The sequence below is a fragment of the Scleropages formosus genome, chromosome 20, assembly GCF_900964775.1.
Source record: "Scleropages formosus chromosome 20, fSclFor1.1, whole genome shotgun sequence".
NCBI classification, from domain to species: domain Eukaryota; kingdom Metazoa; phylum Chordata; class Actinopteri; order Osteoglossiformes; family Osteoglossidae; genus Scleropages; species Scleropages formosus.
Window position 1 is genome coordinate 8,568,009 of NC_041825.1, and position 72,089 is coordinate 8,640,097.

The window sequence follows — 72,089 nt, forward strand, 5'->3', positions numbered from 1 at the left end:
TTTGAGCAGCTGTTGCTTGAAGTGCCATCAGGCAGCATGGATGAGTGTGTCGGGCAGCCAGCTGCAGCAGGCAGGACTCGCATACTGTACGTGTTTGAAGCAGAGCTCGGTCCAGCTGCTCTTCCATGTGAACTGATCAAAGCTGGCCCGACACACCGGGTTGCGGTGACAGCGGTGACAACAGCTTGCTCACGACGCCGTCTGATCCGATTAACCGCCGCGGTGTTTTTGTGGGCCTTTCTGTGGTTTAATTGACGCACCCGTGTTACTTTTTGAAATGCCATTCAAACACCGAGCATCTGTGGGATCTTGCTCCGCATCCATCATCGGCGGTACCTCAGCCTAGCTGAGTGCTGTGTGTGTGTGTGTGTGTGTGTGTGTGTGTGTGGGGGGGGGGGTGCCTTTTTCAGGCCTGTGTCGAAATGTGAGTATGTGTAAATCTTTTTTTTTCCCCCACTGTGATGAAGTACCATTCTCCGCCAGTGTGCTCAGGTCTACTTCATAAATACATAAGCTTATATTGTACTGTATCTCCTGGGATTTGGTGATGTGATTCTTTCCTGATGTCATAAAAAGCAACAACGCTGGTTGTGAAACTGATTTTAAAGGTCAGGGGTCTGACACTTTAGCTGAGCAGGAAGATCCTCGATAAAGCAATTTCTTCTTGGAAAATTAAAAGGTCTTGCTGAAACTGACTTTAGTTCGGTAAATGGTACCTGTGAGTGTTATTACTTTTAATGAAAGCTATTATAAAAGTCTTTTGTGTGTTGTAAAATAAAGCTTTAATTTTAGATGTGAGACTTTTTCAACGTTATAAAAGCGTAAATATATGCTGATCGTAGCTGATCCACTATTTAATCAAATAAAAGCCAATTAAAATGTAATTGATATGTTATTTGGCACTGGCTAAAATTTAATTAAGTATGGAAATTTTAATAACAATGGGAGATATATAGTGTTTTATTGCTATTATTCATCACTGATGTATACATATTTGTTAGATGTGTATTTTATGACTCGTGAACCGGGGCACAAGAAAAACCTGCTCCAATGCACAAATAAGCCCCTAATTTAATTTTAAGTGTGTTGGTTAATTAGTGTGATGTGTTTTTCCTGTAAACTGTCCTTGTTTGTTTTTTTGCCTCATTAAAAAGATAAAAATCTGTTGTGTTTACTGCCTCTGCTGGCTAGGATTGAAGTAGTATTTACACGGAGCACTCATTCTCCTGACTTGTTATCATGGCTGCTTTTCTGCTATCGCTTTCTGATTTAGCCAGTGTGGCTTTCACCCAAGTGGCTCCCTGTCATTAAGATACTAAATCTCTTTGGGCAATGGAGTCAAATTAGTTTGCCTTTCTAATTATCCTAATACTGCTTCCTGTGTGATTGTTTTCCACCACGGAGTTCCTCTGATCCACATGCAGAAATAAACCTCAGATTGCTTCCAATAAGCTGTTATCTCTTGGCTCCCAAATCATTTTACACTGGAAGTAAAACAAGTGGGGCTTCACGGTATTGTTACAAATAATTTTGTGCTCTATATAGGGTAACTCTGTTTTTTGGAGGATATACAGCGCACACGTTTACAAACAAACAAAAATGCACATTGTGGCCTATGGTCTATTGTTTACGTGGGGTTTTTCCGATACCGTCTTTGTCTGCCAAATTCACTTGATAGTGATATTTATTTTACAGCAGCGCTGTCTGACAAATTAAAAACGGCACAAATGCGCACGAAAGGATCTTTTTTAATTCATCTTACCTGTTACTTCCATAATTGCTTGTCTGTGTTTTCTTTTATCACTTTTATCTGTATGCGTCACCTTGTCAAAAGAACATACTAATTATTAAAAGACTTTATTTCTGAGCTCGGTTCATTTTTCAATTCTTTTCTGGACTCTTGCCGATTTCAAGCACAGTATCTCAGTCTAGACTCTCTTCAGCTGATCGTTACGCTGGAAAATTGTATGCATCTAAGTGTGAAATATCTTAAAAACATATGTATTTCATAGTATCAAAGACATTTCGAAGACTTTTGTGCTTTGCTTTATATGTATGCTCAATAATATTCATTAAAAAGTATCTGATCAAACCTGCTCGAAAGATATGCATATTTTGCTTGTATAGAAGCACTTTTACCTCATTTGGTAGACAACTGCTCTCATACATGAGTGTCGGTGAATCTCACCCATTCTGCACATACCTTTCCTATTTTTAGAGGGATACACGTATTACCGAAGCCAAAGTGTTAATCGGGTCAGAGAGAATGATGAATTGTTGGGGAGTATTTACTCCGAAATTCTATCTCACCGCCCTGATTGTAGTTTTACTTCTGGCTTGATTGAGAGCATTCTTTCGAAGCTTTTTTCCCGCCCCGTTGTACTTCTTCTGCAGACACGTCTGGGTCACGTGACCACACGGGGCGGAGAGGAGCTACCTGGCCGGGGGAGGAAGCAGGTAAGGATCGCTGCGCTTCACACCTGGCTTTGCGTCTCGCTCTATCCCCAGGCGGAGGACCGTCGTCTCCCGAAGGACATCACATCCATCGCTTCCCGACTGCTTTTTTTTTTTCCTTTTGTGGATTAATGCTCAGGTTTTGACTGCCATACTTTGTGTTCTGCGCGTTTTTGTATGGGAAACAGACCCAACCGGCACCACATCTATTTCTGAGTATTTTTCTAATTGGCGTGTGCAATAAGACCCCTTCTTTTCAAGTGATACCAGCTTCATGGGGTTTTTTTTCTCCTCCCTGCGCACGCCGCTTGATTTGATCCTGTAGCGGTATTACATTACACTGCTCTATATCAGTGTCTAATCTGCATTTACAATTTGTGAGCAACAGCCACCTCTCTTTTGTTATTTTTTTTTCCCGAGCGGGCCGCTCGCTCAGCCGCCTGCTTGGGCCTTCTCCTTCTCCTTGGTGCGTGGGAACTGCCCCCTCGCACAGAAGCTCGTGGACCCCCGCTCCACCCCACCCCACCCCACCCCGGGAGCGTGGCGATGTTCGGCCCGGGGCAGCTGGTGTCGGCCCTCGCCCCCGCGGTCTTTCACCCGGCCACGGCGCACTTCTACCCAGCCTTTCCCTCCAGGCTGGGCTCGACGCACATCTCCGGTCTGCTGGTACCGAGTCCGTTGGTCAGCTACGACGTTCTGCAGAGTTACCTGCAACCCGAACCCTGCAAACAGGCATTGATCCTGGCCACGCAGGCAGCTGGCCTTGTGGGCATCACTGACTACAAAGGTGAGCTCTGGGCACTTCTGGGCTTTGTGTGATTCTTGCACCTTCACTTATCTAATAATAATAAGAAGAAAAAGAATAATAATCCTTTGAACAGCAATGTCAAAGAGCAATACAATAGTGCACACTAATTGGCTTCCCCCGCTTATATGATAGTGCTTGAGATTTGTTAAAATCTCAAAAACGTTAATATTTAACATATTTACTGGAAACTTTACACAACAAACACAGATCTGGCAGGGCTCATTTTCTTTATTTATCATACCTTAGTCGCTTTAGTAATATCAGTGTCTGACACGCATTCGGGAGTAATAAATTAGGCATGTTGTGTCAGTAAATAAGGTCGGTAAATTATTTACAGACTTGTTTGTGCGACAAAAGGATTAGTGCTGAAATAATCGTCCCCCTTTTCACCGCAACAATGAAGGGGCATGCGAGAGAGGAAGTGCGCCGACAGCGGATTGACTCATGAGTATCAGCTGATTGCCGCTTCAGTTTTGCACTGTTTGTTAATTGGGCCTAATGAACGTGCTGCTAATTATCCAATGTGGAGCAATTAGAGCCTTGTCGCTCGCTGGCGTGGGCATAATCGCTGGGGGTGCTCTGGTCACGCTCCGATTTCCAGATGAACTGCGTCCAGTGAAGCAGCGGCGCGCGCGGGCCAACTACAGCAGCTGGCAGCTGGAGGAGCTGGAGAAGGCCTTTGAGACAACCCACTACCCTGACATCTTCATGAGGGAGGCCCTGGCCCTCAGGCTGGACCTCATTGAGGCCAGGGTGCAGGTACCGGACACTTCTCCTTTTTTTCTGGTTCTACCTTACGCTCTGATGACCCTAGAGTCTTGACGATGGTGGTGCACGCCTACGGTATCAGTGCATTCGTATCTAATGCTGCATGAGATCCAGTGAAAGGTCTGTGTGTGTATGCTCACTTGACAGGTATGTGACCACAAAGGTCATTACAAACAAAAGTGGTCATACATTTATCTGGGACAGTTGGTAGCATCGTGGTCAGAGCTACTGCCTCTTGGTCCAAGAGTTGGAGGTTCAATCTGCAGCTGTAGTATCCATGAGCAAAGTACTTACTGTAAAATTACCCAGCTGTATAAATGGGTACATAATTGTAACCTCAACATTGTAAGTTGCTTTGGCGAAAAGCATCAGCTAAATCAATAAATGTAAATATTCATCTGTAATGCTTTTTTTTTTTTGCACAGTCTAAAAGGGATAGTAGGAGGCACAGTGGTAGAGCTGCTGCCCAAGGACATAGGTTTGATTCCCAACCCCTGCAATAATACCCTTGGTCAAGGTACTTGCCCTGAAATTCTTGAATAAAAATGACCTGATAGTATAGTAAAAAAAAAAAAAAAAATTACTATATTAATGGATAAATCATAGTAAATTGCTTTGGTGAAGAGTATGAGCTGAATCAGTAGTCTTGGATGTGTATGTGATGCTCGAAGAACTGCTGCTGACTGCATCCAGTCTTGAACTTGAATCAGACTTGGGATAAGGATGTTTGTCCAGGAACTCATCACCTGAGAAGACTGGAAATGATGGAATGCCAAAATGCTGCGTCCATGGAAACCAGTGGGTGTCTGGGGTGTTTATACTGTCAGCAGAAAGGAGTTTGCTTAGGTTTCATTAATTCAGAAAAAATGGTCTGGTCAAAGCTTTGCTACAAACCTCACTAAGACCACTATTGTTTTGAAGGCAGTCATTTATTACTTGCCAGATCACTTTCTGATATTTAAATGGACTGCCTTCAAATCCCACCTCGTGCTGTGGTACACTTAAGGTACTTAACCTGACCTGATACAGTATAAATTACCCAGTTGTAGTAATGGTTTAACAATTGTACACTTTGTACATTGTTTGGAGAAAAGCATCCATTAAATAAACAAATGCAAAGGAAAGTAATTTCTAACTTAACGGGAGAGTTTATTATAAAAAATGGATTGCATACCCAGAAAAGACAAAAGATCAAGGTGAATAAACACACACATCGTCTGAAACCGCTTGTCCCATGTGGGGTCGCGGGGAGCCGGAGCATAACCCAGCAGCACAGGGCGAAGGGCTGGAGGGGAGGGGACACACCCAGGACGGGACGCCAGTCCGTTGCAAGGCACCCCCAAGTGGGACTCAAACCCCAGACCCACCGGAGAGCAGGACCTGGTCCAACCGACTGCGTCACCGTGCGCCCCAACATGAATAAAGTAAATGGAAAATCAAAACTAAAGCATTACACTAGTATTATCTCAGGGCTGTGATGGCCCAGTGGGTTTGGCTGGGTCCAGCTCTCTGGTGGGTGTGGGTTTGAGTCCAGCTTGGGGTGTCTTGTAGTGGACTTGTGTCCCCTCCAGCCTTATGCCCTGTGTTGCTTGGTTAGGCTCTGGTTCGCTGCAACCCTGCCTGGGACAAGTGGTGTCAGCCAATGTGTGTGTGGTATTATCTCTGTTTATTTCCTTTTAGGGGGGTGCGGTGGCGCAGTGGGTTGGACCACAGTCCTGCTCTCCGGTGGGTCTGGGGTTCGAGTCTTGCTGGGGGTGCCTTGCGACGGACTGGCGTCCCGTCCTGGGTGTGTCCCCGCCCCCTCTGGCCTTACGCCCTGTGTTTCCGGGTAGGCTCCGGTTCCCCGCAACCCCGTGTGGGACAAGCGGTTCTGAAAGTGTGTGTGTGTGTGTGTGTGTGTGTGTGTGTGTGTGTGTGTGTGTTTGTTTCCTTTCATGACCTTTCATGTTGGCTCAGTAAAGTCTCGCAGTGCCACGTTCTCCAGGTTTGGTTCCAGAACCGTCGAGCCAAAATGCGGCGCCAGATGAAAGCGCAGGGACGAGAGGTGGACAAGCTGGAAGACAAGGACTGCGAGGAAGCGCCGATCCAGTCCAACCACAACGCCCGGGACCCAGAAAGCTCTGACAACGAGCCCTGGGAGAACAGAAGGCATGAGAAGAGGAGCCCCACTCGGGTCCAAGGTCAGGCCCCAACACCGCCAGTCCATGCACAGAGGTCAGGGTCCAGAAAGCAGGAGGGGACGACCCAGGGGTCCAGCCCCGAAGAGCTTCGCTCCTGCAGCATCGCCAAACTGCGCGCCAAGGCCAGGAAGCACGAGGCAGAGATCCATAGCACGGCCGCCAAGTCGGGACTGGAGTTACAGGTGTACACGGAGGCAACCCTTGCAGATGTGGGGAGTGACTGACACTTTGCTCCGGTCACCACTGCTAACTGCTGCTCTTCCAAAGTATCCCCTCCAGGGCATCCTGCCCATGAATGGCGCAGTCACGCTATGCACAGCATCTGAGGCTACTACAGTGGAAAAAAAAAAAGTGCAAATTCCGAAAGTTCGTTGTGCTGTGTCTATTAATGTGTATTTCTTTTGTATTCATTTTATTGGGTCAATAAACGTGTGTATGAAAATATACGTGTATTGGCATATGTACTGTCCAGTGTAATATACCTCCAATCTCATTAATAAATCGATTTTTTGATTCGCTAGGTTTCTATTAATTTTTCATTAAAAATATAAACAAATAATACTGCTTCTGATCAGCTACAAATTCTTCAGTTAAAGTGATCGTGAAGTCCCAATACGTGGAAATGTGCATTGCATTGCCATTACGAGGCATTTTAAGAGCTGTTTTATGAAATGGAACATGGTTTATGACGTAATTTCCAAATATCTTTTCTTAAAAACATACACAAGTCTGGACTGGTGTATGAAATTAATTGTACTTATTTTTTTACCTGAACTGTCTTGTACTTTAAAATATAATTGTTATGAGTGTGTAGAACAAATCGAGACCATGAATGTATAAAAATAATATTTTCAGTGCAAGTACTATCACTGCCAATAGATGGTGCAAATATTCATTTCCAAAACACAGCCAACTGCACAGCAAGTCCACTCAAAATTCAGAAAAGAAAAAAAATTCTGTAATGGAGCTTCATGTATTTTTACTATTTGCATGAGTACTTATTACCCCTGGTTGCACAGTCGTAACTAGGGGGAACGACAAGGATACACAAGCAAGCCTAATGTGCCCCATAACCCAATTTTTTTGTGTAATACTCTGCTGAGAATTGGTAATACGTTCATCCCACCCACCCACTGAAGAGTGGTAAAATAGTGGTATTGTGACCATTGCAATTATCTGATTTGACCGGCTTAATCTGAATGCATGTTCATGGCTGTCAACCATGTCCGTTAATTCATGTAAATATGTAGTGTCAAATACGTAGAAGCTGAAGCGCTGGCAGAGGACCGGAAGCGGTGGAGAGACCTCGTTGCCCGATGTACCCAGCAGCACAGGAGGATCTAAGACTAAGAGACTAAGATGTAGTGTCACTAAATTCTTCAATTCAAGTGATGTATATGGAATAATGAAGTGGGATGATACTTTTCAATATGCAAAGAATTGCAGGCATAACAAGGTGGGGTGGGGTGGGGGGGGGTGTGTGGATTTGCCCCCTTTTATGTTCAGGCAAGTTTGATGTGTGCCGCCCGATATCTATAATACTTCACTGAGAATAAATTTGGCTCTTCTCAATACCTGGCAAATTGTTGCCCCCCCTAACACTAACTAATATTTGTGCTCTAATTATTTTGTAGAGACATTTTAACCGATCCACTTAGCATGTTTTCCGTTATCTGAACACAAAGAAAACGCATCTTAAACAAAAATTAAACCCACCAAAGTTTTCGGCCACCGTGTGTTTTTCCGCAGCCCGTCTTCGCAAAAGACAAGACTTTCTTATGAATTAATTATTGCGAAACCTCTTTTGTTAGCAGGTAATTAATTAGCTTTAGACAATCTCCCTCTTCTTGGCTGATTAGCAAGTAGATAACAGTACTTGAGTTCCAGGGGACTCTTTCCTACCACCTACCGTTTGTTCAGCATCACTAATGACCTGTGAGGATTACACCTACAGCACAACGCTTTCAGTGCACATACAGAGCGAGCATGCTGGGTCTTATCGTAGTATTTGGACCGGCGTAATCGTTATACTGCATCATTCACTAAAACCCGCAACTTGGGCCAGCAGGAGCTGTCACTTCGTAACCGAGCGACTGGTGTTTGAATACCCCCTCCTGCTGCCGCACCCTTAAACAAGGTACCTACCCTCAGCTAATAGAATAAAAATGACTCAGCTGTACATGCAAACAGCATGTGGTGAACTGCTTTGGAAAAAAGTGCCAGATAAAGTAAAAAAAAAAAAAAAAACTTTTATTCATCTACAAATCAGTTACCTGTGGATGAAGTATGATGGGTTCAACATCTTGGGGATGTGGTGGCGCAACGGGTTTGACCGGGTCCTGTTCTCTGGTGGGTCTGAGCTTCAAGTCCCACTTGGGGTGAATTGCGGTGGACTGGCGTCCCGTCCTGGGTGTGTCCCCTCCCCCTCCAGCCCTACGCCCTCCGTTGCCAGGTTAGGCTCTGGTTCGCCCCGACCCCACTCAGGACAAGCGGTTTCAGACGCTACGTGTGTCTGTGTGTCTGTGGGTTTGACATCAGAGCTTAAAATCCTGACATCAGTGCTCCAAATGACTGTTTGCTAGTAAAAATGATGAATCTGACACCTGAGCTGCAATGTCAGCCGGGGCGAAAGAGAAACAGCCTCGGAGGGAATAGGAAAGTTTCATTTGAAACTTGTAGAAAGTGCGGTGAGTTACTGAAACTATTTCTAGTATACAAATTGGCACGTTGGCTTTTTCAGGGCTTTCTCTTGGTTGCAGTGTGTGTTGGAGTCAGGTTAAGGTGGCGAAGCCGCGAGCAAATTGGGCGTACAAACGGCTTTTGTTAGCAGCACAAGACGTTTTCCAGATGTGGCATCCAGGAGGGTTTATATATCATCTGAGCCGGAGTGCTGGGTCCCCCTCCCTGACCCTCCGCTCCCTCCCCCCATTCACACATGGTGGGAACAGCAGCTCCGTGTCAGACACATTCTATTCCGCTGAATCAGGGCATTTCCTGTGGGCTCCGTTGGAGGCGAGGCGAGAGCTTTTTGAAACACAGGCCCTGTTTGTACTGCGGCGCCCCGAGTCAAAGCTCCGAGCGCTTTGCGCACGGCAGCCCGGAGGAGCGCGGAGGACAGAGCCTCAGGAACGTGGAGCGGGGCCGGCGCTACGCATCCATCAGTCTGCAGAATAACCAAAAGTCGTTCAAGCACAACGAAGAAAGGTTACTCGAGTTGGCAACTGACACCTTTAGGGAAAAAAAAATGAGAAGCTGAAAAGGTCGGCAAGGTCGAAAAGTCAAACGAATGAATACCTGTTTGTTTTTGCTTTATGATTTCTTTGCAGAGTATTGAGTTCTGTACCGGAGCTGGTTTGGACATCCTAGATGCACGAGCGCCCCCCTCTGACGGAGATAAGAACGCACATCACAAAGTGTGCATAACTGCTTCTCAATGTTCAAGCCTCGGGGGCTTTTAATAGAGCAGTGGTTGGAGCTGTTACCTTTTAATGGGAGGGTTATCGGTTCCAATCTCACATACTTTTGAGGAAGGTGCTTGCTCTTGATTGTTCCGACAAAGCTACCCAGCTGTATAAACACACGCAGGCTGAAGCCGCTTGTCCTGAGCGGGGTTATGGCGAGCAGGAGCCTAGCCTGGCAGCACAGGGCGTGGGGCTTTTGGGGGAGGGGACAAAGCCAGGACAGGATGCCGGTCTGTCACAAGGCACCCCAAGCGGGGCTCGAACTCTAGATCCGCCAGAGAACAGGAGCTGGCCAAGCCTGCTGCACTACTGCACCCCCTGCTATAAAAGAGTCAGCTAATGGAATAAATGTCGCCATGTGATGGGTCTCCATGTAGTTGTCATAAAAAGGTTTACATATATAGGTATAACTTTGATAACTGTTGCTTTTATGGTGAAGTGTCAGAGATTGTCACCCTAACATGTTCTCTTCGCATCCTAAGAATGTTAACTGCTGATTTTGTCTTCAGTAATTTTATTTAAAATGAGACATGAGGTTTAGTAAATCATGAATGCTACCACATCTTAGAAAGATATGTACGGCTCTCGGAGGCAAAAAATGCAATGTTATGGAGCCATAGTATTTTTGTGTCATGGCACATACACACACACTGAACTAGATTCAAACCTACTCCTGAACAGCCTGGGGGTTATGGGGCAGTGGCTGTACAGTTAATATTTTAAATTTCTCAAACACACACACACACACACACCATCTGAAACTACTTGTCCCATACAGGGTCGCGGGGAGCCAGAGACTAACCCAGCAACACAGGGCATAAGGCTGGAGGGGGAGGGGACAAACCCAGGATGGGACGCCAGTCCGTCGCAAGGCACCCCAAGTGGGACCTGAACCCCAGACCTACCGGAGAGCAGGACCCAGTCCAACCCACTGCGCCGCCATGCCCCCTCTTGTGTCATGGCAGTGTTTCCCTATCCTGTTTCTGGAGTTTCCCTGTCTGTGCTGGTTTTGCTTAAACGGAGGCTGACAGCTAATTTATCTCTATGAACATTGCACTGAAGAAACTATAAGAATTATTGTATAATTCTATTCAAATTAGGGGGCACTGTGGCAGGGTGGTGCAGCAGGCTTGGCTGGGTCCTGCTCTCTGGTGGGTCTGGGGTTCGAATTGTGCTTGGAGTACCTTGCAATGGAGTGGCGTCCCGTCTTGGGTGTGTCCCCTGCGCCCTGTGTTGCCGGGTTACTAAATTAGTAAAATTATTTATAATATCTCTTTGCCCCTGAAAAAGCCAAAAAATAGAATTTTCATTATTTAATTTATTATTTAATTTCTATTTTTTTCTATTAATTTCTATATTTAATATCTTTCATCATTCTTGGCCCCCATTATTAGTCAGGGAAATAAATTAATTTACCCTTTTGTTGTGCAGTTCTTTGTACGTTTTGTGTATTTTGTTCTTTATGTTGGCCTGGGTTTCGCAAGTGATGAAACAATTTAGGAAGTGTGTGAAAAACTGTTGAAAATATTTTGCTTGAGCTTTGTGCCGTGACTTAATTTCCTACCCACCTGGAAACAGTTTGTGAGATACGCTTAAGATAATTTACTGCCCACATAGTCCAAGCTTCTCTGAAAGGAACTCGTCACATGACTATTCTTCATCGTGACTATTACAGTGAACTCTAGGTACAAAAAAGGTTTATGTTTGCTGCAGAAATATTTCAGCAGTGTTGAGACGCCATCTGCGTGATGACTTTCACTTTGTGTAGTTTGGCAGCGGTCGCCAGAAAATATCAGGGTTGTGACAGTTCTTTTTTCGGACGGATGTCTGACTCTTTAGCAACTATAAAACTCTAAAGTTTTGAAACTTACGTGGGAAATGCAGACATTCATTGTGAGCGTGCCTTTCTTCCGTGTGCCGTGTTTAACATGATGCAGCTGTACAAATCCATTGATCGTTGTAAGCTGTTTAATATTGTAAATCACTTTGGAGAAAGAGTCAGCACAATGAATAAATATAAACATAAAGTCTTTTTTTTTTACTCCTTTCTTAATAAAACAGGCAAGTACGAAGCAACAACAGCTAAACTGATCTACTGCTTTATTTTGTGTTAGAGGTTTTTCCTTTCTCCCTCGGAGACAAAGTTTGTTAAAGCTTCTCATTTCTCTTCTTACAGCTTCTCTTACATACCCTGGAAACATGGTGCATGTGGTTGTGTTTTCAAGCGTTATTTTTATCCATCAATTATTTTTTTTCGTTCCATTCATTCCCGTCATCCATCATACACACATACATACGCTCTCTCATATATTCCCAGCGACAAACTATTTGTATGTCTTCATGAGAATGTTTTTCTTGTGTCCCGGTACTCTGCTGATTAATTTAACTTTGGGTTGAAGATAATGTCGAAAGCAATGAAAATCAACATTCCTCATCCTTCCCCCAGTCTGAGTTAAACTGGAAAGACTAACCAGGAAAAAATAATGGGGGAGGGGTACTGGGGAAGGGGTACTGTTTGGGATGGGAAGTTGCAAGGGGGGCAGGGTGAGGCCCGAGCAGTTTACTTTGAGCAGCACATGGTGTTTTTTCGCAAGTTCACGTGTACAAATAAGCAGCAAATTCTGCTTGTTTTCTGAGTAATATGTTACAAATTGCAATGTTTTTAAAGGCAGCGCACAAGATAGTTTTCCAGGTTTTCAAAACCAAATAAACACTTATAAAAAGATCTGTATTTAGGTCAGTCTCTTAATTTGCATAGATAAACCAATACCCTCATTAACGTAGACAGAATGTAAGAATGCGAGGTTTACGAAAAGCGTGGGCTGTAAGAGACTGTGTTCAACTGTGTTCATATACGAAGAATATATGTTTACAGGAAGCTGCGTCAAGTCGGTACAAAACACATGACCAGGAGACTGATTGTTTATTCATAACTCATGATAAAAACGACAAGCACACATGCAAATCGGCACAAAAGCTTATTAGCGCATTCGTCCTTAAACTCCTCATTAGTTTCTAAGCATTGTATTCATGCATTAGCACAGCCCATTAGGCATTATGAAAACACAGGCTGCATGATTCTATTGGTTAAAGGAGTGGCTCACGATTTTCACACGCCTTTATCCAAAGGGACTGGGTTTTAGGTTCACCGACTTACAGTTATTTATTCATCTTACAACTCATTCATATATTTATACAGCAGGGTGTTATTTCTATTAGGGATAAGAATTTGATCAAATGTACTATAGCAGGAGTGGAATTCAAACCCATGGCCTTTGACTAGAAGGCAACAGCACAAAGCACTACACCTCCTGGTGTAACATCCATCTGTACATTGACATTTATTCATTGAATTAACACCTTTCTCCAAAGCAAGTTAATTCCCCATTTACACAGCTGTGTAATTGTACCGGAGCACGTCTTCTACGGTAAGTACCCTGCTGAAGGGTAGTAGAGCTGGAGGTGGGATTTGACCTATGAATTTGGGTCCAAGGTAGCAGCTCTAACCAGTACACAGCCAGCTGTTCCACTCTATCTATCTATCTATCTATCTATGTCGCATTGTCTGACACAAACTAATTAAACATAAAATGTTATTTCGAATGGGGGTGCGGTGGGTTGTACCGGGTCCTGCTCTCTGGTAGGTCTGCGGTTCGAGTCCCGCTTGGGGTGCCTTGCGACGCACTTGCGTCCCGTCCTGGGTGTGTCCCCTCCCCCTCCGGCCTTACGCCCTGTGTTCCTGGGTTAGGCTCCGGTTTGCCATGACCCTGCTTGGGACAAGTGTGTAAGTGTGTGTGTGTGAACTTATGGGCAGAGATGTATGACTGTACCAGACCCGGAAAAAGGAACCCTTTTTCTGCATTTAGAAACGGACTCAGCGCTGACATGATGATGTTACGCCGAACACGGAATATTTTGAAGACATGTGACCCGTGTTCACGTAGTCCAGTCATGTCTTACGCTCGGACGGAAAAAAAAAAAAAAAAAAAAAAAAAAAAAAAAAACTGCGTTTCACTCTCTCTCGCTGCTGTACTTCAATCGCAGTTCTAGCAAAGTTGGTGAATGTTTTATGAAAAGTGGAACTTGCGGAACCCGTATCGCGAGAGGGAGGGGCGCGGGAAGCCCCACCTACTCGGAATCGCCACGATCACCTCCCCCAGGTGCGGGGAGGCAGTTTCGCTTTAGCCGATCCGATCGTGCTTCTGCGCTGCGTCCCTCTTCCGCGACTCGCGTTCTTTTCCGCCGCCTCCGTTTGCGCTTCTCCGCCGCACGTGCGCCCAGCGCTCCCGGGGGACAGCGTCATGGCAGCCGTGAAGGCGCTCCAGCAGTGGTGCCGAGTGCAGTGCGAGGGGTACCGGGACGTGGCCATCACGAACATGACCACCTCCTTCAGGGACGGACTCGCCTTCTGCGCGCTCATCCATAAGCACAGACCGGACCTCATGTAAGCGCGGCCCCGGCCGGCCTGTCGCCCAGCAGCGTCCGCCGCGCTGACCGCTCCGATTAGCGCTCCGGTTTGCGCTCCGATTTGCGCTCTGATTTAGCGCTCCGGCTCCTCCGCAGTTTTCGTTCTCTGACCACGCACTCGCTTTGCGCTCTTCTCAGAACATGCGAGAGTCCTGCTGGTGTGGTCGGTAGAACTTAACCGAGCCCTTTGCTTGTCAAAACTTGGAAACTTCCCTCCTCCCAGCTGCTAACTTGGATTGAACTTCTAAGTGTGTTTAGAAATGTATTTTTTCATTATTATTACTACTACTAATGTTAATGTGTATTAACTGTTTTCTTTCTTCTACACTTGAACTGCTGATGTCCTGTGATGTAACAATGTAACAATTTGTAAATTACAGTCATAAGGGGTTGTGCCCACAATAATATAATATCCACCCCAGGATTTGTCTGCTTTGAGTGCTGTCTGTAATATTTTCATGATTCCCCCAATCCTCGAAGAGGTGTTACACCACTGACTGCTTTAAACGACCTACTTGTTGTTGGGATAAACAGGATGAGTCCAAGATTTACTTTCATTTTCCATATGAACTTAAGGCTTGTCTTCTCCTCCACCAGCTGGAAAACATCACTATGGTTGAATTAGTGCGGTTGGCCGCTGCTCACCCTGCACTGTGATTTTGAAAGTCTTAGAGAATTTCCCAGCAATATTTGGATTGACACCAATGGACCCTCTTCATATTTAACTGATTAAGGCATTTTTTGGCATTAATCAACAAACATTGGAAACTGACAACATTCAGCCACTTCCTTCATGGTGTGTGGATGGTGTGTCCTGTTAAACACTGGCTCTTGTTATAAATGTCCAGTCAGAAATATTTGATGATACAGTTTTTTGTTTTCCAGTTTATATTTTGTATTCCAGCTAATGCCTGTTGTATTTACATACCTAGCAGATTACTGACAGCAAAGTGCTCTCAGAAGCAAAATAAAAGCGTGGGTCTACTTGAATTTGACTCATTTCCACAGTATTTACATTAACATTTTTGTTTACAGCTTGTGTCTGGTGTTCCTGAATGTTGGTGATCAGTAACATGAGGAACACTGCACATGTTTATGGAATAGTGATATATTGGAGGAAATAACATTTTCACACATTCCATTTTCATGCACTTCAAAATTAAGAGAAAAATATTAAATGGTTATAAATATGTATGTACAGTATATGTATATTTAAAGTGTTACATATACTCTATATGTATATTACTATAGCTCTGTCTGTGACTCTTACATAATCAAGCCTATAAATAAAATGAGGGAAACATAAAGCTTTTATTGATAGGGAATTACAGGTTGAAGAGACTTTGGATTTAAGAACACACTGAGTTTCGAACAGACTTCCGGTTTTAGTTGTGTTTATAATCTGAAAGTATTTTTTCCACTGTTACATGGTTTCTATTTACTGTCTGTTAAAGATTGAGTTTACAAGTCTTCAGCATATTGGTGTGTGAAAGGCTTCATCAATTATAATACTTTAAATGTACTTTTATCACTTACTTTAATGCTTCTCTATTAATTTTGATCTGACACATTTTTTTTTATTATTATTTCAGAAACTATGATTCCCTTCAAAAGGAAGACATTTATGAGAACAACAAACTGGTAATTTTTTTCAGTTTTTTTTTAAACATGTAACATTGTATTGTTTTGTGCACCGTATCTGTAAAACGTAGTATCAAGCAACCGAAGAGCTACTCAGAATTTAACAAATTGATACACTGGAAGCTGCTCATAAAAATCAGTTCGTCTTTACATGGGATCCTGCACAGGTGCCCTCTGTCATTTCAGCCCTTTGTGTCGGGCTAAGGCTCCATGTCATTAAAAACCAGCGATACTTAGGATTTTCTTCTGCTCAAAATCAAAGAAAACTTCATTAACCCAGAAATACAGGCAACAGTGTTTCTCTATTAAAGAAATACTATTTTAGTGCAGTGTTCAGTTTTCTGTAATATGGATTAAAACTGGAAACTTTTGAAATATGGATTAATATGCAGAAAAAATTGGTGTCAACAAAATTTGCTATAAAGCTTTATATATTTTCAGCCTGAAAACACTGACTAAAGACATATATTGTGCTCTTGAAAATGTTCTAAATTAATATTAATCTTCTGGTTGGCTAGTGGGTGTATTTAATGCATTTTTAAACATTTTTCCCTAGGCATAATTAGGCATTTATTTGTAAATTGTCAAGGCTTCACGCCCTGTTAAAGAGGATTAAATCATTTCCTCTGTTAAAAAAAAAAAAAAAAAAATGAAGCGAAGCTCATATGTATAAGAAAACATGGATGTATTTGTCTTTACCTCTGCTGTGTAGGTGAAAATGTTGGAGAAAAAATTCATGAGCAAACAAGTTGGTCAGGACAGCCATGCAGAAGTGAAAGTGGTTTGAGTGTCTTCAAAGAAAACTGAAATTAGTTAATAATCAATTTTAAAAGAATGTGTCCAGTAATGTGAGTCGGAATTCGACTAGAGCTCTGCGCACATGTACGTTATCTCATTTTATTACGCTGCCTTATCAAAAGGTAGGCAAAGGGTAGGATCCAGATATTACTCCTCAGAGATTTATTAAACATTCCATAGTTTCACATTGAACAGTTTTTTTTCTTTTTGACAAGTGTTTAGTTACTTTGTTTTTCCCCACTTTATTCATAATGTTTTCCAGTTTCCTTTCCTATTTATGTAGAGTCTTCTCTAATTTTCATTCTCTTCAATTTACATTTTACAATTTCAACTTCCGATTTTACAATTTACAATTTCTCTCTAATTTACATTCTCTAGAATGTAAATGTCAGTGATCTGGGTAGCTATGAACATAAATATACAAGTGCAAGAAACAGTCATTATTGTCATGATATATTGCACACACATACATACAGCATCTGAAACCGCTTGTCCCCTACGGGGTCGCGGGGAGCCGGAGCCTAACCCGGCAACACAGGGTGTAAGGCTGGAGGAGAGGGGACACGCAGGACGGGACGCCAGTCTGTCACAAGGCATCCCAAGCGGGACTCGAACCCCAGACCCACTAGAGAGCAGGACCCGGTCCAACCCACTGCACCACCACATATATTGTGTTATGAAAAAATTGGTTACTTTTACATTACCACTTTTTTTAAGGGGCAAAGCTGATATGTGAGTCCATATCATGCGACTTTTTATGCAGTTTATGATAGTAAGGGAATTATTAAGGTAAGAAAAAAGTGTTTTTTTTTTTTTTTTTTTTACATCTACCAAAATAAAATGGAAGTAGCCTATGCTGCTACACCTTAGTATTTGGTGACGGTGCAATCACTGACCTTGACTCTCTCAGCATTTGGCACTTCTAAGTTGCCTAACTAGTCATGTAAGTTGAAAGTGAAATTTTTTTTAAAAATAAACACAGGAAATGTATGTAAACACTAACAGAGTGCTGTGGTTGTAAAGTTCAGGATAAATTTGGTCTACTTCCCCAAGCTCGTTGGCTTATTGTGGCACAGGATGGAATGTCTTTTTGCCCCATTGTGTCCTTCTGAGAACGCAAATTTGGGCTTGGGGTTTAGATGATTATCGGGTTTGGGGTTCTGGGATAAGAATTCCAGGATGCTTTACTACTGTTTACTCCTTGCAGTGCTCATTTGTCACTTTTTCGTACTTTGTTGTCTCTTCCTATTGTCATACTGCTTTGTCCAGAGCCATGAGACATTTCTTTTCTTGTGTGGAGGAGTTTTGGTATGAAGTTGTCCTCTGTGACTTATTATGCAGCTGCTGAATATTTCAATAGTTTCTTAATGGGACAAGCTTCATTGCCTTACAAGAGGTACGAGTCGCTGGCTTTCAGTGTAAACCTTTTTTTTGGGGGGCTAGGGGTGTGTTTTAATGTGATGTACATTTGCATTTATTCAGTCAGTTGATACTTTCCTCTAGTGCAGCTTAAAATGTCAAGCTACTAAGTTATTTGCCTATTTACATTCCTTCATTTAGCTGACACTTTTCTCAAAAGCGACTTACAGTGTTAAGGTTACAAGTATTACAGTTACAAGCTTACAATTATTTACCCATTTGTACAGCAGGGTAATTTTTACTTGAGGAATTTAGGGTAAGTACTTTGCTCAAGGGTACAATAGCCAGAGGTGGGATATGAAAATAGGTCCAAAGGTATGCTACCTGCTGCCCCGTGTGAAAATGTAAAATACTAGAACACTAAACTAGGTACGTACTAGAAACAAATAGGAAGAATATAACTGGATGGACCAAATTAACAAATCGGCTTCAGCTTTATTGAAGGACCACAAACTATTTTTTCCTGAATCAGAATTTCGGAAGAACTTTACTCACATTTTACCACTTCCATTGTAGTCCTAGGCCAGAATATGTTGGGTAATACTTACTCATACTTGGCCTCCAGCAAGTACAGTTGCTGGAACTCTCCAGCTACAAACTGGCATAAGTGAATCATATTGTTAATGGGGCAATGAACACGTAGAGCCACATGTTAAGTTCAAAGTGGGTGTCACAAGGCTTTTGTATTCTCAGTGAACATTAACTATTTGTCTAGAGATCCTGTATTGTTCTTTTTAAAGAACAATGCCATTACTTGATGGAATATATACTGAATGAGATGTGCTGCATTGTAGGAAAATGTCTTCATACCCCTTTATCCCTATTACAAAAACGTGTGAATTACATGGCTCAGATGGGAAAGGTTATCTTTCAGACCTGCGAAACAAAAGTTGGAAGGTTTTTCTTTTTTTTTGCTCCAGTCGGAGAGAGTGACTCACAGCCGGGAAATTTCCATCGTCACGCTGGAGTTTTGCCTTGTCATGGCATCGCTGGTTTCAAAATATAGGAAGTCACTGAACCTCAGTGGTATGTTAAAAACACTTTAGTGTTTGCGGTTAAGTACCTTGTGCTCCGTACAGTTGCATCTTGCTTTGGAAGCTATTCAAACGCACGTAACACAGTAGTATCTGGGGCTCGTAAGAAACGAAAGATTTGTGTCTTTGCATTTTTCAATAAGCATTTCCCTGCTGAAGAGTGATTTTCGTTTAACACATTGAAATGATTAGTGTGTCCTGCTTCAGTAACATTCTTTAAACTGAGAAAAATGTGCAGTTATTTTCTTATTTTTTGAAATGTATAATTTTAAGAATACCTGGTGTGATACCCATTCCGGGATTCTCTGTATATTCTAATTTACAATATGTTGTGTACTGAAAGTCATTTACATATGAACTCCTACAAACTGATGAAAAATAGGGAACTTTTATATTGTTTTACGGGTTGGTAATTTGTTGAGGAACATGTTGCAGGTCTTGCTTGTTGTTTAAAACAATTTAGTGCATAGATTCATTATGAATTAGGATTACTGTCAACATAGGGCTACTTGTCGAACACGTCTAGTCAGTCAGTTCTAAAAATACTGTGCTATTTCTGTATAGAACAGCCTCTTTTTACTGTGATCATCAGGGATCAACGGTCACATAGTTCAGGAGGAAGTCATTAAGCTTAATATTACTGTAATCCTACAGTAGTTCTAGGAAACAAACCCAACATGTATTTGCCTTCACGGTCTCCTTATTTCATAGCTGAGGTGCAGCTCTCAGTGTCATTTATATTGTCAAATTCTTAGCTGTCTTGCAGCCCTGAGATGTTAACCTGAGCGCGTGATGTTTGTGATTTAGAATTTCCAGTCTGATAATTTATGGACAAGATGCTTGACTCTTGTCCTGTTATTGTGGGAGAAACGCGCACAAAGAAAGTTTTTAAAACTTTCACTCTATAATGCAAAGATGTTTTTGTTAGTTTATACTTCTGTGAAAAAGTATTTTCATGTACACCAAGGAAGTGACAGTAAAAGCTGGTGTCAAAACAGCTACAAAAGAGAGAAAATTGGAAAGGAGGGAATTCCTTTCACAGCACAATATGTACAGCATACAACAGAAGTGAGTACACCCTTGTGCAATATCACTTAAATGTCAAATGATTCAAAATTGTATCACCTCTCAATAAGTGCATAATTTCCAAGTTGACAAGCAGAATATTTCCTCTTTATTTTTATTGTGCAATAAGTTGAGAAGATAAACTGAATGATGGAAATCGAGTTTTTTTTTTTTTTAAGAATACGATGTTAGCACTGTTGTGGCTCTGTCAGTAGATCGAAGCAGGTTTTGTGTTGCAGGCGTTCAACGTGGCAGAGGAGAAGCTGGGGATTCCTGCACTGCTGGATGCAGAAGACATGGTAGCCCTGAAGGTCCCCGATCGTCTCAGCATCCTCACCTACGTGTCCCAGTACTACAACTACTTCCATGGCCGCTCTCCCAGTAAGAACACCTGTGCTTGTGCAGTACTGCCTCAATTCATTCATTCATTCATTCATTCATTCATTGTCCAAAGGGACTTGAAATATTAAGCTCAAATTTTCACCCTTGTTGGACTTTTTCATTTTTTTATTGTTTTACAACGTTGAATCACATCCAACTTGGCAGATCTTCAGCAGTTTTGCAAAGAGGAGTAGGCAATAATTTCAGTGTCACGATGTTCAAAGCAGATAGATATTCAAATAGACTCAACGCTGTAATCGCTGCCAGCACGTCTGTACTAAATATTGTCTTGAAGGGCTAAAAACTTATGCACTCTGTTATTTTAATTCAACAGTGCTGTAACACATTGAAGAAATATGTTTTCGCTTTGACATGAAAGAGTATTTTACTGTTGATCAGTGTCAAAAAGCCTCATTAAATCCAATGTTGTAAAACAAAGGAATTCGGGGGGGGGGGGGGGGGGGGTGAACACTTTATTGGTACTGCATTTACAGTTATATACCCATTTTTTGCTGGATGTTTTTACTGTGTCAGTTCATGGTAAGTAACTTGTTCAGGGGTATTACAGCAGAAGACTGGATTTGAACCTAGGTCTTTCAAAGTATAAGGTGGTGGCTGTAACCACTATGCGACCTGCAGCCCTTATTGTATCTACATGTGATGCTGTAGGTGGAAGCCTGTGGTCAAAGTAACCTGAGAGATCATTCCTTTTTCACAGATGTTTATGAATATGACAAACACTGAATATAATGTAATGAATATAGTGCAAAGTTCCTCCTATAAAGCGCCGAATAGGTTGAGTTCAACATCCTCGAGCACGAAGCTACAGCAGGCAACTTCATCAAGTGTTTAGGATCATTGATTTGGCATATAAGCTCAAACACTTATTTCCCATCTGTCTGTTTTTCAGTGTTCACTTTTTGAATAATTAGACACTAAATGGTAAATCCAACACAATCAGACAACTAATTGTAGCCAATACTGGTTCCATTAAGGCTTTTAGTGCTCAGATGTGTTTTACACTTCTGTGCGCGCGCTGCATTGATTTACTGATTTCTTTGCCGACTTCAGTCACGCTTCCCCCAAGTCCTCAAGGGAAGGCCTCAATAAACATTTGCATGGATATGCTCATTGACCCACATCTTTAAAAGAGCCCAAAAATGTTCGGCTTGATGTTTTTGCACTGGTTTTGCTTAATTTAATTTAAACAAAGTTTTGTTTCTGAGAAGAATCCCGATTGCTCAATGTCCGCTCCGCAGACACACACTGCGTGCTACCTCTTGTTTTCCTGCAAGCTGGAGTGGTTTGTTTACTGCAAAATGCTTCTCGTAATTTTTTTTTTTAAAGCTGTTTCCACAGCTTATGGATGTGATCAAAGGTCAATTAGAGGAATGAACTGACTCAGTGTAATGGTACTCCAGGATTGGGTATCGCCATATTAACAAGCTGTTGTTGACACTCCTCATAATGCCATCACCAGCTAGGAGAATTTCCGGAACGTGGGCGGGCTCTTGTCACAGTGTTAGGAGTCAGAATAACATCCATCAGAGAAAGACTAAGACTTCACTGTGAGCGGGGTACATGCATATATTTTTTTAAAATTTTTTTTAAGAGGCTCTATATTCCAACTTATTTCCATACAGCTAAAAGCACTTGACCTCAGTTAACATGGTGCTTTTCCACCCAGCCATACACATGCACACACCCACACATACACACTGCAAAACAGCAAATAAATAGGAAGATGAATGAGTAGTTACGTGGCAGTCAGTGGAAGACCAAACATCAATAAGTACCCAAGATGTGTAGAGCATCATCTCTCCCTATTTGGGTTGTAGATCATTATGTTTTATGCTTATTTTCTCCTCTTCATCACAGAGCCTATATAGGTATGTTGGTTAATCTTATTTGGAGTATAAATGAGCAATTTTTCAGTATGCCTCACCCCAAAGAAAAAATAACATCATTAGAACATTACCAGTGAAGGCCATTCAGACCAGCTTGCTTTTTTGGATATTTTATCTACTGCTGATTGAAAAGAGTCTAATGAATATAAAGGCTGTGCCTTCACTACATTTATAAGAAGCTTGTTTAATCCTCCATCACCCTCTTATAAATTATTTTATTTCTGTTTTAACTCGGCCATCAGATAATTTCCACGGCCTCATTTGCTTGAGCAGTGATGGAGGTCCCTCTGGATTTCCTGTACTTTGACAGTCTCTGTGTACCCCTTTACCATGTTTTTTCCCTTTTGTGCGCTTCTTCTCCAGTTGGAGGGATGGCTGGTGTGAAGAGGCCAGCAGAGGACTCCAAGGAGCAGCCACCTGGGAAGAAGTGCGAGCCTGTGGTTGCTAAGCCTTTCCCCGGCAAACCGACTGCAGACAGCAGAACGCCCCACGCAGTCTCGCCTTCCATTGCCTCCACGGTTACCCCCAAGCCACGTGAAACAAAGCCGGCAGAACAGGTAAGACCCCTCTGCGGGACGGAGTTGGGTAAACAAACAAGGAGAAGACTTTTGCGGCCTCAGCGAAGGAAGGATTGTGACGTAACGGCAACAAAGTGTTTGCTGAGTGTTTAGTCTTTAAACACTCCTAGTCCTTGCTCTACATTTGATACCAGCTGATGACCTACAGTTCTGTTACCTTTTCCAAAACCCAGCCCTGTCATGATATCAGCACAGTGCATCATTTTTTACTACAGGGCCTTCCTACATTGTGGACGTGCCAAGCAAACACCTTTATTTTATTGTCCATAAATATCAAGGACTACTCTTCGCTGTACTACTTGACATGAGGCTAAACTTAGCAGATATTCCACTTTTTATCCCTGTTGCATTATGCTGTATACATTTATTTTTTTTTAGACTGTCTTAAAGTAGTACAAGTTTTAAATATATATGTAAACATAGGTAATATAAGGTTTTAAATGTAAATGTAAGGAAGATGAAGCACAGCTACAAAGGAGATACAGAAGAGGTAAATAGTAATTCGGGAGGCAAACTTGCTCACATACACCAGAAATAAAATACTAGTACAGTAATTGTATGCACATGCTGTGGTAACACCATAACTTCATTTGAGTTGTTAGTATTGTAGAATATTTTTGTGAAAAACTAAGTTGACTTGCAGTTGGGTGGTTTCTGCATTTTTGCCTTATGAACAATTACAAGAATAAATGACCTTTGTAATTGATGGTTGGGTGTATGTAGGTGTTTGTTACAGATTAACAGTCGAATGTACATGGTAAGGTTTCAAAAACACCCTTTTCTATTAACACAATGTTTTGTTATTGAAAAGTGCAGTCTGTATTTATAATCAGTTTCTCACCAGGTTGAAAAAACCAGAATCGTGCTTCTAAATCAAGCTTCTAAACATAGCTGCATTACAGAAATATTCCCTAATGGTGAACAGAAAGTGATAATAGCACATTTAGAGATGTTATCGACGTTTTTTTCGTTTAATTGCCCTTTAGATTTTATTGCATAACTGAATGCATATTGGATTTTATTGCATAAATGAACATTGCACAAAAATATTTGCTTACTCTGATTGATCAGATTTTTTTCTTCTTGTGGAAATTTTTACTTGAAAAATTTTTTTTTTTTGGCTCAGATGTTCAGCTGAGAAAACCATTGACTTGAGTTGAACACCCTCTAGTGTGGAAGACCTTCCACGATAAGAATTTCAGAATACTTGTTTAGTTGTTTATAATAACAGTATTTGCCTACCAGAATGCACTGTAGTTACTAAATTTGTCTTGTCTAGTATATAAATTATTTGAATTTCTCTCCTTCTAACTGAGAAATTCTCCTTATTCACCCTTCTTACAGGTTTTAGTGGAGCACTCCAAGAAGGGGGGAGGGACTCTTAGTAGCACCTGTGCTGTTTGCAAGAACCATGTTCACCTGGTCCAGCGACACCTGGTGGATGGGAAGCTGTACCACAGGAACTGCTTTAAGTAAGATCTCAGGGCTGTTACTTGTCCAAACTTTTGGTTTAGAGTTTCGTTTTAAAGTTTGTCGTACTGATGTCAAAATGATCTACGTCCATGGAAAAAGTATGATAAAAAAATAAATTCTAATTCAATATGTGCTATAGGTGCAAAGAATGCTCCAACATCCTGCTCTCTGGGACATACAAAGCTGGACCGGAACCAGGAACCTTCATCTGCACCAGTCACCAGACCCCCCTGAAAGGGAGGGAGACTTTAACAGCAGGACCAGCAAAGACAGGGCCGGTGACCAACAAAGTGGCATCAGGCTGGGCAGCGGTCAATAAGGAGAGTAGCCCCACAACCCAGCCGTCCACTGCAAACACGAGGCCCATCAACCCGAGGCCCAGCAGCGCAACCCCCACACCCGTCAAAGCCTGGACACCATTGGCCGAGAAGACCCAAACCGCTCGGCAGAAGTTCTTTGAGTCCCCCGCCAATGCTGCTGAAAACTCCAAACCCACAAATCCCACCCTTGCCTCTCGGTGGCCGAGTTTCTCCACCGAGAGTACTGGTACAAACAAGGTGCCCCAGAGTGTGGAGGACCAGAAGAAGGAAAAGGCCAAGTTGCTCATATCCAAGAAGCTAATGGATGAAAACTCCAATAACAGCAATACAACCCACAGCTTGGGACCGAAACCAGCAGACAACAGGTTAGTTCACATAGCACGTGTCAAGTTTAAACTTAGCCGATTGCAAAACCAGATAGATGTTTGCCAAATCCTAACAGTCTGAGATCTGCTGCTTACACGTTCGCAGCTTCATGAGCATTTTTTTGTATCTCCTACTACGTACAATAAGCTTTGTTCAGAAAAAATTTTGGCAATACCTAATAGAACATCAGTGGAGTAACATAAGGCAAGACGACGATTAACAGGTTGAGCTCTGGGTTTACTTGCGCTTTAGACAGATTCAGGAGAGCAGTTTCAGTTTGGTGCTGCGGCATGTTGGTGCTGGTCTGCATTTTTTTCTCTGTGTAAATATTAACAAAATGTCAAGCCCACACAGGGCCGATCTTTATACGTCTCACAGTAACAGCACAAGATATGGTTTCTGATGTGGCAAAAGTGGACATACTGTGGTTCGGTTAGAGCGAGGTGGTAATAGCAAGAAAGTAATTATAGCTGCTAATAACTGGCTATAAGAGGAGGTGCCAGCCAGTAGAAGTGTGTGTGTGCAGATGAGAGGAGATGAAAGGGGTAGGAGACCTAGTAGTTGCTCCGGCAGCTCAGATGTGAACAGTCACTGAACTTCAGGGACCGCGGCTGATTTGAGCTGTAATCTGGTAAGCTCCCTTAATACCGGGCATCATAGACCAGATTTAGTAGGGATTTCTAACCCAATCTTAATTAGTAACGTTATTTATGAATGAACAATAAGGAGTTACTTCAAACCTAATCGTAGGGTTTCTTATCTCTTCTAAAGTGCAAAGCAGCCATTCGGTTATGTTACTGCACCATCATTCCAGCAGCTGAGCAAGTGCCGTCACTCTTCAGGATGCTTGGTTACGATTGAGTTACAGGTCAGTTTCACCAAACCATCTCCTTAGGCTGACCTTGGGTTCGGACACGCCCAGCTGGAAGAAGGATCAAAACAGCCCTGGGGTCACAGGGTTGAAAAAGGTGGACTCTTCTTCTCCAGTTGGGAGCACTACCGCAAGCAAAGGGTCACCGTGGTTAAAGACCATCGAACTGAAGACTTCTGGACCTGCAGGGGCCCCCTCTGTGAATAACAAAGGTAAGCATGACCGGACGTGACTCTTTAATAAATGGTGTTGCAAATGCCACCAGGACAGATAGAATGGATATTCGTGGGTATTTTCTTATTACAGAAAATTATTTCTTACTCCTTTTCTTATATTTATGCGGGATATGTTTTGAGTAACAATCAGTTTTGCTTTTCTTATGTTACAGATGCTGCCGTGTCGGAGTCTCCATCAGACTGGCGATCCAAACTTAAACCTGTGTCCAAAGGGCCAAAGTATGTTTTACCCCCTGCGGTCCAGTTTCTGGTGTACTTAGGGGAAGGTGGTGTGGTCGGATGTGTTTACACTGAAATTACTACAAGAACAACCCTTTCCTTTGGCTGGTACCTTTTAGTTTGGCTGTCTGTTGTGATTGGCTACTGGAAATCTCAGCCATTCTTTCAGGTCCTTAAACACAAGAGAACACAAGCCCTTGATTCATTCTGGAAACAATGTGTTGCCTACCACTCCCCAACAACCTTTTACATTACATATATTCATATAGCTGACACTTTTCTCCAAAGTGAGTTACACTGTTAAGCCACTTACAATGATTTAGCCATTTATACAGCAGGGTAATTTTTACTGGAGCAATTCAGGGTAAGTTCCTTGCTCAAGGGCACTACAGCAAGAGGTGGGATTCGAACCTGCAGTCTTTGTCCTCGTGAAGCTTCGTGTGAGCCGTGCCGTTGTTTTCACCACCTCAGGGTCAAAGCACTTTGGCTCAATCGTGTCCCGTTTGCCCATCCAGGCTTACGGAACCGCAGGAGTCGCCACTTGCCGGCAAGACAAAGGCCACCCATCAACCGCCCAAGACGCCATCGAGTGGACCTGCCACTTCCACCGCTCCTTCTGCAAAGCCCAACAGTCAGACAGCACCGTCTTCCGAGCAGTCAAGCAACGGGTCTGGAACGGGTTGGGGTGAGGCCTTGTCCCCCCACCTTTCCTCACGACCGCTTTGTTTTTTTTTTTGCTCTCGATAAGGCTGCGTCACCCAGGCTTTCACACAGCCTCCTTTTTTCATGCGTGCTGCTGCGGTGGTGCCGTAAATGAGCTCCAGCAGGGTATTGGAGTGAGCGCCACTGTTTGTTTAATGCTGCTGCCGCCACCTGGCCAAAGCCCCCATGTGCAAATGGCAGAGTAGCTCCTCTAAAAGGGGGTGGCCTTTTTTTTTTTTAAAGAGTTCCTCCATTCAACAGCGATTTGTTCTGGTCCGCTACCACGAGTGGTCTGGGCAGCACCCGTAGCCACGCTTTCTCCCTTGGCATTTTCATCATGTGTCCTCACATGCATGAGACCTCACCTGCTCAGTGTCACATACACCTGCTGCTGTCACCGCTGGGTCCTTGAAAATGTTTAACATTCATTTAGGACAAATGCAAATATTTATATCTTCCGGTAGTCCGTGGCATGTCTGGCTGGTATTTTGATTTATTATTTCTATTCCCTCCCCACAACTTGTCTTGTTTTTAAAGCCAGCGAACAACGTCTGATGGTTTAACAATCTCAGTTTTCTATTACAGCGCTATGTTATTCAATTATCTTTTCAGGTTTTAAAAATGGGAAGGGTTCATCACCCGCAAATACCTCCAAGCCTGAAATTAAGTCACCTAAGGTATGTTTTAACATATTAATTATACTGCTGCATGCTCCGCGACTTCCTGATGTGTGTTTATGACGGAGGAGGAGAGGGCTGGTATTTAGAGAAGTGTGGTAAAACAGCCGAAGGATACAATTATCTTCAGATAAAATGCACAGGAGACAAAGCTTTGGAAGAATTAAGTTAATTGGCATCAACTACATATACAGTTTTCCAGTAAGTATCTTTTTATTTTTTTCTGACTTCAGATCTATCTTCCTGCAGAGTTTTTCTCCCCCATATAACAACAAATAATACATCCAAAAAACTGACTAAAGGCCACACGTTGACCTGATCATGTCCATCTACAGTTCTATTTGTTCTGCCTTGGGAACAAAGAAAGTATCTTTAACCATATATAATTTTCTAATGCATTTTTTTTTCCCAAATGCAAAATTGCCCTTATGCAAAAAATAAATTCAAAGTGCAACATAACATTTCACCATATTATATTTCAAAGCTCAACTTGAGTTTATATGTATGTTTTGTAGGCCAGACCAGACTACATCCCCAAGGAGGAGATCCTGAAGGAGCTGAAGGAGATTGAGGACAATCTAAATGATTTGGAGAAGAAAGGAGTGGAGTTGGAGAAACGACTGCGCCGCTGCGAGGAAGGTGAGAGTGTGTGCGCGTGTGTTTGTGTCGGGGGTGGGGGTGGGGGGCGGTCTCCCCTCCCTCTCCATTTCCGCAAACAGCTTTCTGATAGCTGACTGACTGGAGCTGACAACAAGACAAGGGTCACCCTTCTTTGGGGGAGGGGGCGCACGGGATCTACATTACAGGCGGATGTGTTTTGCCAAGGCACCTGTCACACTTTAATATCCACGCATACGCAGCATTCAGCTCGGGTGATTACTGTGTTATGCCTCGGATCTGCAGTAATACATACCTGCGCGAGCTGAGATGTCTGGAAATGAGTTGAGTTACCTTTGAGGACTGCGGGGATGTGAACAGGTTGACCCGATCGTGAGGCAGATGTCCTCCTGTGTTTTGAATTTGCGGAGCTGACAGACGCTGGGGAGACTCTCCACTGGGCCGTGTTGGAATAACCTCAAGGAAAAAAAACACACACAGAAAAATAAAATAAAGAAAGCATTCAAATGAGAGTGACTTTGATTTCAGATGTTTTAAAGTTGTGTTTTCTTTTTTTTTCTTTTTTTCTAAAGTGGGTTTCGCTCAAGTTATATAGCTCTCTAAATGAGTTCTGTTCTCCTTTGTAATTTATAGGCGTTTGATTAATGTGACCATAAGCCCTACGTTGAGGACACACGGAGATGGCCTTTATAACGGCGATCGAGATTAGATTTTCTCTATGGGAATTTGACAATTGGCAGAGAGCATTTAGGGAATGTGGCGCTAGTTTAGAGGACGGATGTAATTTGTAGGGCATGTAATTCCCCCTGAGATAATTTATTTCCCAGTAAGTTGGTAACTAGGTGGCTGCAGCCAGTCTTTGGATTTAATGCACTGTTTTATTTCAGTCTTTCACAAAATGAAGTGAGTAGCCCCCGTTCACCAGCACGTCCGTCTGTGAGGTTCCGAGCGGCCTGCGAGATCTGCCCCCTGCCAGACTAGGGTGGGAATGGAGAGAAGAGGCCTATCTGGGGCTGAGATCTGGGTTCCACTGTTGCCAGGAGGGGTGCGACCCAAAAAAAGGTTGAATTTCCAATCGCCCGAGCCAAATGAGCTGAATGCGGGGTGCGACGCGAGGCGTCGCTCTCCTGGCCTTCCTTGTAGCCCCTTCTCTCTGTGGGATTGAAGTGCAGGATGGAAATATTGCAGGGGAACTGCTCCTGTCCCCGGACACAGGGAAGAGGGTGTGATTGCTCAAGCCAAAGTGACCTTGAAAGGGGCATCGGCTTCATTGCTAACGCTTTTCCTCTGCCCAGACGGTCACCTGTCCACCTGAAAACACGAGCGCAGATTTAATGAAGGCCTGGTGGTTCTCACACCCCTTACTGTCAGCCCCTGCATATATTGTTCTTAATGACATTGACCATAATGTGGAAACCTGGGGAAATATTCAATTACAATAATAGAATTCTGAAATTGCGCATTGTTTCCACGTTACCCTGCCAGGCCTCACGCGAATGTTAGACCATAAAACTTGTTCTCAATTTCCTCCCCTATGATGGGGGTCTCCTGTGGAACAAAACCTTGAATCATCTTCAGATGTGGCCTTTTCCGAGGAAGCATTCCTCGTCTCTGTGGACTCAACAGCGGTTTAATATGTTGACATTTGTTTTGTGTTCCAGAAGGGGAAGAGGACGTCTTGATGGATGATCTAATGGTGGACTGGTTCACCCTCATCAGAAATAAGCAAGTTTACATGAGACGAGAATCCGAGCTGGTCTACATGTAAGATATTACCACCTTCTCGAAGAAGCAATTCAAGGCAACCCCCTGTTGTCCACTTAGAGGTTGTGTTTTGAGACAAAGTAAAGAAAACAACCTTCTCCCATAGTTTTTTCCCCCCTCTGATATTAATTTTTACACTTGATTTGGATGAAAGCCCCTGGAGAAATAATAACCTAATGTGCTATGTTTGTTTGTATGTGTGTTTATTTATATTCAGAGCAAAGACTCAGGATTTGGAAGAGCAGCAGCCAGGTGTGGAGCAGGAGCTCCGCAGGTTGATTGAGAAGCCAGGTATGTAGTCATGGTTTACTGAGCAGTTTGTCATCAAATCCTGCTGACAGTTGGCTTCAGTAGGGCTCAAAGAGCTTGACCTGTGGGTAGACCGTTATAGGGTCAAATCCCAAGAGGAGACATGTTATTCAACCCTATGGTAAGATACTTCCAAAGCCTATCCCAGAATTGCTAGGTTGAGGGAGGTATACCCTGGACAGAATACCAGTCTATTATAGGGTAGCCATGCACACAACCACACATGCATTCAAATAGCACAGGCAAATTAGTCACCAATCCACTTGAAACACATCGGTGGATGTAAACATGTGGATGACGTGCCGACTCCATGCAAGTAGAACAGGGATCGAACCTGTGCCAGGTCAGAGAGTCCAGGTGCTGTGGTATAGCTGCACTATCTGCTCTACCACCGTATTAGATAAGAGAGAGCTGGGGAGGGGGCGCTGATAGTGTAGTGGTTAGTTGCTGTCTTAAAAGGTGAAGGTTGCCGGTTCAAAGCCTGCTTACTGCTGTAATACTCCTGAGTGAGGTACTTACCCTAAATTGCTCCAGTAAAAATTACCCAGCTGTATGAATGGGCAAATAATTGTCTCTTTGGAGAAAAACATCAGCCAAATGAATAAATGCAAATTTGTAACATCCAGCTGTATAAATATGTAAGATTCTAATGCAACTTTGTACAATATTACATCTACAGTAAGTGACATAAGTGACTAGTTTTTTTTTTTTTTAATCTAGTAAATGAGGAAGGGATTTTTTTCACTGCCCTGCTGCAAAATTTGTAAAACGCACTGGTTGTATGTGTGTGTGTTTATATGTGGGTATATGTCTTGTCTACTCTACACTATGAGCCATTGTGAACCGAAACCAAATTCCTTGTATGTGTGTGCATACCTGGCCAAATAAATAAGACTATGATTAAAATGATTAAAATGAAAAATGAAAAAAAATTCTCAGTTGATGCTGGGTCGGTCCAGGTAATCATGCTGTCGAGCAAGTCTTGTGGGGATAGGGAATGTGCTCATCATTGTGAGGTATGATGATGTACTTCCGTTGTACTGGGGAAAGAGCTGAGTCTCAAGTGCCTGTTTGCTACAGAACACTTGAAGACTTTGGCTGACAGGAAGAGGGAGCAGGAGCTCATGGAGAAGCTGGTGGAGATTGTTAATGACAGGAATGCCATCGTGGAGGGGCTCGATGAGGATCGCTTGAGGTGAGTTAACAGTCTGAGGGATCGAGGAACTGGATTCAGGACCTGAAGGTTTCAGGTTTAAATCTTGTCACTGTTCCCTTCAGAACATGGTACAGAAATGGAACTGTTTCCGTAAAAATATTTGGCTCTGTGGATGAATAAAGGGTAATATAGCTACAGGGCAGCAGGTGGCGTAGCCGTTAGGGCTATTGCCTTGCAATCAACAGACCTGGGTTCTAATCTCTGATCCTGCTGTTCTATCCTTGATGAAGATACTGAATTGATAAAATAAAATTACCCAGCTGTGTAAGTGGGGTAAATTACTGTAGACAGCTTAGCGTGCGAACGTTAACACTTTAAGTAACCTTGGATACAGGTGTCGGCTAAATAAATAGTAATCTCTGTATTTTCGCGGGACGCTTTCTCCTAAGAAAACAGGAGCTATTAAATATAAGTGAAATCTCTGAAGATGTTCAGGGTCTAAATAAGAGTTTCTGTGAGAAGCTGTAGAGGAAGCCTTGCTTGCTGAGTATTTATAGTTGAGAGGCTCGCTAGTCTTCGTCGTAAAAATTGAAGCACGGTGCCGTCGCCAAAAAGGTATCGATAGATGCACTTTATGAAGAAGCTCATCTGAATGTTCCATGTTGTGTTTTGCTTCTGCTCTTTGTTCCAGGGAGGAGGAAGAAGACCAGCAGTTGAATGAGATGATGAAGAACCTTGGTGAGTGTTTAAGAGGTCGACAGAGACCACGGAGCACATTGTCACTGCTGTCGGAACAGAAAGACGCCCATCGTTTCCATTTGGTAGCAAATACCAGCTATTAAACTTCAGCAGCATCCCACACCATTACTTATTACTTATTAAAATAGTTAATGCATATTTCAGTTATGCATTCCATTTGTACTAATGACCCATAATGACTCCAGTTCCATCTAAAGTCCGCTTCTGTAATGATTTAGTTTTTAATTAAAATACATATTGGAAAACACATGCTTGCTATTATGTATAACTGGTCAACTTCTGGTAACCTTTTTCTGTAATTTAGCCAAATGTTGCACTCATTTGCAATTCATGATTGAAAATGGTGAACTCTGAAATGCAAAAACTTTTTTATTGGAATTATAAATTTGTAATTTTCGTTAACAGGGCTCTATTTGAAGACCCTTGGTCATTGTATAAGTACGGCTGTTTGTGAAGCAGAAGCAAACTTGGATTTGCATATCATACATTTTAAATTACTTTGGTTGTTTGTTCGATAGCTACTCTCCACCATTCCGCTGTTGATATATACATATATAAATTATTACAGTCTTAATATTCCGTATTCCATTCCGTGTGTAGTTCCCGACCCCAGCCGTACTACTACACTTGATTTCTCATTAGAGCAGGTGTAGGTGCCCTACATTGAGAAGAAAGAAGACGACTTGAGTCATTTGAATTAGCAGTAAAACAGAAGACTCCTTCGTTCACCACAAATCACTGTCATGCATTCACAATACGCTGCATAGTCTGCAAAATATTACCTCCTTATTCACTATAGGTGCCGCCACACAACAGAGCTGTGGTTTCTCAGTACTATGAGGGATATGGTGCTTTGACCGGTCCTCAGTGTTAATTGTCCAGCCAATTGTGCCTTTGCACCTCAAGATCAGTGGAGTCTTGGCAAACGCTGGTCTTCTGTTCCCCAAACCCCTGTCTTGTCTCTAAACATCCATGACTTTGGCAGCGTGTTGTTAGTGTTTAGCGGTGTGAATGACAGCTTTCCCTTTGCACTCTTGTCTTGATTTATTGCTCGGTGGCTCTTAATGTTTGCCAGCTCCACTGGTCTACCACAAAACTCACCAAGTAAACTCACTTTCCATCCCTCTTAATACTGCCAAGAGCTACAGGTCTAAATATGAATACAAATAAACATTTTATATATTCCCTGATTAATATTTACGCTGCTCTGAAGCATTTATGGCCTTTCCCTGCCGAAAAGTTACGTGCGAGTGCCAGCGGTTTTCACGGTAACGTTTCGCTGTCTTTTCCTAAAACAGACGTAAAGAAAAACAAAAACAAGAAGAAGTCACCCATCACCAAGTTCTTCAAGAGGTAGAATAAAGACTCTGTGGAAGGCTGATGGGGAGCTGTGGGGAGAGCGGTGTGGAAAAGGTCCGTCGTAGGCGCCGCCATCGTAGGCGCCGCCATCCTCGGCAGCACGCGCTCAAATGGCATCCGTGGAAAGGGTGTGTGTTTATGTACATGAAACATAAAGCTGCTTCTAAGATTCATCTAATGGGGTCCATGCTGGTGACATTGATTATCTGCGCTTTAGAGAGGCACATCAAGCCCCTTAACTCTGGGGTATATATTTGGCATCCGACACACATTGCAATGAATTGCCAGTTAATTGCTCACAATGGCAGAGCTGTGATGCGCGATTCCATATGATTTGGTCGTCTATGGTAATCTCCTCATTTTAACATTAAAAGGATTTTGGAATATCAAACAGGCGCTGCTTCTAATTCCGTAGCTTTCAATGAGTTGTCACCGGCTTGTTTTACTCACCGTTCAAGGTGATTCATGCTCTCTTCAGTTCCCCGTAGTAAAGATGTTTACAGCCTTAGCAAAATGGGAATATTGGCAGTGGGTCAAATGCCACTTTTTAATGCACCTAATCTTGTTTTTTCTGAAGGTTTTCTTATCCGTTTAATACAGTCATTTGAATTTTATAATTGGTAGTTCATGCCAGGACCTAGTTTGGTGTGGTCTTAAATGAACTCTGCAAAGTAGTATTTTGTTACTCGTCAAAAGAGTTTGTTTGCATCCCTGTTGACTGACACTGGGAAGACTCTGTAGAAACTGGTCATTTTCTCTGGTAAACAGCAGCTGTATTTAAATTAAATTCATAACGCTAGGAAGCACGTTTGTGCTGAGGGGCCGCGCCGTAAGAATGGACGTATTTATGTTTTGTTACAGAACAAATCAAGGTTTGAAAGTGTGTGGAAGTATAAATGATGGGATGTATTGACTTGATTCATATTGGATCTTGTAGGATGTTGCCCTCCTCCAAAATAATTTGTGTCATGTTATTTAATGACTATGAATTATGGTTATGGATTATGAAAGGCTACTTTGATGACTTTACGTGCTTCCTGGAAAAGTGAAATCATGTTGTTCTTCTTTGTGGAAACACACTTATTTTTCATGTTGTGTTTTTTTTTTTTTTTTTTTTTTTTTTGCAAGGAGTACTGAACAGACCCCAATTCATTTCTCAGTGGAGTGTGGTGAAAAAGGGGGGGATGATGGGAGGATTACTAGCACTTGTGAATCAGAAGGTGGCAGTGTGGGGTTAACTGTAGCGGAACCTTCCAGGCCACATAAATTGGCCACAAGCTTGCCGCTCATTGTTTCACAAGTTTGTGTGTGTGAGAGATGCACATTACAGCACTGTACATACAAGAAACTTTGGGAAAAGGCATATTTTCTTAATGGTCCATGTATTACCTGTCTACTACATTCCACTCATGCGTTTGTCCTTCCTAGTTCTGTGCTACATTGTATTGTTTTCCTCTGTTTCGACACATTTAGGAGATGTATAACTTTTACATTTTTTTTTTTTAAAAATTCTCCAATGTTTATTTTATGTAAGGATTTGCATATCTCTTAATGAAATTGGTTCCGAGCAGTCATTGTGAAGGATCAAAAGAATTGCAAAATATTTTATTTGTTTTGATTTTTTTTTGCTGTCAACAACAAAAAAAAAGTACTAAACTACTATTAAAGTTCAGTTAGAGACCATGTGGAAATGTGTGATTTATTGCACATAATTGTACTTGTGTGTGATTTAATATATTTACACAGAGGTGGGACTGTACTCAATGAGTAATTTAAGGTCTTTGTTTCTAAGGTCTTTTTCTTCATTTCTCTCGCATTCATGCGCCTCTCCGCCGTTGATGCTTTTCTTTGTTAGAAGTGCATTTGCTGGTGCGGAACGGGGGGGGGGGGGGGTTTCTGCAGTATGGCAGCGGCCAGCAGAGAGCAGCAGCACTTATTGGTTGTTCCCTGGGCCCAAACGAAGCCTTATTTTTTATATTCCCTCTTGCTGGGTCACGGATCAGACTTGATTACAGCTCTTGCAGGCATGTAACTGTCTGAGTCGGTCAGTAGTCTTCAGGATGTCTCTTTAGGTTAAGTATTACCATGACAAAGTTACATATTAACATTGTGCCAGCTGTTCACTCGATGGTTTAGGTGGATCCAAATCATCTGCGGATCACAATCCATGTTATATATCTTAAGTGCATGTGGCCGCATGAACGGGGGGGGGGGGGATTTGACAAGAGCATAATGCAAATTGGGAAATAAAAGCAATGTTTTGCTCACTGGACCTATCGTACTATGATCCTCGGTGGCTCTGCGTATGTGCCGCCTTGCGCCATGTGTGGTTATAGCATAAGACCTGGCTGTCAGGTGGGTTATGGGGGGTTTAGGGTGGAGTTGCAGGGGTTGGGAAGCGGGGGAGGGCACTCGCCTGCTTGTGATGCACAGTGCAAGTGACAATCCGAGCGGCGGATGTGTGATATAAGAGTTAATTAAAGCTTTGCATTCCACCTTACGCAAATGCTTGCGCTCTCCCCGCAATTAGGAATCAAAGGCGAGGGGTTTAATGTCAGGGGGTGTCTAATACACGGTTTTAACGGGGAGTAGGGCCTGATTTGTGAAGCTCCTGATGACAAATAGCATTTACAACAGCCTCAACTTAGAGGGGCATTAATATTCATAAGTAAAAACAATTCCTCCTGTGAGTGGCTGATTTAAAGCCATTGTGATGAGTGGCTCCGTCCAGGCAGCGCTCTGTCTGCTCAAGATCGTTACTAGAGACACCTTTCTCGTTTTTTGAAAGAAAAAAAAAAAACATTAACCAAAAAAAAAAAAAAAATTGTCACTAAGCAGGAAGAACACGCAAAAATGTATTTTGGACAAATCTGTTTCGGGAAACAGTTGCATGTTTTGTTTGGCGTCGGGGTTTTTATGTATCCCGGGGAAGGAGTGACACCATCGGTGTCGTCGGTGGTCATAGGCCACCGATCGGGATCACGGGCACTGATTGCGGAATCACGCAGCTGGATAACCAACACAAAGAATGGCGGACGACACACTAAACGGGTAGAGGGAAAAAAAAAGCCATGCCAATTTAGCATCCCGACATCCAAACAGAATTTGAAGTGTTCGGCCCATGCGCGGAAATCAAACCCGGTGCGGACGCTGCGGCGGCTGGGTGGAAATGCACACATTGCTGTTGTGAAGGGCTGTTTGCATGCCTCACTCTCCTGCTGCCAATCTTCTCGTAGTCTCAGCAGCCAGTTACTATAATTATGCTCCCAGAGGTAATTTCATCAGGATCATTAGCACTGTCGAGTAAACAAGAGGCTTGCTTTTAATTATTGGACATCGAGGCAGAGCAGCTAACACTTTCATCATTGTGATCATCATAATATTTGTACCAAAAGAGACGTGTTCTGTGCGGGCGGATCCGGGGACAAAGACGCTAAGGGGAAGGGACGCCTTTGTTGCTTTAATTATTCTAAGCGGTGACGGCACTTAACTTAAAATCTAAGATATAATGTGCGCTTGGTTTAAGGTCACCGAGTAGCTCATTTGATCTGGTGTGCATTTCATTGTCAGTTTTGTCTGACCGGTTGATAAGATGGGAAGTAGAAGAAGAGATAATATGGTAACTGGTGAGTCCTTGTAATGACAGTTGTTAGTGTTGTGTGTCTGCGGTTGTGTTTTATTCTATAATTTAGGTCTGATTTTCAAGTCGTTGGTACTGAAGTAATCCACACTGTTGATAAGGTGCTGTGAGTGTTTCTGGATCTTAGTGACTAATGTAGTTTATTCAGCAGTGGCTTCATGACGGGAAATTTACGCAAACCACGAAAAAAAGGGAAGTTTAAGGCAACTGGCTTAGGAAACCTGATTTATTTGAAATTCATATTTTTTCTTCCATGAAAAGATGTAACTATGTTTTTACTGCAGTTGTAGTATTCGCCCAAAGTTTCTGCTCAGTGCTTCTTTAATTTAGTGCCGGCACTAAAGTAGATTTGTGTGCCACGTTTGCTAAACTTGGAAACTGTTACCCTCAGTCCTTTTGCTGGCTTCATGATTCAAAGAACTGTCCCTGGAACACCACTAATAGAGAGATCCTGCGCAAATGTAGTGCTAACAAATGTTAATGTCAATTTTTTTTCAAACACATCGAGGTCTACTTCGACGATATTCTGTGTGCTCTGATTTGCATGGACACAAACCCCTTATAATAAAATGCCCCTAGCCGAGCATTAAACACTGAGAAAGCTGTGCTGACCTAACACACAGTAACAAGCTTTGAATTTATTTTTCCAACAGGAAATACATACATTTACATATTTAGCAGACACTTTTCTCCAAAGCAACTTCCAATAAACTCCATGTAGTGTTATCAGCCCACACACCTTATTCACCGCAGTGACTTACACTGCTAGATGTACTACTTACACTGGGTCACTCATCCATACATCAGTGAAACATACTCTGTCACTCACACACTATGGGTGAACAGCATGTCTTTGGACGGTGGGAGGAAACCAGAGCACCCACAGACTTAAACTGCTAGACACACTACTTACAATGGGTCACTCATCCATACACCAGCGGAACGCACTCTCTTGGTCACTCACACACTATGGGTGAGCCTGAACAGCGTGTCTTTGGACTGTGGGAAGAAACCAGAGCAGACATGGAGAGAACAAACAAACTACACACAGACTAAGCAAGGATCGAACCCATCTCCTCTCGTACCACCCTGGTGCTCTGAGACAGCAGCGCTACTTCCTGTGCCACCATGCCACCCGTAAGCAAGCATAAAAAGAAATAAGTGCTCAGTTAGGTGGATATGGACCACGAGGGCAGGGGTCTTCTCTTTCAGTGGTCTTGCACACGAAAAACACTGGGTGACAATAGAAGTTCCCTTTAGCTGAAATGCAGTCATTTAAAATAGGTATTCCAAGCCAACCCTGTTATTCAGACACACTTCTCAATTTTTGGTAATACTTATCTGCATATGTATGTATGTATTGTTTACAGTGCGTAATGACGTTTCGCTTGTGTGGCTGGCTGTACACATCTAGCCTGTTACAGAAGGTCTACCACCTTATGTCCAGGCAATACAGCAGGATACCTCCAGGGACACAAACCTGTGACCTTACAGCCTCCTGTTTAGTTCCTTAGCCACAATGTTACCTACTAACGGTGTCTGCTGCTTGTAGCGGGGAAAAAAATGTAGTTCTTTTTTAAAATTTAAATACAAGAGAGAATTTCAACTACAGCAGAGCTGTGTTTGTAAATGCTGAGCCTTGATTCCCTAAGTAAATTACATTATGCTAAACAATTAATAAGCCATCCGTGTTTACAGCACGCCTAAGGCCTTGTATATCTGATAATACAAAGAGTTATGCAGAAATGTACATTTTCAATATCATTGCCGGCTATTATCCACCTTTTTAGCACCTTGAAGCTGCGATAAGAATATTAACCTCATCAATTTCAGGTAGCTTTAATGCTTGAACATCTTCTTTAAAAATCCACATATTTGCAAGAGTCAAGGATTTGGCATTTACGTGACATTTTAAGCCTTTTAGCTGAAACCTGAAAGGGATTTGATACTTACTCAGAAGGAAAAATGATTTTGGCTTTCTTTTTGGAGGAATTAGAGCACACAAATCATAAAAACAACAATAACCCCAACAATAATAAAAGCAATGATACAATAAAGTGTTGTTGCAGCGGTATTAAAAGCAGTATGTTTGCACAGGGCTATTTCAAAAAGTCACTGCGCATTTCTCCGCAGTGCTTGAACCAGAACTGCTGTCCATATGCATGGAATTAGTTTCTTTTGGGTTGTCTGAGCCGGAGTAAGCCAGGTTCTAGTTGGGTTTTTGGGCCCTCTATATATAGACCTTACACTCGGAATAAATTAGTGTGACAGCGAAGCGGCCGACAAAGGACAGTAGAGGTTTAAACTCCTGAAAAGACCTGCTAGTGTAGCTACAGTTCACCAAGTCCATTCATTTTCCAAACCCCAGAGACCTTGAAACCAAATGCCTACTGTACATCTCTGCGTACTAATGTCAATATTGCCCGAGCAACCGAGCCTGGATTTTCCGCTCCTTTTCAAGTCTTTGTGTCATTTTAAGTGTTTGCGGAGTTCGTTTTGAAATGTGAGAGCGTTCCTTCGGGTTCCCTGCCTTGCAGATCAATTGAATTTTGAGACTGAGCTGTGTTTTAATGGGACGCTATTATGCGAAGGCCTCGGCCGCCGGTGGCTCTCGTCGTGCCTGTGTAATCGTCGCCGCACGACGGGCGACTCCATTCAGTGCCGTCTGTCAGTCGGCCTGCTTTGATGCACCTTGTTGTCTTATCTTGGAGCTGTGTGAGGTTAATGAAGTGATGGCACTTTCGTTGCCAAAAAAAAAAAAAGAAAAAAAAAGAAAAGATAAAATGAAATAAAAATAAAGACCAGGCTGATTGGCATGGACAAGATGAGTCTCCAAGATGAAAAGGGAGGGGAAAAAAATTTTGAGCGCCACTTAAGTAGCAATACTGGCAGATTAGATGGGTTACAAGCTTTACACGTCTCCCTGGGTGGTACCGGCGCCAGTCCGATGGTATCTTTGGACTCGCTTCAATTCGGAGACACGACTCGCATCGCGTGCAATTATACCAGCATGCCAGGCCTCGCTTACACGTGATCTGTGGTTTCATTTCTTGCTCGTAGTTTAGTGGTTCCCGGTTTGTGATCTGCCCTCGGTTGCACACGTTTGCGAATGAGACTGCCCAGATATGGACCACAAGGGCAGGGGTCTTCTCTTTCAGTGGTCTTGTGCATGAGAAACACTGAGTAACATTGAGGCCTTTGCAATGTAGTGCGTTAGAACTCGAGGTGCGGGTCCACCCTTGCTGCAGTACTTCTGAATGTCCTGGTGCACGCAGTTCCGGTCAAAAGTTCGAGTACTCCCGGGTAGTATTTGCATAGGACGAATTGGGACAGAAGAGTCAAAGCAGAACAATATCACAAGTCACAATATCAATAACCCCATATCACCAAAAACCCCTGCAGAAGAGTTCGGAAGACGTAGGCTCATCTCCTGCTGAATCTGGTGAACCGAATGCCTCGTTGGGGGGGAAAAAGGCAGTTTCCAGCAGGCGTACTCAAACTTTTGACTGATACTATGAACAGTTGCATCACTGTGGGGGAGAAAGAGCAGTTTAGTTCTGCGTGTCATCTCGGACGTAGGCTTCAGCTAAGTAACTTCCTTTAAAAAAAAAAACCGTTATTTCGCGGCAGTAAACTTTCACTACGGGTTGCGCGCAGATAGAAATCACCAAGGCTCCATTTTTATTTGTGTATTATTCTGGTTTCTACAGAGGATGGTGTAGAAAGTTCATTCATTTGAGAGATTAAAAGCAGACCCATAATGTACGCCCAAAACAAATGTTAGTTAGACGCCATTATTTATTATGCGTATGTCAGAGGGGGTTATCTAAGAGCTACTCAGCTTCGCTTAAAACCATGGCTGTTCCGTTCGACTTAAATAAAAGGCAAATTCCACGCTGTAATAATGCACAAATATGAATATAATATTAGGTAATGCGGTGCTAATGCTGCAATGCTTTATAGCCTAAAGCTTGTGGTTTTTGATATTACAATGTTCCTTTGCATTTATAACAATAAAAATGTTTAATAGGTAAACAGAAATCAGCGACATAAATCTAGAGAGTATACATTCCTATGAATTAACATATAAATGAGTTTATATGATACAGCTAGGTCTGGACTGCATATAACTCTCAGTGCAACTTATATGATACTCAGAATAACAGGGAATTAATTTGTTGTGACTATATGTGATTATTTATTATTCCTACGTTTAAGCTTTATATTACGAATTTCTTTATATATTGGTAAAGGTTGGTGAGATGTGTCCTTACAAGTGCATTCATTTTTTTTTATACCTTTCACTTTTTCGTGTAATGCGTGACGAATGACATTATTGTAGATCCACAATGAATGGGTCACGTAGTATTTGTAAAAAGTCGTATAAATGAACATCTGGCTAAAACGATGAATTTACTAACACCTGCGCCCGAGTATTTTATACTACAGCGGTTGCAGTGGATAGATTTGAATATAGAATTGTTAATAGCAAAAATAGCCTATGAAATTGGTCAGATAATAAGAATTTATTTTCTATTAATTATTTGTGGTGTGAGACCATACTCTGGAAGTTTCATGAGTAATGGGCCCGGTGTTTGGCTGCGTGTGACCGCTGGGCCTGAGCTCGCTCTTCTGCTTGGCCGTCTACTGAGAGCCACTCTTCCACACACACCGCAGGCATTCGCATTGCGGACACGTCTCAGTCCTTCACATTTGCATTTCTCATAAAAAAATCCTTTGAACAGAATGGTTTATTTATTGTCTGCTGTTTTATAATCAGATTTTTGTGAAGACCACAGCTGAAGCTTTGGTTTGCCTTCATTCTTCCTATGACACTTGTTATCCAGGCCAGTAAAAGCTTTGTTAGCGTATTAGCCTTGACAAGCGGTTCGCTTTCCTGTCCTCACAAACGTGCTGGCAACGACGGCGGCGTATTGCGGAGGGCTGGAAGCAGAACCGGAGTTACGACGACCGGGCTGGCCTCGGAGCAGCCTGTTCGAACCGTCATTCGCAGGTTGAACTTCCTGATCGATATGGTTGAGCTTGCTGAGCCTGTTTAATTCACTGGGCCTCAGCGGAGTCATTATAAGGCAAACAAAGAGGTGATCTCTGTCTTCCTTCGTGTAACCCCAGTCTATAATTTGCTGCCTTGTTACAAGTAACTTGTTGTCAGCGTGAGCCACCATATTAAGCAATCTCTTAATGGCTTCAGATTGATTTTAATTGGATATGCTTGGTTGCTAAACATCACTTTTGAAGAGTCCTTCCATAAGAGAAATGCCAAAGTGGTTTTAAAAATACTTTCGAATTCATCACGAAAATACCAAATCAGTCCAGCCTTATTAATTTATTTACTGTTCTGATAGTTCTAAGTGCCATCTTGTATACTGCATTAATGTGTTGTAATACACTTTCTGGGTCAAAGTAATAGCTTGTGAGCATAAATTACCTATGATATAGGAATTTCTATTATCCCCCAGGTGCGGTGGCGCAGTGGGTTGGGCCACAGTCCTGCTCTCCAGTGGGTCTGGGGTTCGAGTCCCACTTGGGGTGCCTTGCGACGGACTGGCGTCCCGTCCTGGGTGTGTCCCCTCTCCCTCCGGCCTTACGCCCTGTGTTACCGGGTAGGCTCCGGTTCCCCGTGACCCTGTATGGGACAAGAGGTTCTGAAAATGTGTGTGTGTGTGTATTATCCCCCACTGGAGAACTTATTGTTTATACAATTGAAAATCAAATTGGATAGTTGTTATTTTTATTATTACCCATCCAACCATCCAGTTTTAATAACCATTTATCCTGAGTAGGGTCGCGGTGGGCGGGAGTCTATCCCCAAAGGTTTTGGTGCAAAGCTGAAGGAAGGTGCACACTGGATGGGATGTCCGTCTGTTACAGGGCAGCCACACGTGAACTCACTCATTTACCCATTCACACACTATGGACAATATAGCATCACCAGTCCACCTGAACTGCATCTCTTTGGATGGTGGCAGGAAACCAGAGCATCTGGAGGAAACCCATACAGACACAAAGAACATGCAAACTCGACACAGACTGAGCGGGGATTGAACCCTCATTCTCTCCTACCACCCAGGTACTGTGAGGCAGCAGCACTACTTGCTGCATTATCATTACTGCCTGTCACACATCGTCTGAACCGCTTGTCCCATACGGGGTCACGGGGAGCCGGAGCCTAACCGGGCAACACAGGACGTAAGGCTGGAGGGGGAGGAAACACACCCAGGACGGGACGCCAGTCCGTCGCAAGGCACCCCAAGCGGCACTTGAACTCCAGACCCACCAGAGAACAGGACCTGGTCCAACCCGCTGCGCCACCGCGCCCCCCATTACTGCCTATTATTATTATTATTATTATTGTTGTTGTTGTTGCTGATGATATTAGTAATAGTTTTATTAATATAATTACTCAAATTCTAGTGTGTATCATACATTTATTATAAAGGCTAACAGTGGCATGGCAGTGGCATTTTTCATTCGAACACTGATAAAATTTCTTTCTTTCGTTTCATTTATGCATTGTGTCCCATTTGTGGGTGTATGCTTCAGTACTGCAGTTTCACTTTTCAAATTAGCAAATGTGTTTGTGCCCAGCTATTTTGAAATGGCAAATACGGACAAATATTCCATTAAATCTGAATGTTGAAAACATTCATTATCTATCACAGTGTTGCTCTGGGATTTAACAAAAAAAAAAAAAAACCACCAAAGTGAATGACAGAAATGAAAACAGCAATTTTCATCTGTACATATCATTAAAACCTATACGACACCACGGAACCTGTTAATTATGAGAGGGCTTAACTCCTTATCTGGGAGGATTTGGGCTACTTTGAGGTCTCATGCCCATCCCAGTAGGACTGTCACTGGTCGCTTCTTCGAAAGGATGCTTACATTTCGTGTAGTATTATTTCAGTAAAGCACATAGATACTGAAAAGGACGTAGGGAAAAAAGTAAAGTGGGAGCCTGGTTGATGATCGAACAGGTTTCGCACCACAGTAAGTCCACCTTCATCACATATAGGATGAGTTTGAAGGAAAGGGCACTTCAGTCCTCTCACCCTAGCCCAGTCACCCACCCTCTTCCACTATGCAAGGGCTCTCTGCTCTATGGTAGAGGACCCCTTTGCAATTTACAGCATAACTGTTTTTTCACTCATCTGTTACTCTGCCTATTAACAGCTATGATTCTTCACTTTGACATCTGTGCCTGTATTTTTGCGCCGACTGCGTCTCATGCACTGGGGTAATAACTCAAAATGTCAAACTGATGCAGCCAAACCCAACATGGCTCCATTATATTTTCAGATCTGTTTATGCCCGTGTCGATGGCACGCTTTGCTTTTTAAAAATGCTCTTTAATTGAGCAGTGCGGCTGGAAACAGTGGGCACTTTTCAGGGGGACGTGTTTAAAACCGAGAGACTGTGACCTAAGTTGGAGCTGAGTGCAGGGTGTAGGCCAGCGTGTCATGTCTTGGTGCAATATATCATCAAACCCATTGCTCTTAGCTGACTTTTATTACACAGCTGTAATAATCTCCTATTTAAAATTATGTAGACGATGTAGCCACGTAGGCATGGCAAAGTCCAAAGTGTGATCCAGATGCTCCCGTCTCCAAAGTTGTTCAAAATATCATTGACCGACTGTTTTATTCTCCAGTATATCACTGATTTCATAGGAGGGAGAAAAAAACCTGACTCAGCCTCGAAGGTCAGACTTAAAAGCATGGGTAGGACATTTCTCTCCTATGCAAAGTAACAGGCGTAAGTGTTTTTTTATCAGATAAAACTCCAGTGTTTTTCATTTGCCCAGAATCTTTTTTCCCCCCTTCTTTTCATGTCATCTGTGGCTTTCTGCTAAGAAATAAAAGCTAACCTGATTTCCTGGCTTTTGAAACAGTGATGAAGAAAAATAGACTGAGGGTGAGTAGATTAAACAGTTAATAAGGGTATATTACAGTGCTGTGTTGGCCTCGGAAAGAATTGACACCCTTTCAAAGTACATTAGGCCCTAATCATATTTCTCAGTATTCTGTTGCAAATTGAATGATATAATATTCCTCATTTTGAAAATTAAAAACCCCAAACCTTTTAGTTTTGCCTTTCAAATGCCCATGTAAAACTTCATCAGGGGTCCTAATCGAATTATTTTTCAATATCATCCCTTTCCCCTACAATTATTTACAAGATCCAACTTCCTTGAAGGAAGGGTGATTCAATTTTCAGGAGGATACATCAAGCACTTAAGGATTTTGCACGGATTGATTGATTATATTTTATCATGTTATCTTGCCTGGAGTAGTTTGATAGGGCCGCTCTCTTTCCACCAGCCTCTATCTCTTATTTCACATAATTTTGTCCCTCTGAGCTTTTATGCCCGCTCGTTCTTCTTAATGTGTGTGTTAGACACAGATAGGGATGGATAGCCTTGTCCATGCACACAGACAAATTAAGGCGCAAGAATTCCAATTAAGAAATTCAGGCCTTTTCCACTCTTTCTGAATCACGATATCCTTAAGGGGTATATATCACTTTTAATATTCGAAGGTTTTTTCCATGGTCTTCTGTGTCTCCCTAATACTATGTAATCAGAGAATAATCGCCAGTGCATCGTAAGAAGTGTGTGAGGGTATTGTACCGTACTCCAGCAATCCTTGAAACTGCAATGCAAACGCAAACCTTTTGGATCTTTCAAACAAGCGATTAGGTGGCAACGTCCCTGACAAACTGGAAGTTCAAGTGTCTGCACGCTGCAGGACCTGCTGAGCCCGTTGTCTTCAAAAGCAGGTTTCGGTTACTCGCGTTCTTCGTTTCTGCTGGCAGGTCGGAAAGAGAACTGCTGGAGAATTGTGCGTCCGAGCATATGGGAAGCGCTCTCCTCAAATCTGCAGCAATCCACCATTACTGCGTGTTCGAACTTAAGCAAGGGGCATTTTAAGATTTGTCAGAACACCAGTTTAGACGCAACAAAACCAGGGGTAAGTCTCTGGCATGTGCTGAAGTTTGCATAGGGATTGTCAGGTCCATCAACCGATCGTGGTGTTCTGCCATGTCTGGGTCCTCAAAGGGTTAACAAGTGAGCAGCTGTGATGTCTTGATCCTGAGTAAATGTCATTTAGACATGAGGCGTGCTCTGGTCAAGGTCCCCCCTCCAAATATAAATTTAATCACACTGCCCTAGCCCCACAATATCCTCACCCTAATTAGCGCTTGGCCACTGCTGAAGTGTGATCTGGCCCTTCCAACACAGACGCTGCCCCAGTACGCCCTGTACACACGCTGCATGCTCTTGCCCAACTGTCTGGCTTTTTGAGAGCACGAATAAAGCAACAGCCATGCGAGGAGCAAAAAAAAAGAGAAAACTATCGCTACGGGCCATGAAAAGAGGCGACACGCGATCAACGCAGGGTCTATCTTGCCCGGTGAAATTAGTGCTCTCTTGGAAATGGAGGTTTCAATACCGCTGAACAATTGGAGCAGACAGACTTTTCATGAGGGGGAGAAATGAGTAATAATGTGAACAGCAGCAGTCCGTGATTCCTGTGGTCAAGATGGCACATTTAGAAAGACGGCTGGGTGCGGGACACTGGGCAGATGAAGAATAAAGTATAAACTGGCACTTAGGCGAGCCAAAATATTAATACACTTGGGTTTCGCAAAAGACCTTCTAATTAATATTTTAACTCTTTTGTGCTTTTGCATAAAGTTATATATAAAATAATCCTATTATCCTTCAGCAGACATGGATGGGCTTGGGCATGGAAGCCGCTGATGCATCTTAGACCTCTACGGGTGACTTCTGTCAAGGTCTTCATGTTCAGATTCACTGTTCTGTTTCAAGGGTTAGACTTTGCTGTTTCTCTCTAGGGCAGAGGTTCTTAACCTTTTTTAAGCCATGGACTCTGAAAATCTGATGCAAGCTAAGGACCCCCTCCTAGAAACAGGCCCACGAATTCGAAGGAAATATTGCACAGAAAACCGGTTACCATCACAGTCAGTAGTAACAACACAGTCAAATATTGGTTTTATTTTTGAATTTTCTTTAATTAGTATTACTTTCAAAGCAAGCTTGTTCTTCACAGACCCCCTGAACCCATGAATGCACCTCCCAAACCTACATTAAGATCTCCTGATCTACAGATTACGTGATGCACAGGTTGATGTACTGCAAACTTCATCTCTACCTGCAAGCCAAAAAATATTATTTCCGTAGTGAAACTGGGAATCTTATTCCTCCTGGTGAAGGAGGTGATCGACAAGGTAAATTCTTTCTTGCGTTTCAAAAAAAAACACAATGGCAGCAAAGCTGTTGTTGGACACGTACAAAAAGCGAAGCTGCCATATTTATGCTAGTCACTGCACAAATTTCTGGTGGTCTCTTAGGCTTTATGACAGTTCAGACAGAGGGAAGGGAAGGTCCACTACTGCCCTGTCAATATATACCTGTATACTGTATTTTTTAACTTCTTCTTTTGTTGACATCTCTTAGTTAACGTCTTACTTGGCTTATTGTGCCGTTTTGCTCTGCCTGTGGCAGGATCTCTAGAGAGGTGTCGCATTCGCATTGTAAGTTGGTGTGTCATGTGGAAAGGCAGAGGTGGCCGTGGAAAACAATCCCTCTCATGGAACTACAGTAAATATCAGTGTTGGTGGATCTCGAGAGCAGGACCGCTCTTCAGCAGGCGTTCCACTCAGGCTGCAAGCTAAACTTGTGCTTCCATAGTTACACTAGAGCATTGGCATACCTCTACGGATGGGGCACTACAAAATCCTAGTTATGTACAGAGTTTTTACCGCGGTAATCTTGAAACTGTGGATGCAGAAAACAGTTCACCTACCTGGAACCTGTCAAATGGCTCAAAGAAGCTCTTCCATATAACCTTGCAGAAATAGCTGCATGGGTGTTATGTAACCATAAAGTGTAAAATATTTCAATGTATCTGTTGTATAAAATTAAAGTGGTCCTTAACAGGAAGTGTTAAAGTAAATATCCAACCACGTAAAACAATTGAAGTGCAGTAACCGCCACATGATTCTCCATTCATATTTTGCATTGATTCTTAATTGATCTATTTAGCAGCCAGATTCACCCAAAGAAATGTGTTAATATACAAATAAGTGCGTATAATAGCCTGAAATCCTATAATAACCTAGGTCATCCACAAAACATACACAACCAACACATTTAACTAAGTGCGGCACTTCTTCCAGCAAATCATTTGATAATATGTGTATCAGCAGTATGAGTACCATTTATGGTGTAAACACAAAGGTATTAATGATTTTAGTACATCAGCTTCAAAAAAACAGTTACAGCACATTAACTAATAGCATTTTTAAGTAGGCAGCTAAAACACCATAATGTTTACATGCAACGTTTAATAAAGAAAAATTACACAGCTCACAGCAAAGCCAACACTTATTTTGCAGGACATAAATATAAGCAGTTCAGACCAATTATTTCAAATGTTGTTCAAGCTAGAAGTTCCATGTTTCAAAATTTACTCTACCTGAGTTTTCATCCTGAGGCTACATGTACAGTAGGCTGCTGCAATGTACAAATGTATGATACAGGGTGTAACAAGTTGTGAAGTATTTGAGGGCAGGGGGCAAAAAATACTAGAAATAGTATCAAAGTTATACACACGTATGGGGGAGGGGGGGGCAAATTAATGCTTGCATGAACAGTAGGGGACAGGACCCTCCACTCCCATGTTGGCCAATATTATAATCTTTCCTTATTTTCACAATTCAATAAAAATGCAATAATCTTGCTACCATCCGCATGTCACGTAGACCATGGTTGCAATGGACAGTCACAGCTCTTTGTGGATATAGTTGTGTTCCAATTTACTTCCAAGCTTTAAATTCTGTTTTATGAATAATGATGATGATGATGATGATGATGAAGAATTCTGCCATCTTTGACCAGATGCAGCTGAGAAAAGTGGTGTATGATTTAGCTGGACAGGTGTGCTCAAGTGCCCCAATTTAATTACATTTGTTATGAAGTGGGTAATTGATGGGGTAACAAGTTATCAGGTATTGGGGGACAACAATACTGGCAACAGAGTGACACACTGAGATTGCGGGGACAAAACCCTCCTTGTTACTAGGACTGATGTCACTGCGATTCTACTGAAGCGTACCTGAGACGCGTCTCTGACCCCGGTGCGAACCGCGCGCCACCACAACCCACCCCCCCCCCACATCGCGCGCACCCACCCACCCACAGTCAATAGATGGTGCTGTTCCTGCTTGGTGCCATTTAAATGGCAGGCCGCAGCCCCCTCTTTTCACATCCGTCCCCTCGTGTCGTTTTTACATTTAGATTAAATTATTTTTGAAATCCTTTCACTTTGTGATTTTTAAAGTTAAATTTTCACTGCTCCCCTCCCCTCGTGTTCCCTCAGCAGAGAACCGGCGCCGGCGACGAATCCAACATGTCATCACGCGCATGAGCGCGCCCGCCGCCGCGGCGCGCACCGGGACGCGGTGCGGTGGGACGCAGCCTAAACGAGTCTCTTAGTTCACTCGTTTGTTAATAAACACGGCCTGTGACAGCTCCCCGGCTCCGCGCTCACGTGAGCCGTCACCTGACACTGCGCTGTGACTCAGCCTGAGCCGGCAGCTGCCGGGCCCCGAAAATAATGACAAAAACAATTAGCAATCCAAGCAGTAGCCTCTCCTTAATTATCTCCTCTGAGTTTAATTAACTAGCTTAATTATCAGCAGTAATGTAGGCATTAATTATGTCAAATTACAGTGTAAAAATCACAAAGTGTAGAAAATGTCAATTCAGCTCCGTTCACCTGGCGGGCGGAGAAGGAGAGTCGGTGACAGATGAGTTTATTACGGTGAGAGAGACGTACAGTATCCGGAGGAGGGACGCTTTATAAATCAATTCCGCTGCACGGCGCGCGCTGCGAGAGCGCCGAGCGGTGCCGGCCAGGTGCGTCTGCGCGCGCTGCTGTCTTTGAATACTCCCAGGGACGCATGCAGTGAAGTCGTTTCGTGTGTGTGTTACTGTGTGTGTGTGTGTGTGTGTGTGAGCGAGAGCGAGCGAGCGAGCGCGCGCGCGCGGGGGTGGGGTGTTTTTCCTCGCCCCTACCCCTCCTGCTTTTTTTGGCTCATCACTGTGATGCTAAGGTGCGATGCTCCCACACCAGATGGACTCAAATGCTGAATTATTAAATTATGAATATTAATACAAATCAGACACGAAAGAGGTAATGATTTTGCTGCCCTACAGAAATAATTAACATAATTTTGATAAATTACTTGATAGCAGATTCTCAAAATTGAGGTAGATTTATCTTAATTAATATCTTGGACCTGCTCGAAGAAAGGTACATGGCTCCGCTGGGGCCGGAGCAGCGCTGTCTCGGCGCTTCAGCCCCCTTTTTCATGCTTTAGCACACAGCGGCAGCCTGAGCAAAGTGCAGGCGCTCTCCTGATACGCAATTAACTCATTTCAGACACCTCATCAGCCCGCCGCGCGAGAGCGAGAGCCAGCGCCCGCTCTGCGCGCGCATACGCGGAAAACGCGCTTGCGCATGCACTGATGCGCGCACACGTGTCGAAGTAGGTCCTTCGTCGTCGTCGTCGTCGTCGACGGGCGGCACGTGCGCTGCGCCCTGAGTGACAGCTGTCTGGTGGCGTACCGTCCGATCGGATCTGGTGCCGCAGGAATTCATACCCAGTAATTCAGCAGGCTGGGGTGTCGCACTCATAAAACGATATCAATCAAGACAGATATTCAGAGCTCTTAGGGAACATGTAGCTCTATGTACAAAAAAATTATATATATTCCCCTAAGAGTGGCAAAAACAAGACAAAAATCTTAATTCTTATGCATTTTTTTTTTTGTTGGTGAGTGAGGGCAAGTTTTTTTTTCTTACCATTTTAAATAGTGGTTTCCCTATAACAGCCAATAAAATACAAACAGGAATTGCCCTCTCTTTACTTGTGATAGAATATGATGGTGGTAACCGCTGAAATTAAAACATACAGACAATACAGTCCAAATAAATTAATTTATTGGCTTCTTTAATTAATTCATTCGGAGTCCTGCTGTGTTGCATGATTATGCTGAAGTGTTTAATTACAAATATAGATGTGATGATGCTCTTTAATTACCCTCGCCTAATACCATATTACTAACTTTTCTCCCATGATTCCCGGTTCTGTACAGCAGCAGGAGACATATATTAGTCAATTTACTTTAAAAATATTGCATTATGAGCTGCCAGGGTTCTGGCTTATTTCCAGTCTACACTAAATCCCTGTTAACCAAGAAGCCACTCTCCACAAGTAACAAACAACGTAAAATTTACATATTAATTAGTGCCGAGTAATCTGGAGCGAACTCAAATTGACTGGCCTCCTCTTTACACTTGGCATCCAGAGTTCCGCTCCCTTCCTTCCTGCAATCACAATTCTCAATGTGCAGATTTTACACTCGACCCAGCCGAGAAAACAATCCTGACCCTCCCTGCTGTAATCCTAATCCATTTACTTTGCTGCCAAGAAGTAATACACCGCTGAATGGGGCTACTACACAAAACTCTGTTTTATTGTTGATTCACTCCACATTCTGAATAGCACAGCATATAGGATGATTAATAACAACATATGTTTACTGTATTTTAGTGAAAAAAATATCCTCGTCAAAGTATGTGATCAGTCCAAGTGCAATATAAACTTTTTGGCACATCCACATTTAACTGGCATATGTGTGTAAATGTCTAAATACCCTCCCCCAGTTTAACTACCTCATTTCATTGTTTACAATGAAATTTTAATACTTTTATTGATCACTGCCATTTAGGCAGGTAATGTAATAAGTTTCGCCTTCCTGTAGAAATAACAAAGCTATGTGCATTTAAATGTTTCAACCAGCACTCCTGAATTTTGCCTGGGATCATGTTTTTATACCTTTTAATACAACACCTTGCCACAGTTGCTCAACCACACACACACACAGCCTGAAACCGCTTGTCCCAAGCAGGGTTGCGGCAAACCGGAGCCTAACCCAAGGCGCGGGGCTGAGGTGGGGGACACACACCCAGGATGGGATGCCAGTCCATTGCAAGGCACCCCAAGCAGGACTTGATCCCCAGCAGGAAATGGCCAAGCCCGCTGCGCCACCGCACCCCCCATTGCTCAACCAGTGTTTTAGTAAACGTGTCAACAGGATATATTACTGACAACCTCACAGCACTGTACTAAAGCCTGGTTATGAACAGCATGTATGTTTGATGACCTGGAGCGGGAAAAATGTTGACGTACTTGTGCTTTTTCCCCCACTTCATCAGTTATGTTAACATCTGAGCATCCTGCCTTCTGTAGCCTGCGCACAAAGACTAAGCCTTGTTATTCTCTCACCCAAATGATGATTTAACGCGTGATTTATCCTCTTTACGCGAGAGGAGACCTGTTGATGAAAGGCTACCGGAACTCTGTAAAAGTTCCAGGGAGAATTGTTTGTGCAAGGATGCTGTGGGATATTTGAAAGTTGCGACTTTGGCGGCTGATCCAGTGGATTAGCTCTGGCTAGAAAAAGCAGCAAAGAATTGGTGAAAGGAAGACCGGTGAAAGCCGTCAACGCCCAATTATATTTCTGTCTTATATTTAACAGGATTATAGGACAATGGAACTTCTGTGCCACTGTTTGAAGAAGGCAGTTAGCAATGTGTGTTAAGGGGTCTAGCTGAGCTAAAATTCCTGTAGTCCCCTTGTTCTGTAAAATGACTTTTCCACAAACTGTGCTCAGACACTCCAGTAGAACCAGAAAAGAAAGCTTATTAATTTCACTGTTTCTTAGAAAGAAAAACAAATAATTTCGAAATCCTCGCTTTTGCAGGAATACAGGCTAATGCCATATGCTATTCTTTCTTTCAGCCATACTCTTTATTTTCCCACAACAGAATGTCTTTTTATAGGTACCAGAGGGAAAAGCACAAAGGTTTGCAGTTGAGGATTCTGTCTTTTGCTTTGCAGCCAAAAAGTAGGATAAAGTAATTAAGAAGCAATAAACAGCTAACTATTTAACAAGGGATTTGGTTGGCAAAAGCGGCTTTTGTTACTTTATATTTAGGATATATTTATAATTTTAGGAGATGAATATGTATTGAATGTGATCATTCTTACTTTGCATTGTTTTGCAAAATTGTCTTTTACAGAAAGCCCATTTGCAACAATTGCTTTATCTAAGCACACTCCTTCCATGATAGTTTAAGCTTTGCATGAATCTGTCTTTTCCCATTGTTGTGCAGGTACCTTGAATAAGCGTTCGTCTGAAGGCCCCGTTCTTAGATTTGTGCTAATGAGTGAGATGCATTCCAGAATTCGGAGTTGAGAAAATATTTTATGCATACCGCATTTAGTTGTCAAACACAAATGTACAATGCTGTGTGCTAGTGTTATGTTCTAGCTACAAATTGCATACATCTCAACAATATTATCACTTGTTTGAAAGCCGCATTGTTTTACACAATGGTTTATTTTGAAAGACATAAGTACTTCACGCTTAGCAGTCTCAAAGCTGCGTGTTTGTGAAAATCAGCCTGGTTTTGAAACCAACTTCATTCCTTTTTGAAGTGCGAATGGCATTTAATTATCTTAATTGGCATATTTCATGCTTGTAAAGCCGATTTCAACAATGGTGTAATTTTTTTTTCTAAACTTGTTTTACATCTACTACCAGAAGCAGAACCTCCTCCACCGGTCTAGGAGGGGGGAAAAAAAATATTATAATTGGAATGCAGCTCACTTATTTAGCAGGTAATTCACCTTCAGGGGAAAAAGTTACATCATTCTAATTAGTATATTTGAAAACCTAATTTAGTCCAACACTTTGAGCATTTTTCCCCTGTCTGCAGCAATATAAATGTGTCACCGAGTGTACTGGGGCCTGATCTCTGTCCTGCGTTGCTTGTCCTGCTGCGTTTGCTGTTTGCTGCCTGGATAAATTTGGAGGCACAAGCAAGCAGAATAAGTGGGGGAAGCAGTGCTCTCTCCACAGAGGAGAAGCGCAGTCTTCGAAGGGCGTGCGTTTGAAGGCGTGAACCGAGGCTCCTGTAAGGAAGGAGGGGGACCCTGGTTACTCAGTTAAATGTTCCTAGCAGGTAAGCCTGTTCCTGACAGATGGTGTTTGTGAGTGATGCTTGCTCCCAGCTGAGCCGTGCCCCGGGAAACACTAACGGAGGCTGTCTCCACAGAAAACCCCATCCAACTTGATGGCATATGCTCTGCTGTGGCCTACACCTGTCGGAAGGATCGAGTTTACAAGAGGATCCCCCAGCGCCACCTCTAACAGCGGTGTTAATCACAGCTCACTCGCACACTTCTCTGACTGGTAAATAACTGAATACAAAACAACGGGGGGTTGGGGGGGGCACCTGGCCTTGGTGCTCTGCTTTGCTCTGCTGTACAAGTCTGGGGTGGAGTAGTCACAGCTGTGGCGGGGTGCCCTACATAAGGCTCGTGGTCAGAGTCGAACCCTACGCGATCAACCCATATTTAATTCGCTTTTCCTCTCATGGTTTCCCCTTTTTTTAAAGTAATTATTGGTTGCAAGGGTTAGGTCTTGTTACACCCGTCTCACTCGATTAAAAATATGGGTCACCTGGTGCACAGGAGAAAGGGAATAGATTCTTTGTGTTTCCTTTTGTTCTCTTTGTGCTGGGCATGTGTTAGCTGTGAAAATTTTAGGATGTCTCTGTAGATTTTGGAATTTATCATTAGCAAAAAGGTGTTGGTAAATGGATTGATACATAGTTGCACAGCCTGGAGAAAATCTATCTATCTATCTATCTATCTATCTATCTATCTATCTATCTATCATTAATAGAGTAAATCAACAACGCTATATGTACGTGTGTCTGTATATTATATGTATACACACAGACACTCGTGTACTGTGTGTGTGTGTGTGTGTGTGTGTGTGTGTGTGTGTGTGTGTGTGTGTCTGCGTGTGTGTCTGCGTGTGTATGTATAATTAGAAGTGTTGGTTGCATGCCTGGCTTTGGCTAAAAGGGAAAAGCAATAACCGTGAGCACCTCCTGTGAACAGACTATGCCAATGCCCACTTCTGACGGAGCGCCAAGCCTGCAGTTGGGACAAAGGATCTGCCAGCCTTCCCAGCAGCGGCAGAAGGCGGCGGGCCTCTCCGGCGCCACAGATGGGGGGCTCCCAGCGGCAGTCTGTGATCAAGATCAGGGAGCAGAGCGTGAGCTACGGCCGCCCGGGCTCAAAGGCCGGACTGTAGAACGGCACGCGAGCCCGCTATCTCTCGTGCCGCAGAAGGCCAAATTAGACCCCAGAAGCAGCGCCTTGCAGGAGTACCAGGCTGCTCTTCTCGCGGGGAGCTCCGAAGTCAGCGGCACATCGTCAGGTGACTCATGCGTGCCGCCTCGCGGAGCGTCGCACATTTATTTAGCGCTAATGAAAGAATAAATAACCATTTATGCGGGGCTCTTGTGTGTATAATGGAAGCTTAATTGCAATGTGTAAAAAAATTGGGAAGAAAATAATGAAAGTGTGAATTGCATTCCGGGCAGCGTACAAAAAAAAAAAAGAGCACAGAAGCGGCAGCGTTTTTGCCACGTGTTTTGCTGCGGCGCCTTTGTGCTGCCCGTGCAGCAGGGCCGCTCTGCTCCATCTCGATCCTTTTGTTCTTCTCAGCACCCACACCCTCTTAGCCATTTCTCCCATTGTTCTTGTTCCTTTGCCTCCCCTGGATTCCATGCTTAGGTTCCCAGCCCTTTGTCATTTTAATATATTTTAGATCATATTCTTTTTTTAAGGGCTGACTGTAGGACCTCTCTGGCTCAGCTTCTGCCCTGTGGTGCAAGAAGAAGCTGTGCAAGCTCTCCTATCGCCTCCTCTTCTTGCCTCTCTTGCAGAGACCATGGAGCTCTTCCTCTCTGCCAGGGGATCTGCTGGTTGTGAAGGTGGAGCCTGGCGTGATGGATGTCTGTGCGACAATGGGCAATTGTTCCATGAATGCTTACCTCGGAGTCCACCGCACGCCCGGGAGTGGGGATTAATTAGAGCCTTTTAGTGCAGAGAATTACGGAGTTGCCCTGCGAAGTCTCAGCCCTTCCCACTGCAGGCACACCTTTTTATTCCGCTACAGCATGGCAGGTTAGCAGACGTGACATTAACATATCACTGTGTGTTTTTTTTATTTCTAATTATTTCATACAGCCATTGCCCGGTTTACATCAAATGCAGTCGACAACGGTCCATTTTAAAGACCACGTTTTCTAATGCTCTCTTTAGTGACGGTGCCCATGCACACATATTTGTTAATGGTCATGTCTTGACTGAACCTGTGCGGCCCACCACTAGTACTACGCATTGCTTACGGGCATAGAGTGAATAAATGTCTGCATTAATTATTTGTTTGAAAACAAAGACCAAAATAATGCAGAATGTTCTTCATGTTCTACATCATAAGACATCATGGACAAAAGTAAGAAATAATTATGTGTTCTTTTTACAAATCCATATTAAAAGAGCTATATATTGCCAATTCCCAAATATTTAAATAAAATGGTATCAGTCCTAGGAACCCATAAGACGGCGCATGAACCAAACCATACCGACAGCAGTCAAGCGTTTGTACCGGCAGCATATTGGCCCCTAACTCTGATCCTGAGCAATGATTGCATAGACATAACCTCACACAGTCATGTTTTTTTTTTCCGCATTTGCCTATATTATTTCAAGATGTTCTCGTTCACTCCTTTCGTATTTAGGCCGAACAGTTTTGCAATGCCCTGTAAACAAAAGCGTCTCATGCCTCGGGAGTCATATGTTGGATCGGACCCTGTCGGCAGCCTTCAGCACTTCCCGGGAACACGGGGGCCGCCAAGTGAGCTCCGCTGGTGAAATATGAAGGGAAAAGTCCAACTGCCCAGAACTGTCTGGGAAAACTGGAAACAAACAAGGAGAAAGGTGATGACACAAATACGGTGCTTACTGCTCGGCCGGCCAAGTAGTTGGCAAATCAATTAGCTACAAAACCCTAAGTAAAACAGTTGGGTTCTGGCTGCGGCGAAAATTCTCCAAGCAGCCTCCAGCTGGAGGGATGGAAAAAAAAAAAAAAAAAAAAAAAAAACTGGAGCTTCCTCTGTCTTGGCAGAACTTGGTCCGCAGTCGTCCCTGCAGGCCATTAGGTACACTGTTTTTTTTCCCTCCACTAAAAAAGAATAAAGCCTACCTTCATGCTGTAAGAGCCATTACTTAATGGCGCATGATTTTCTGAGCAGAGAGTGCCTGTAATTAAGCAGTTAATTGCAATGTAGTTCTTGATTAGCTTTGGGGGATGGGAACGTTCGTGCAGACTGAGATGTTGTGTACACTTCAGAATCATTTACAGAAATTGAAGCTAATTTCGCTGTCTGTGCCTATTACTGCATTAATTTAATTTGGGTTGCTTTTAGCTCATTAACACATATAATTAATTCGTTGACATCACTATTAAGATGTCTCTTTGAAATTGGCGTCTCGCGGTAATCAGGATGGAAGAGGCTGACAGATCAAGCGAGAAGCCGACTGGAAAAATAAAAACTCCACTAATGAATTTCTCTGTCAGCGGCGGAAAACAGTGTCAGTCTAGCAGAGCGGAGGGAGTGGGATATTTACTGTCCTTATCTTGTCATTCGCTGGCAGCACATTGCCGAGGTTAGATGTTGGGGTTTAGGGCCTGGCTGGGGGACGCTGGAAATTAAAAATGTATCTGCGCTTGTAAATTTGATGAGGGTCACATTAGCAGGGGTCCGTCAGTCGGGGAACAGGTGCCGCGCGCAGCTGAAGAGCTCGCCCCGCTTGCCTTGCGCTCGCATTTGCCACGTTACTGAGCACAGCGGAGCGGCTGCGGGGACATGAGGCCTGCACGGAGGGTCGACTCGCTTGGCCACCGTCTATACCCTGCTTTCGCCCGCCTCGCTTTCGTTGACTTTCACCATCCGTTCCCCCGCTTCAGTCCCCGTGCAAGCGCCGTGCTCATGGCTAAAACATAGTTTGTGCTCTACTTTTCGTTATTGCCATTTCAAAGATGCACTCATCTCTCATTTTGAAAGTTGAGCGCTGGCCTTAACGCCTCGAAGATCATTTCTTTTTATTTGTTCCGCTTTAAAGCACGTACCCAGCTCAGCCACGAAAGTAGATGGCACAATGTCCAGCTAAATGAATAACTCTTAGCAAAATATTTACATTGTTATGACTAAAGCCAAATAAAGCACCAATTATAAAGAGCAGTATCGACTGTGTTTGTATCTAACAAATCCAACATAAACTGTCACAGAAATCGCCCACGTAATCGAATGCTATTGTGTCTGTTGCGGAGCTTTTTTCGTCTTTATTCGGGTCTTAGACGGAAAAATCTAAAGCATATTTCTTCAGCTGACACAGTGGCCAGACAGCAAAACCTCCCTGTGGTGATTGTGGCCCTACACAAGACAATTGACAAACATGGGTGTGGATAAGAGAATTACAAAGGAACGTGGTCAAATAGCTATACAGAACCTCTTAAGAGGACCATAAATAGGACAAGAGGGGGCAGAACAGTCCATTTTGTTGTAATGGATTACGTAATTAAGATGGCGATGCTGACATTATCAAAAGCCTAAGTGGTCACCCCTCTTCCCCAATATACACAAAGCAATTACATTGAGTCTAAGTGGGAAAAGATTGAAAAAACTGTCACACGCATATATAGCACAAATCTAAGAAATGAAAGAGCAACAATTTATGTCTCTATTCAGTAATGATAGTCATACGTTATGCTGTCTCTTAGCCACCTCAGATTGCAGTCGCACTGAGTATGCAAAATATCTGACAGTTTTACAACCGCAAATAGTCACATACGCAAGTACGGACTAATATTAAATTCAACATAGTATTTTCGATGGAAACAACCAAAATATTTCTGTAGATGTGTAAAATTCTTTGCAAAATTATATGGTTTTCCAGCTGTCCAAATGTAATTGCCTCTTAAAAAGTAGATTTTTATTCTTATTTCTTCCGTAATTTGATACATTTGATTGAGATTCAAAGATTCTGCAATTTTGATATCTGAAGATGATTATCTAACAATATGATATTTTACAGATGAAAAATTGAACATCATCCAACGCACAGAAATCCATTTTGCCCATTGGACAGATGGTTCAGCGTTATAACTCGCATGATTTTTTGGTTACAAGCATGTTTGTTTAGGCATTCTTTTAGTATGGAAAGCAAAAGAGGCTTCTGTTTATCACTTCATTAAACACTTACTTTAATAACAGCCACCGGGGAGATCTGTTCCCTGCATCATGTGTAAAAGCTATCAACAGCTGCATCAATTAACCCCTTTCTCTCCGGGGAACCATTAGAAGGTAGAACACCCTTTAAAATTGCATATGGCTGCAATTAGACTTGAAATAGTGAAGAACCAATACATCGGGTTATTTGCGTTCCTTTCTTATAGATTTTGGATTACTTCATCTTGTCACCGGCGTAAATGCAGCAAGGAGACAAAGAAAAACCCTTTAGTGTCCTTTTTTCGAACTGCACTTCAAAAAACCACCAGCCGAAGGTAAATTTCACATCCAGTTCAATACATTACTTTTTAATTATTTTCTTCACAGCCATGGGAATATTAATGGAGGTAATATGGATTTACAGGCAAAAAGGTAAAAAAGAATGGAAATAAAATCAAAAAATGGTAAGTTTTGAGTCGCCCCCTATGCCATGTGTACATCCATATAAGTCATTATGTAGAGGATGAGGCATAAAGTCATCAAGGGCCTGGAATTGTTCCACTGGCTTCCTTCTTTGACAAGGCAATTGCTATAATCGCAGTTGTGGGGACCTCTCCAGACTGGTCCACAAAATGTCCATGAGATCGTAGTTTGATGACTGGGAGACCCATGGCAGATGGGTAACTTGTGCTCCTCAGACCTTCTGTTTACAGCATTTGCCCTGTTGATTGGAGCAATGCCGTCCTGGAAGATAGCTCCCTCTCAGCAGGGAAGAAATGCTGCATCACGGGAATCGGGGCTGCAAAGCATTACCCCACCATAAGCTTTGTACAGAGTGAGCAAACCCAAGCCCGTCTTTTCCAAAACCTGGCGGCACTTTTTCATGCAGCAATGTTAGCAGTTTCTGCGGTCTGTTAAACACTGCTCTACCAACAATTGAACTCTGAAGTCAATGATTAAGATTTTCCCTTTGCTGCAATGTTGATTAACAGAACAAGACCCGAGACATAGAATGTTTACATATAAATTATGGGCCAAAAAGTGAACAGCTTATTTTCTAAGAGTTTCATATTTGTGCAAGTCACATTTGGCTTGGTTTGCTGTCCTTTGTACTCTAGCACTTATGTATTTCGTCCCAGTCTATGTGGTCGTCACCATTTCTCAGCTAACAGTTCAAGGAGACTATTTTGTTTATTTTTACCTCTTCGCAATAATTGTTTGAAGGCCAGTGAAGGCTTTTGTGGTATTACAGATATCCTCTCACGTCAAGTGTTAAAACAAGCTGCAGGCGTTGAATGAAGTAGAGATTGTGTTCTTGGAGCAGCACTTGACCCCCTGCTTAGCAGGACACTAAGAGTTGCGTTTTTGTTATGCATCCACCCTCCACTTGAATGTTTCCACCCAACTGCCGTCAATGTGCCGCTTGTCGGCCTTGCTGCGACAGGGGCCACAGCGGGTGTCTTCAAAGGAGCTGTTCCCACGGTGACAGCATTCATGTCCATCAAGGAATTGCTTGGCACAAATTCAGAAAAACACAGATCCCTTCTTTTGGTCCGGCTCGACCCAAGTTCAGTCTGCAACACACAGCACCCTAATAAGCACATTTGTACATCACGAGGAAGCTTTCCAAATCCCATTTCTTTTTCCCCACAAAATGCAAAACCCAGCAAACAAAGACCGTGAGTCTCGTTCCTTGCTAAGCTGATGCTGGAGGAGGCCAAGTCAAAGAGTTTTTACAAGATGCAGGAATTTCAGGGCCAGTGGGACAATAGAGCCACAACAAACCTGAGACAGTATGTAAAACAGTGTAACTGTCAGGAAAGCATGGCAGGAGCACGTATTATTTCTAAATCTGAAATCAAAATTCCAGATAGTGAATTGCAGATCCCAAGAATTTATTCTCAGGGCATGTCGTCCACTTGGTGTGACTTTATCAAATAAATTTTTATTTTACATGGGAGAAAAAGAAATTGTGCAAACAGCATAGTTTTTACTGACACAGTGACTTCATTTAAAATGTCTGTGCTACTAAAAAAGATTAAAAAAAAGAGGACTCCTGCACACAATATTTGTAAAACCAAGAAAGTGATATTAATAGTGATAGTAAAGACACAACTGTGTGAAGAAAGTTAAACAATAAGCACATTTCTGTTTCCTTTATGGCTGTCAGTTTATTTTTGTGAATTCAGCATTTAAAGGCAATTAGACTCATTTGTTTTCCACCTTGTAATATTGCATTACAAGGTAGAGACAAATGACACCAATTGCTTTGAAAGTGTGCCTTTAATAATGCTAATTACCTCAAATGTGACTGCATGATTGCTTCTTTTTAATTTCCATTTATCAGGGATTTTTTTTTTTTTTTAACCATTTTTGCCTGTTTGTACCAGGGAACATATGAACATGTTGAACTTTACCACACACTTATGCTGGCATGATACTGAAAAGGTGTGGAACTGAATATATGACAACCAACAATATTTACTGCTTGAATTTCTGGCTGACATCAAATCATATTTCAAAGTAAATTTTGTCTTGTTTTGTAATGATAAACTGTATGTTACGCTTGAATATTATACATGTACCTTCTGCATTGTAAATATTGGAATACTTTTTGAAAATACTTCTCGGTTCAGTCGAGAGTAGTGCTAGGCATATTTCATCTGACTGATATATCCTTTGTGGAATACATACATATATATTTTTTACTTTAAATTCAAAGTTTCTGCAAATGAACCAACACAGGTAATGAGCAAACTGTAGATCTCGAAATTTATAACAGCAAAGCAGATCGTATAGCAGGGTGATGCATTAAACTAGTCCCAGCGAGCAAATCAAGAATAATAAAATCATTTTGATTAATGAAGATGAGTGGTTTTGTTTGGGTACTTAAAATTACAACAAAATTAATGATAGCGACTGCTAGTGATTGGCTGATGCAAGCATTTTAATAATTAACAAGTCTTTGTCTCAGTCCCCCCAGTGGTTAGGCTCGTACCTTCCGCCTAAGTTTAACACTTAATCACATCATTATTAAAAGGCCAAAACATATATTTAAGAACTTTGTCCACCTCCCAGTACAAAGTTTGCTTTACACTTAATTTCAGTGTGGCCTAATTGGTTGCTGATATGTGCCTGTGATATATAGCGGAAGATGAGTGTTTCTGACTTTTTTATTTCTTCATTTCTCTTTTCATTAGTGTGTTGCTCTCCTTACTTCCTCTGTTTACTTATTAGAGCTAATCCAATTAAGTCAGGATGGGCACTTAGAGTTGCTTAAGAACTATGGGACTTTCAAGGGGGGGGGGGGGTGTGGGGTACGCAGGGTTTATTAATTTCTTCCTTACTTTGGAGTATCCCTCTTACACAACTTGTTTTGAATGACTGTAAAGTGAAACCCACATTTATAATCTCATCCATGTCAATACATGAACACTACAGAGGCCAGCTTTCCAACACTGATTCAGCTCAATCCCATAAGGGAAGTCCTGGGTTTCTGTGTCTTTTCAGGTGGGATTTTCTCTGCTTTCAGTTGCCCTGACACCACTGCAGTATGGGTGGCTGGGAGTGGTTGCCAGGTATGGGTAAGAGGATAAAAACAAGACCACTTGCACAAATACACACAAATTTTTTTTTTTTTTTTTTAAAGCAACATTCTCTCTATGAGCAGTGCATCCGATTCTGCTCATTAAGGTCTCGGGATAATTGAATGAAGGCAGTCGGTGATTTGTAAAAGGGATAGACGTCTTCCATAATGAGCATGTTGTTGTGACCCTTTGTCCTCCTGACCTCCAGGGACCTGCCCTGATCTCTGTGACAATAGAACTGAACTTTAACCCCACATGCTCAGCTGCTAAGTTTTTTTATTCAGTTCTTCTTGTCTTCAGTGGTAGGCTAGTTATTCTTCTTTGTAAACTGGCAGTCAGTTTCATATTGTGGCCATTGCTACTAAAAGTACATTATTAACACATAAGGCTTACATATTTAAAAATAATATTTTTCAATGAACTAACGTGATTAATAAATGATAGCGTGTATGTCTTCTGTGTATTGTCATTTTCCTGAGAAAGGTCAAGGTATAGATTTAAAAGCCTCAAAATATACTAACTTCTTATAGAGAAAGGATTATCCTCCGTTTAAAGTAATAAATGAAAGTAAAAAAGAAATACAGAGCAAAAAGACTCTTTTTTTTTTGTTAACAATGGCCTTTGGCAAAGTATTGTCTCAGAGTCTCATTTTTTTGAACTGGTTGTTGCAGTTGTACTCTGTGTTTTGATATCACTGACTGGCAGCAAATGATGCCATAGCCGAAAGAAGAAAAATGCAGACGGAGCGCTCGGGCCATGTTGCTGAGACTGTTTATTTTCCACTTGGCTCCCCATCGCACTTAAAACAAGGCCCAGAACTGCTGCCAATTGTGAGTGGTGGTGAAACCATAACATACCTCCATCTCATCCCCTCTCTGCCCCAAATCATCTGTCACTGATTTTATCCACCCCATGGAGTATTGGCTCAACAGAGCTGCCCAGCATATGTGCATTTAGGTTGTTTGTCTACCTCTAATTAGTTGCTGATCAATAAAGCAATTGATTTTACAATATACACAGAGTTGAGTGTTGCAGTCATATTTCACATGTCATAAAGGGGGCTGTTTCATTTACTCATTAGAAACCATCCAACCAGTCTTTGAGGTTTTTTTTTTTTTCCCCCTTTTGCATGGTTAAACAGTGCACTTGCTAATTAAAATCATTCAGTTTCATTAAGTGTTTTTTTTTTTTTTTTTAAATCAATGCCTGCATTTGTAAGATTTTCATGACTCATTATTTCCTTCTAAAAGTAAAATCTGTTAATAGTGCAGGAAAAAGAGCAGCTATGGGATATTACTAAAGACTCAAGCAACAAGATGTCCAGTTGCCTTGAGCTGTCTTTTTTTAAAAAAAAAAAATGGCTCGCTTTTTTATTTTGTTGCATATTGTTGACTTGTTCTCACAGATGACTGAGAGATCCACGCTCAGATTTTACTGAAGCAAAACTGAAAAGCAGGATGAAACTGCCGGAATTGTCCCTTTATCTCTCTACAACCCAGAAAAGTGGATTCCCGGGTCAAGTGTAAGAAGAGGGAAAGAACAGTCATATTTTGAGAGGGGCACACCTTGCGACACAATTCTTTTTTGTCTCTGGTTGTACTTGAGCAGAGTTTTATCATTAATTATTAGTCAGTCTCTTTCCTCAGTGGAGCTCAGCTGATGACAGCTAATTAAGTACTGGCTGATGTCAAGGATCCTGAAAGAGGCCTTCCTTTATGCGTAAATGAGCCTCGTTCTCAAATGCGACTAAAGATTTTGTTGCTACTACTATTATTATGATTGACTCTGGAAGTCCTACGTTGTAAGAGCAGCACTGGATTTAAGTGTGTTATTGTACAGACAGACCTTTCCACTTTGCTGCAAAAAGCTTTGCGTGTTATGGAGAGATGCAGGAAAATGTATTACTCTTTTTATTTCATGTGTCCGAGGAAGCGGAGGAGAAGGAGACAAAATAAAACAGGGATTCAATAGAAAAGGAGTGAGCCACATTAAATTACTGTAAATTAAGAATACACAGGGCTCCAACAGCTCTAAAAATTGCAACGTTAAAACTAGTTTAGGCCTGTTGTGTTGCCCGTGTTCCGCGAAATTCCAAAGAGAACAAAATAAACACTGCGGAGAGTTGATATATGTTCTCAGAGAGGAGAAATATATGTTTAACATCTGCACTGTGTAAAAAAGAAACAATTTTATTTTTTATTAAAGCCCAAGTTGACTGTGGCTGGCGCATTATCAGTGTGTCAGTGTGAGTATTCATACATTCTAATTACTTTTTCTAACAAGCTGGAGAATTATTTTTGAGAATATGGAAGCTTTTGTGTGTGCTCGAGCCACTCTAGTTAAGTAACACCTATTAAAATGTCATTTGCACCTTGAGGCAACTCATTAATATAGTGGATAGTGAAATCACACCAATAGAACTTCCCTTGACCTCAGGGCGCTCGCAGAATCAGTGGCTCACTTCACCATTAAATTCACTAATGTGCCTCCCTCACAAATCATTTTCAGCCGAAATAACATACTGTAATAATGTGTGTGTTATTACTGTAATACTCTTCTTGGTTTTGAAACAAAAATAGATCTGTTTCTCTATTTAATTTTTCCTGGAAAAAAAAAATGTTTTCACAAAGAAAAAGATAGGGATGAGTAATTAGCATATTTTATCATGCAGAGGAGGGGTGCAAGATATGTTAAACCTCCTGCTTTATAGGATAAGATATACTTAGTTTCACTATGTGGGAGAAGGAAAATAACAATTTGAACAATTTACACATGGTTTATACAATTAAATGACCCATTCAAATATTTGCCTTATCTGTCTCTATCTTATATTTATAATTGCATTTTCTCTCTTTGCCTGATTAAATATTCAACATTCCAGCTATTCGGTGGAATATTTCTATTGTTCTTTGAATATCCAAGTATCCTGTGTGTCCGTAATGTACACGAATTATGGTCACAAGCTCCATGCTAAAGGATGAGTGTGGACTGTGCAAAATCCAAATGTGCCTACTTAAATTATTCTTCATATACCTCAATTACCATCGATTAATTAAATGATAAATTGAGTATGGAAATTTATTTATGACGTGTGAACCATGCATTTTCATTATTATTATTTTTTAAAAATCATCCAGTGCAAAGACTTGTAAGCCAGCTGCAACGAGAAAAAAAAAAAAATCTTAATTAAAACCCTCGCATGGGACAGTAAATGGGATTACAGAGGCAGCCAGTACGGTAATTCAGCGAGGAAACTCGGGAGCTGAGTAAACAAAAGAAGTGGCCCAGCTTCCCGCGGACGGCCATTCCCCCGGCCATGTTGAACTACTTCTCCCCTCCAGGAGATGGCAGGTTTCTCCCTCCCTGCCCTCGGCCGGTCAGTCCGCCTGAGCTCACCCGTGCACTTCCTTTCCCCTTTCATCGCTCTCTGATGTCCAGCTGCTCCTGTCAACACCTTCTTATAGCGTGTAATTCATCGCCACACATTGGCAGCTGAGGCCCCTCTGATGGACTTAAAACTGCCGTCCGCGGTGGGGGCTGCACCCCGAGTGAGAGTGTGCCTAATCAAGGGAAACGCCCCCTTTATAGCGGGGGGGGGGGGGGGGGGGGGGGACAGGAGGCGGGGGGGGGGAGGGAGGGATGCAGACAGATTGGGTCCAAGTTCCCCAATAATTATCCTCCAGCAGCCCCCAAGTTGCAAGCTGGCACCTCCAAATGCAGGGGGCTGTAGGGGACGGGGACGGGGACGGGGGGGGGACAGGGGGGCAATAATCTAAAAAAAAGCTGTTTTGCTCAAGCCCACATTAAACAACAGTCCCATCATTTCCGGCCCACTCCTTCACAATTACTGCAGGACTCACCCGACGAGGCGCTGTTTGTTTAAAGGGGCTCGAGGAAGGAGTATTTTCCATGCTTAGTAAGATAACATGCCATAAATGTCCCTCACTATGGGTTTTGATTATTTTCAAGGTGGTGGAAAACATCTCCTGGAGGAAGTCCCCCGGAGATCCCAGGATTTTATTAAAGGCTCGCCGTAGCTGATTATTTAGCGAAGTGAGGTGCATGGCTGGCCTGCTCGGTGTGGAGCTCTCGCACGGTCATGTTTAACATGTCCAGAGGCAATCAATTCACCTTAACCCCTTGCAGTACTTCAGCACCTCTCTGCCTAAGCTGGCCTTAATAACCAGGCAATGGTGAATTACTGATAAGGCATTAGGGTCCGTGACCTTTACATCCTCTTCTCTGGATAATGGAAAAAATCCCCACCAGAGAGACCATGTATTTTTTAAAATGCAGATACAGTGCTTAATGAAATAATCCGAGATATTTTTAATGTGATGCTGTATTTCTATTAAATCTTGTGCAAAACTGGCAAGCTTTACATCATGTATAAGGCCAGCATCTCAAATTAAATCACTAAAATATTCAGTTTAGGAGACTGCAGTTTTGTAAAGAGATTATTCGGTATTATATTTTCCCTGGACAAAGGAAAAACAGATTTGGTCCAGATTTAAAATGTAAAACAGCGAAAAGTGTGTATTTTTTCAAAGGTGAAAACATTCAGGAAGAATGCTTTTGTGGATGATGTAACAGGGTAAAACCATACATTTTTGACTGTGTAAAATTACTTTCAAAAGTTAAAACAAGGAAATTCTCTTCTCACATATAATTATACGTCATTCTCTCATTGTTGTAACCGTGTTTCTCAACACCATTTGGCTTCAGCTCGGCTGGGGCAATTGGCTTCCGCCAAGAGAAGCACGCATGTATGTTTTTCTTCTAAAGCTCATGGTCGAAGCACAGTTTGGCGTGATTGTGAGCGACTTCCAGTTCCGCTGCATTCCGGGCCGAGGCCGAGAGATGAAAGGCCACCATCATACCCAATTACAGCCTAAGAGGGAACACTAACAGAGGAGTGAAGGATGCCATTTTGCTGAAGAAAGCTGAGCTCAATTGGGGTCAGGTGCTAAAATGTAAAAGCTTCCAGGCACTTTGTAGGTAATTGAAAATCTATTTTTCAAATTGAGGGGACTCGAGTATAATGTGGGTAGGATTGAGAGGGCATGAAAAGTTTTATTTTGTTCTTGAATGTAAGAGTCATAATACGCGTTTCAGCAAAATACAACACAAACAGTATGGAAAAAACTTTAAATGGCTTGAAGACTGAATAAGTCCTAGATGTGTTGTGATTTCCTGACTGATGGACAGTTTTTCTTACAAAAGCTGAGATTTATATGTTTCTATTAATATAACAGTCGCCAATTCTGGGGGGAAAAGGGATATGAAATATTTCAAGTTGCCTTGGATAAAGGTGTCAGGTGGTAGATAATCGTAAAAAACAGGTAGCAATGGTAGAATCTGGCAACAGATTTTAGAGTACAGCGATCTGCAGTGCCACAGCTATATATACATCATACCAAACATTTTGCCATCATACACCTAAAGTCCAGCGCATGAGAAATCCAGTTCCAAGCAGTACCAGTTGACTGGCCTACAGCTTTAACTTTCAATGAACAACATTTTTCTAATGTTATTACAAATATTCCAAGACATAAAATTCAGTGTCCTCTGCAATTTGCTTGTGCACCAGGATGTGTGATTGTTTGTAATTGTTATTAGACTTTTTTGTTATTTTCATAATGATTTTTCACCTGTGTATATTATGGACAACACCTTAAGCACATGTCTTCACAGAGATATCTGAATGCAATCCCTTTCATTGCTGCTTTACCCAAAATGGCCTTCATAGAAGTGTCAAGATGAACAAGAATTAAGACAAAAGTACAATAAAACACCATCAGAACAGAATGTGGACATTTAAAAGACCAGTTTATATAGTTGCATCACAACATAAGGAGAGCACCATAACACTAGGAAGTCATGTTCGAAATTACTTCAGATGGCTCGCGTCTTAAAATATGTATAAATATTATTTTCAGTACCTGAGCTTCTCAGCCACATTGTTATACATAAAAGAATTAAGCTTTTGTTGAGAGTACTCTTCTGTCGCTTTTCAGTACCATTTGCATTTCAGTGGTCTGTGTTTTATGTAATACAAAATACTCACATATGGTGTCTTTACCCCATGTACCAGATATCTCAACTCTGCATAATGGATCACAGAAACTATGCTTTCAAAGACAAAATTTATTTCCAGCATTTCTAGAATTCATAATACCAAGTGGTGCCATTTAATTTGTTCATGAAATTTCAATTAGCCCCACTATTTATGAGTTATGAATGAATGAATGAATGAATGCTGGTCTTGATATGTAGAAAAACTGGGTTCTGTGCTTGTTGTGGTATGTTTGCATAACTTCTTTATGTAGTATTTTAGACTGTAAACACAGAGAATTGGTGGCCTCTTCTGTGGTCAGCTGAAGTTGTTGCTCTAACTAACACTAAATTTCTTACTACAACTTCAACACAACGTGAGATGAGTCACTACGTTAAAAGGCAGTAAAGTCATTTAAGAGCAGCGAATCTGTAAATGGCATATTTAACCCAACGTTTGCTTCCTGATTGGTACAGAATTCTTATATACAGATGAGTTGTTAGAAGAATTGGATAGGACTTTCACTAGGGAGAGGAATGGGGGAATAGAATTAGGCCCTGGTTATGTCTGTCCTTTTAGGTGACAAGATAACTTTCCTTAATTTATAATACAGAAGCAATTTCACGAGACATGTTGGGTATGTAGGTCAGAAATAAAGACACCATGGTTGCTTCATTGTTTCAACAAAAAGGAACCTCATTTATAAAAGGCAATGTAATACTTTTATGACATCATTCAACCTATGGTCTAAAATCCATTTTTTGGATATATAAAAAAAAAAATAAACATTTTGTTTAAATGACTGCACAACCCATGCATCTTTTTCCCATGTATAATTGACTATAGTGTGGTCTTTTTATCTTTCTAAACAGAACATCACATAAAGTAAGATATTCACTTCATGACCTCCGCTTAGTTTATTACTGCAAGGAGTTGACAAGAAACATTGTTAAAATATTAAGGTAAATCAAAAAGTATCTCCATTAATTTATATGAATGGAAGAGAAATTTGAAACATTTTTTTCTTACTATTCTTCCAAAGCAACTTTCACAATGATTCCTTTTTATTTAGCTAGAAATTTCTGCAGGAGCTGTTGAGGTTAAGTATATTGCTGCAAGATACTAAAGCAGATCCCCTTGGGAGACTTGAACTAGCAACCATCGGGCAACATGTCCCAGGAAGGGCCCTTTACCTCTAGAGGTGACAAAGTGCTCTAAATGTAAAAAAAGAAAAAATATCAGTTCACCAAATCTCACATGTACCAGTAAATCCCCAGCACCCAGGAAAGCCATAAAAGATGTATGAATTATGTAAAGTATAGTAGTGGACGTACTGGATTGTTTTTTTATTTTTATAATGTTTCTCTGAAATGCTGTGTTTGTATATGCAGTAACACACTCCCTCATTCAATCATTCACCATAACCACTTGTCCTGTGGCAGACTTGTGGGTGGGTGGATGGATGGATGGATGGAAGTCAGCATGGTGGAACAGCAAGTAGCGCTGTTGTCTCACAGCGCCTGGGTGTGAGGGGGCATGGGTTCGATCTCCACTCAGTCTGTGTGGAGTTTGCTTGTTTTCCCCATGTCTGCATGGGTTTCCTCCTGCAGTCCAAAGACATGCTGTTCAGGTTTACCCATAGCGTGTAAGTGACAGAGAGTGTGTTCCACTGGTGTATGGATGAGTGTAAGTAGTGTATCTAGCTATCTAGCAGTGTAAGTCACCATGGTGAATAAGGAGTGTTGGCCCATAACACTACATAGAGTTCATTGGAAGTCAATTTGGAGAAAAGCGTCTGCTAAATAAATGTAATGTAAAGTTAGCTGCTACTCATGGACTCAACAACAGGGCTGTGTCAGGGACTCAGAGGAAATATTAACTGACACAATAATCCACTATAGTTATTATGTGTATGTTTTATGGTCAGCATTTGGGTGCGGTGCTGGTGTCTACTGTTGAGCTGCTAGGCTGTGCAACTGGAGGTAGGTTCAGAATCAGAATCAGAATGAGGTTTTATTTGCCAAGTGTGCTGATGCACACAAGGAATTTGCTTTGGTTCTTGATGCCTTCAGTATTACAGCCATTAGACAAGACAGACACCTGACACAGACACAGAATAAATGAATAAATCGCATATTTACAGAGTAGAAGGAATAAATACAAAAAAGTAAATTACAAAGTGATGGGATGTATTGTACTGATAAGAGACCTATAGGGGAGTGTAACTGTTCGTGAGGGTGATGCCCGAGGGAAAAAAACTGTTCTTGTGTCTTGTTCTTGAGGACAGTGATCTGTAATGCCTGCCACAGTTCAGTCAAGGTTCAGTCTGTGTAGTCTTTGCGCGTTCTCCTTGTGTTCAAGTGGCTTTCCCCTAGGTGCTCAGGTTTCTTCCCACAGTCCAGAGACATGTATTTCAGGTGAGCTTTTGACTCTGCATTGTCTGTAGTGTATGTGTGCATTGCATTGCTCTGCTGTACAGATGAGAAAATGATTACAGGGAATTAATGTGATGTATTTAACACTGCAACCACTTCCAATCCTTCATTGCCTATAGAACCATGAAGAGTGGTCACTGGGAGTCAGACAGAACTGGCTGGCACACGCTTGCAGAACTGTAAGTTGTCTTGGTCAAGGTGACAGCTAAATATTACAAAGTAATCAGTTTATGTTGGTTTGGAGAAAAGCTTCTGCAAAAATTAACAAATATATTAAAATTAAGGAGTTCTCTCTAGTTTTATCTACCCAG

At 42.3% G+C, this 72,089-nt stretch overlaps 2 protein-coding genes across 3 annotated transcripts; both read left to right on the forward strand.

Moving 5' to 3' along the window:
• Window positions 1-3,000: 3,000 nt before the first annotated feature.
• LOC108926361 (visual system homeobox 2) lies at window positions 3,001-6,477 on the forward strand. Its single transcript, XM_029246531.1, has 3 exons — window positions 3,001-3,241; window positions 3,864-4,021; window positions 6,015-6,477. The coding sequence occupies exons 1-3, from the start codon at window positions 3,001-3,003 to the stop codon at window positions 6,432-6,434; spliced, it is 819 nt and encodes a 272-aa protein (XP_029102364.1). The 3' UTR covers window positions 6,435-6,477.
• A 7,233-nt stretch (window positions 6,478-13,710) lies between these two features.
• On the forward strand, window positions 13,711-34,873 carry micall2b (mical-like 2b). Of its 2 annotated transcripts, XM_018738791.2 has the most exons (16): window positions 13,711-14,115; window positions 15,731-15,779; window positions 20,335-20,476; window positions 22,747-22,940; window positions 24,306-24,433; window positions 24,574-25,119; window positions 26,016-26,203; window positions 26,380-26,446; window positions 26,962-27,131; window positions 27,761-27,825; window positions 28,341-28,464; window positions 30,105-30,207; window positions 30,425-30,498; window positions 31,597-31,711; window positions 32,364-32,410; window positions 33,730-34,873. In XM_018738791.2, the coding sequence occupies exons 1-16, from the start codon at window positions 13,973-13,975 to the stop codon at window positions 33,786-33,788; spliced, it is 2,214 nt and encodes a 737-aa protein (XP_018594307.1). In that variant the 5' UTR covers window positions 13,711-13,972; the 3' UTR covers window positions 33,789-34,873. The 2 variants fall into 2 exon arrangements, with proteins under 2 accessions (XP_018594307.1, XP_018594298.1); XM_018738782.2 differs by lacking the exon at window positions 33,730-34,873 and having other exon boundaries at window positions 32,364-32,627.
• The last annotated feature ends 37,216 nt before the right edge of the window (window positions 34,874-72,089 follow it).

Excerpts from the sequence above, each read along its gene's own strand:
- LOC108926361 (XM_029246531.1), top strand. The coding sequence starts at position 3,001 with ATGTTCGGCCCGGGGCAGCTGGTGTCGGCCCTCGCCCCCGCGGTCTTT. Across the intron at positions 3,242-3,863 it reads GGGCATCACTGACTACAAAG|ATGAACTGCGTCCAGTGAAG; the intron begins GTGAGCTCTGGG and ends TCCGATTTCCAG. Across the intron at positions 4,022-6,014 it reads TCATTGAGGCCAGGGTGCAG|GTTTGGTTCCAGAACCGTCG; the intron begins GTACCGGACACT and ends CACGTTCTCCAG.
- micall2b (XM_018738782.2), top strand. The coding sequence starts at position 13,973 with ATGGCAGCCGTGAAGGCGCTCCAGCAGTGGTGCCGAGTGCAGTGCGAG. Across the intron at positions 22,941-24,305 it reads AAACAAAGCCGGCAGAACAG|GTTTTAGTGGAGCACTCCAA; the intron begins GTAAGACCCCTC and ends CCCTTCTTACAG. Across the intron at positions 26,204-26,379 it reads CCCCTCTGTGAATAACAAAG|ATGCTGCCGTGTCGGAGTCT; the intron begins GTAAGCATGACC and ends CTTATGTTACAG.